Source organism: Simochromis diagramma, unplaced genomic scaffold, assembly GCF_900408965.1.
Source record: "Simochromis diagramma unplaced genomic scaffold, fSimDia1.1 OVJJ01000176.1, whole genome shotgun sequence".
NCBI lineage: Eukaryota > Metazoa > Chordata > Actinopteri > Cichliformes > Cichlidae > Simochromis > Simochromis diagramma.
Window position 1 is genome coordinate 7,002,870 of NW_024386892.1, and position 71,329 is coordinate 7,074,198.

Below are 71,329 nucleotides of genomic sequence, written 5' to 3' on the forward strand. Positions count from 1 at the left end.
TTACAGAGCTTGTAGATTTTCTTCTACAGCATCCTCACAAACACGGATCATTATTTAGCAGCACTGATTGGATCAGCTCTCCTGCACAGTGCTTATTATCATAAAGCTGACTGGTCAAAATGTCTTGGTATTTGTCTGTTTGTACAATTATTATATTACATCAGATGCTGTTTGAATGTAGTCCTTTAAAAGTCACACCAGCACAATATTTCTCTCCAAACACAACAAACACAAGCCTCATGACAGGATTACTGTGTAAAAAAAATTATGCATCACCATTTATGCTAGCTATAACCCATTCATTTTCTACCACTGATCTTGGTCTCTTTAGACTCCTGGGACGGTGGTCTAAGCAGCAAAGCCCAGACCTCCCTCTTCTCAGACAGCTGTTTCAGCTAAGAAACATTATCTCTCCAGCATGATCTGGGTCTGCCCTAGGGTCTCCTTGTGGTAGGGCATACATGAAACACAGCACCATGCTTTACGTTACCAATAATATTAAAGGGTTTCACTATTAAATCCCGCGGATACAAGCGGCAGAAATGAGCTTCCTCCGAAGGGTGGCTGGCCTCTCCCTTAGAGATAGGGTGAGAGGTTCGGCCATCCGGGAGGGGCTCAGAGTAGAGCCGCTGCTGCTCCACATCGAAAGGAGCCAGCTGAGGTGGTTCGGGCATCTGACAAGGATGCCTCCTGGGCGCCTCCTGGGTGAGGTGTTCCGGGCATGTCCCACCAGGAGGAGGCCCCGGGGCAGACCCAGGACACGCTGGAGAGATTATATCTCTCGGCTGGCCTGGGAACGCCTTGGTGTTCCCCCGGATAAGCTGGAGGAGGTGGCTGGGGAGAGGGAGGTCTGGGCCTCTCTGCTTAGGCTGCTGCCCCCGCGACCCGGCCTCGGATAAAGCGGATGAAGATGGATGGGTGGATTATTAAATCCGTATCAGACCAGCAAAGCAACTGCAAAGATCATTTGTGTCAACAAACCCCCTTATGGGCAAGTTGGGATATTGGAGACATAATCACATCCACCTTTTGATCAGGAAACTGAAATGCTAAAATGGCTTTGTTACATGAGGATCAAATATAAACTTGAAGCACTTTTATAATGTTAAACACGTCAGTTTTCTAACTTATCAGAGTGCTGAGCTCAGCTCCTGCTTAAAACTGATGACACCGGCACATATTTTACATATGCTTATACACCTTCAACACAATTTCACAATAAGTGATCAATGGGGTGGAGAAATCTCCTTTTTTTTAAAGTTGTTAAAAAAATATGCAGCTGATAAGTTCACATCAGCGTGCCGCATGAAGTAATTAAACTATTTAAAAGGAGCTGATGAGGTTATTTTTCTTTTTAATATCTGTTAATTTTGGACTTACTTGCACCAGGTGTCTGGAAACATGACTCTAAATTAATAACTTGATGTTTTAATAAGCAACAGATATCAAAGAAGTTTGGTATAAAGGTGAAGAAAGGCTTATCTTGTGTTTTTATGGCCTCAAGTGGCAAAAGTATCTGTTGTGCAGCTTTAATTAATCTACTTTTCATAGTCACAGGAGATGTAAAAGAAAAAGCCTTCTTAACTTGTAAACATAATCCAAGAAGCTCCACTGGCTCCCTGTAAAATCCCTCCCCGAATTTTTTTAAAGATGTTTCTTTTCACAAGTCCTGAATGATGCCATCTGAGCACTCAGAGTGGAGGTAACCTGTGGTTCTTAGTTTCCAGCTTCCAATTTTAAAATTAAATTTGGGAAACAAAGATTATCTCTTTACCTTTAAGATTAGACTTCAAACTTGCATTTTTAATTTAGAGCTGGATCAAGTATTGCATGTCATTAACTCTTGTCTTCTCTCCACTTTGACGGTTATTCATCATTGAAATCTATTGACTAGAAGACCTACAAACATCCCCCTCATTGTGTTTGAGGGGATTCCATAAAAGACAGCCAAAACAGCCAGTATTCAATTTCCTTTTTAAAGAAAAATCTGGATAATACATTATACATGTCCACAGTGCCTAGATGGATTCTCAAGTTTCACAGTTCAACAGGTGACTGAACAAAAACACTAATTGCATAATTAGGGAAATCTTGAATTGACTTAGGGCCTCAACAGCAGGCTCAACTGCTGTTTGCTTTGCAAGCACAAACATTCAAGCGTTTCAGAGAACACAGAAGAGAATTTAACCTCTATAAAACAAGCACTCAGCATGTAGTTAAATACACACATCCAGCTGAGGATGTTTAAATACCAATTAAGAAAGCTGCAAACACAGATAGGTTGACATTAGGTGTTTACTGACTTACGTTAACTGATGCTGAAGCCCATTTTCTTTTCTCTTCATAGGAGCAAAGTGGTGATCTACTGTCAGAACCTGTTGTGTCCATTTAATCATACTGGCTAACTAAATTAGCTAACTGAAGCCCATTAACAACACCCCCCTTTTTTTCATTTAAATTGCTTGCTGTCTGTTTCGTTTGTTCACCCCACAGTGTTTTGTTCTGACTGTCCTGGTACAGTTTTAATTCATAGATCGTCAGCATCCTGGTTTCCTTTGAATAGACACAAAATTATCTACTATGACAGGTCAATGCTTGATTTATTTTTGGAAATTCCTGTAAATTAAATCTAACAGTGGCCAAAAATGAAGAAACAAGTCATTGGAGAGGCACTTGGATGCTTAAAACAGACATGAGGTTTACTACAAACTGGAATGCCGTCCTGTTACTAGAAACCTATCTGTTTATCGTTTTATTAATTTTGCTCTCCAGCTGAAGAAACCCTTTATTTCCTCAACTTTTTCTCTCCTTTTGGATTATAGTCATTTGCTCTTCATGAATGCACCTGGCACAGCAGGTAAAGATAAGATAAGATAAGATAAGACTTTATTGATCCCACAACGGAGAAATTTTTGCGTCACCTCAGCTCAGGTACAGATATATGAAGGAAATACAAAAATACAAATAAGTACAATCAATGAAAAAAGTAAGATAATACACTATATACAATGGTAGCATACACAGTATGTGATTATGGATATAGTTGGAAATATGGAAGACATAACTATATAGCTTGGAAGGTCATGGAAGGTCCATTATGCATGAAGTGGTGACCGTGGATGTTCACCGTGTCCAGTGACTTATGACATCGTGATTGAGGAGTTATAGAGTCTAACTGCTGTTGGGATGAATGATCTGCGAAAGCGCTCCTTCCTGCAGCGAGGGTGTTTCAGTCTCTGACTAAAAGAGCTGCTCAGCCCACTCACATGCTCATGCAGTGGGTGATGTGGGTTATTCAAGACAGTAATACTGTTTACCATTGTGTTTTATGCTTTAATAGTCCATAGAAATGATCGAAATCGCCGTTTCCTGTATGCTGCTGATAAGTGCCGTCTCTCTGTGTCCACAGATTTTCTTATTGGTTATTTCTAAATAAAAATATCTGCTTGGGCTTGCACACACTTATCTGTGTACGCACGTCTAAAACCCATAATCAATACGGCCTTTGCTTTCTCAATATTATACAAATGTTTGCCCTTGGAGCCAGAAGAGAACGGGTCAAAATAAACTTTTAAATATGCTGCCCATTTTTCCTGGAAAAATCGAAAGAAGGTGCTAAATTCGTGAGAACTGGTTATCATGGGGGAGTTTAAGTCAATTCCAAAGGATTAAGAAAAAAGTTGCTGTTGAAGCTGTGCTTCTTCTCAAAATGTTGTTGCATATCATCTGGATGTGATGTTCACTCCCTTGCATCGTGTGTCAGTTGTGTTTATTAATGCTGTTAAAGCCTCTACTGACTCCTTGTGCAGGTCTCTCTTGAACAACAGATTTTTAATGCTTGTGGTCTTAATATATACAAATGTATCCATCTATGGCCTTCATGGCAGTGAGCCACAGTCCCACTTTCCAGTATTTTATATTGCTGGTTTAGTATGAGGTCTCAAACTCAGTTACTCAGAGGCCAACTTTGAAAATGACAGTCACATCACGGTAGGCATGTATCTTTTTTTGGCATGTTTTCATTTAATATAAATGGATATCTCACATAGTCTGCTCATGTACAATTTTGCCCACATAAAGCCCTCAACCAGTCAACAAAAACATGCTTGCATTATTATCGGATAAGCTGTCATCTGTATTATACCTAATTAGATTTTGCTCTACTCTGACCTACCCAGAATCTTAAAAAGCTGCTTGTGATTTAATGCATTAGTGGTCCACTTTAGATCAATAAAATAAAAGTAAAACAACACAGACCACTTTTTTTATAACACACAAGCACATTTATGTATGAAAAACTGGAATGCATGACTGATGTGGGCATTTCTACATGTGAAATATCTGAGTAAACACTGACAGCATTGATCATGATGGATTTATTTAGTCCAAGTGAAGTTGTGGTGGGTTTTGTGTGTGTATGCGTGTGTGTTCAAACATGGTGTGCACTTAAATTATGTGGAATTATGTGGATTGGTGCTCTTTTCACTTAATTACTGTATATCATGCTGCTTCTAGTGGAGGTGGTCTTGGTCATGAAGTCAAATCCCAAGATATTCTAAACCTTGTGTTTCAAATTATCATCAGGTACTTTTTAGAGATGATTTAAACTCCTAATCATAACTTTTTAGTTGTTTTTTTGGGGGAGTAGCATAATAACAAGGCCTTCCAGGTTTAAAGGATAGGGTTCTAATTGAAAATGAAATTGAATGAGATTCTTAGTTTCAGTTCAATTTTGTTGATATCGTAACAATTTACAAGCATCTCGAGGTGCTTTATATTGTAAAGCAGAGACCCTATAATATTAGAATTTTTAAAAAATTCTGATTTTTATTCTTTTTTTCCAGGATAATCAATGCTTTTAATTCATGAAAATGTGAATTATATGGACGAGGTGGACTACATGCATTTTGTATGGCTGATTTGATCTTGATCCAATTCTAAATGTTTAATTTTGTTTTAATTTGCACTAAATGTTTTCTAAATAAGTCAATGTATATACAAAACGAATCCCTGTGATCTAAAAGTTCAGGCTTCATACTGCTCTAAATGCTTTGTTTCAGGGAGGTTTTCCTCCTATTCCAGGGTCTGTATGATGTTAGTCAGAGGGAATATCCCTACTACGCTTCTCAGGCACACAACCTTGCCTGTGAGCAAAGAAGCCCCACACAATCTATTGTCCAGCCAATCAGAAGAGCTGCCCTGAGGACCAGTAAAATATTAATAAGGATTATTTTGATGCAAAGACACTCTAAAAACTTCAAGAATAAAAATATTAAGGCTAATAATAAAACAGGACTACGCAGCGTGTCCACATTTAAAGAGGCAACATCTCAAATCACCTTCACTTTCACTGCGTGTGTTTGAATTCGCAAGTATTCAGACTAGATTAATTGTTTTTAATAAAACAGGAAGTGAGAACAGAGACACATGAATAAACTTGAGGATAGACCAGTAAACAAATAAGTAAATAACATAAACTCAAATACTAAGACGAAATTATAATAAAACTAAAGCTTCCAAACATGCTGAAGAAAACACGAAGGTCAAAAAGCAAAACTATAACACCAAACAAAGAATTCACCATCAGAGGTTCAAAAGCCCACAGTTGAACCTGGGATCATAACACAAAGATTTTAAACTAATAAACAAGAGAAATAAAGAACAAAGATTGGACATATGAGGGACAATATGGTGCTTTGTAGCTGTAGCTGGTTACTAATGGACATTCCAGGCTCTGATTTTATTGGTACATGCACCTAAATATGTGAGTCAATTATGTTTTCTTTTCCAGTGGTACCCTATTAAATTGCTTGCTCTATTTATCATTCTTATTTCACCAGTCATCGCTACAGGTCTTTGAAGTTCACTGACATGTCACTGTGGTGTCCGGTCCCATGTAGCTGTTGGTGTCTTCCTGTTTGAATGCACCTTGATGCTGTGTTCAAACTGACTGCATTAAAAGGGCCATCCTTTCAGAAAAAGAACGCACACAGAAGTCAAAGGGAACAAAAGTCAAACTTTATTATTACTGAAAACCCACAGTGTAAGAAAGCAACAGCAAACTAATCTTCCAGTTAAAACAGGAAATGACCAAAAGATAAAAAACTGAAACTGTGACAGAAAGACTAATATTAAAGATGATTAACAAAGGTCTGTGCCTGGAATAACACTAGAGGGAAGTAAGGAAAGCCATGATAATCGAGAAATCAACATCATGCAGCAATAGCCCTTCAACCACATATTCCTGACCGACAAGACTTTTTTACCAGAAAGTTGAATTTTTATCATTTAAATCATTATTTTAACATTTAAAGATAAAATAACTGCACAACTGATAACTGTCTAGAGCTGCTGTATTTTAGCCTCTGATAAGCCTTCGAATTCACTGATCCGTTAGTCATACTGGACTTTGGTTTTCATATCTCACCTATCTCTGAAAAAACACGCTTCCTCAATCAATTTTGGGGTGTCTAACTTTCAAATTTCATTTGAAATCAAAAAATAGTTTGTGGTACTGCTTAGATAAGAGTGGTTTGGACATGTGAGGACCTCTAATCTATCCAACCTTACACTGTGGAAAATTCAGAGCTAGCTTTGATATATGTCCTGTGTGCTGCGGTTAGATGGCTGTTCAGCAGGTTTTTCCCTTTAATTTTCACCTCATCGGGGAGCTTGGACAGAAAACGTCTCTTATCACCTGTTTTAATGCAACATGTGAAGTTAGACTAAAAGAGAAACTTGCCATCCAGCAGCATGAAAGTGGCACGCACGCACACACACACCTGAATGCTCACACAGGTACTAACATAACCTCACAAAGAAACAGATACATGCATTCCCACATCCATTACACAGAGAGTCAACAAAGAAGCACACACAGGCCAGGGGGGAGGGCTGGGGAGACACAGAACTGAAACACATGCACTCATGCAGTGCACCACTGGGGGTTCGATCGCCTCTCTATGTCAAATCAGTGCATTCCTTATTAAAGGTCCTTTTCTTCTCTCCCCTCTTCTTTTCTCCATCCCCTTTTTTCCTCTCCTTTTCCCTCCTGTCTTTGCATCCTCTTCCTCCCCCCTTCCCTCTCCCTCTTTCCCTTTCCATTCCTCTCTTCCCTCCCTCCCACTCCTCTGTCAGAGAGCAGATCTGCCTGAATAATTTCTTCCCCCTGGACCAGCTCTGCTCTTTAATTCATGAGCCAGAGCGCAAGAGTGTGTGTGTGTGTGTGTGTGTGTGTGTGTGTATGTGTGTGTGTGAGAGAGAGAGAGACCGAGAGCGAGCGAGAGCGACAGTGTTTCAGTGTTTGTGCGATTGTGTCAGAGAATGTGTGTGTTTGTGTGTCAGCAAGTGAGAGAACAAAAAAGAGAGCTAGTGACAGAAAGTGTGACACCGGCTGTGTGTGTGAGCAAGTTTCTTTTTCTTTTTTCATTTGAAATTTCACAAAATGTAATTGTGGTGTTTTGTGGTTCCCGTATCTTCATTTGTGTGCATTTGCATGGCGACAGCACGTGCACCGATAGCCATGCATATGTGCATGTGGGTGTGCATGCATATGTGTGCAGTGATCTTCTTCAACCGCTGAAAGTCTATTTTTAACTTCAGGATGAAGCTGGCTCAGAGTCATTTAGGACCGACTCCTTTGAATGAATCGCTTGCTTCCATTCAACATTAAGCTCCTTCCACTTCTTCCCAGATAAATCATTTACTTCTTTGCCACTCTCAGAAATTAATCTTTTAGCTCTTTCCGAACACTTCCAAATTAATTATTTGGTTTATTTCAGTTGTTCTAAATTGAGCCATTTAGCTGATTGCAAATCTTAACTGAAACGCTCAGATCATTAACACGGAGTTCATTTCAACTCTAATCAAAATAGTTGGAGTTGAGCTGCATGCTTCTCACACAAGACGTGACTGGACTCCAGAAGAGCATCGCTCCCTTTATTTATTCCAAGTTTAAACAGTTTATGCTTGTAAATTATCCTCCATGTTGTTTTAATAAAAACAAAAGAATATTAAAACGCAGGCATGCCTGCAAGGCTTGGACAAGCTGTGACTGGCAGCAGGTGAAATGTTCATCTGTATTCTTTTATTGGCAATAACAAGAGTCTCACTCATGGAACTGAAAGTGATTTACAGGTTTCATTTCAAGCTGCAATAAATTTGTCCTTACTGTCTGAATTTCATCTGTTAATATTTCAGAAACACAGTTTATTAAGTCCTTAACTTGTAACAATTCGCCGAGCGAACGTGACACGACTCCTAACTATAATAGTGCTGAGCTTTACTGCCAGCAATCATCTGCTGGTAGGTGGAAAATATATATATATATCTTTTTTTTGCCAAGTGGCAGATATCTAATTTTGGAATGAAAGTCTTCATTTTTTATTTGAAGTCTAATTATCTCTGGGAGTTTGTAATCTCTGAACATTCTGCTATAATAATCTGAGTTTATATTGTGTGACTTCTTCTCTTAATTTTTCATATTCTTTACTAAACAGTTGCTGAGTTTTAAGCATTAACTTTATAGAAAGACATTTAGTTATCTGTTAAATAGGTTTAATCTTTGAGATGATGTACAGTATTGAGTGGTAACTGATTAAAATTAATTCCACATTATCCATTCACATGTGTGAAACATTTTGTAGTATCTTTACACCCCGTTCATTTTCAGTGCATGTCAGTGTTTTTTTTATTATTTAATCCCCATAAGGTGAATTGCGTCCAACAGAGTTTGCCCTGTTGTGGGTGTTAAATTTCCATTTCTTCCAAGTCATATCTCACCCCCGTTTTGGCTAAACATTTGGTGGGAGATGAGAAAAAGGGCTAATATCTGCGCTCGTATTACTTTTAAAAATGACGACAAAATGAAATTATTTAAATTCCACTTGAAACTGTCTTTTTTTAAGGGATTAACAAATTGCTTAACATTGATCTTCCTGCAGTGATGGAACCAAATGCAGTCTTGAAAGCGAGTGCAAATGATTCTTGCAGGTGCCCTAAGTTTTGATGGTTATGTATGAACTTCCTGCACAGAGGCAGTGCTGAAACAAACCTTGTTACTACACCCTCTGAAGCATTATTATTATGTCATCATTCTAATAATGTGTGTAATGTGTGACCAGTAAGTGGTAATGTTATCCAGAAGGATTTAAACCTCAAATGCAGAACACTGAAAAAGGTCAGTAGTTTTAATGAGCAATTCTCTGAGCAACAACAGTGGGGAATACTTGCAGGTAAACAGTGAAACAGATTAGGTAAGTAATCTTTCTGGTAAGCTGATCATTCACAAGCTGCAGGGGACTTGGACAAGTTTCTAAATAAGCAGGTAAGTATACTTTAGGCAGGGGGCAAACACTGTTACTGCAGTTTTCCTCTCTTTCCTCAGGCTAAGGTTTCCAATATTTGAGTCCTCAGAGTAGAGATGTTACAGCAGCAAGGGCAGTGAGAGCGGGTGAGGCACACTCTCCAGGTGGGCAGGCAAGTACAAGGTCCATGAGGATACAAACAAGCAGGTAAGCGCCATGCTAACGTATGCATAGGTTAAAAATCTGGCAACAGGTGGTGGTGGAAGCCAGCTTTAAACACTGGTGCGCCTGCCCTGGGTTTCCTGACACCATGCTCAGCACTGAAACAGACTGGTTAACTCACAACATTGCCTCCAGTCACATGGATAGGAGAGAAAAAGAGAAACAGACAGGCGCCACACCTGGAAGACTGTGACAGTAAGACTGTATGTGTCCCTATTTTTTTATCATGTGTAATTGAGGCTAATGTAGCATTTACTTAAAGACTTACAAAGACATCAAATTAAGTTTGAGGATAAAGTTTAAACTTCTAAAGTTAAACTTTTTCTTGAGATATTTCTCAGGTGGTGGAGTTCAAGCTCAGCTCCAAAACCTAAACACTATCATTTTCATTTTGTGAGCACTTTAAAAGACTTCTTATCTGATTTCTTTCTGTGTTTTCCTGATAATGTGCTACGGTTTAAAGCCATGAACACTACTCTGTCTAATCCTTTGACTTTCCCCACCAATGTTCTCACTCATTCATTCATGTTTCCAGTTATCAGGCAGTAAACCCCCACCTTCCAATCTTCCCTGAAACGACTGAGTGCGGTTCAATTCAATATTTATTGTCCCCTGAGATGAATATGGTTTGCAGATGGAGTTAACAATAAAATAATGAAATAGGAATACACAATAAAAAGGCACAGAAGGAATGCAATAAAATGTAGGAATGAGTAAAATCACAAAAACAACCAACAGTTTTATGCCACACAGGCAAGCATGAGATGATAAAACCCTGCAGGGAATCAATAGCCGAAATGCTGAAAACCTAAAATCGGTTATCAGTGCTGCTGGTGCTTCTGCTAAAATGAATTGGTGGTAGCACTTATGACTGACAGTAATAGGTTTACAAACAACTTTATCCAATTGTGAGAAGAAGCCTGAGTATTTTTCCTGCAGTGAGTGAATAATGGGACAGCTAGTTAGAGAAAAATCCTGCTGAAAATAGTTTAACATGTTTTAAAAATAGCTACTGGTAAATATCTCAAATGTTTCAAGCCCATCTTCTTGTTTGGTGTTCTGTTTTTCCATAAATCACTCCAGATATTTCCAGTGTAGCTACACTGATATTGAAACTTAAAAGCACTACAATTGCAGTCCCACATTCTTCAGTTATCTGAAACATCAACAGTAAGCTAAACATCCTGTTTTGGTGTCAGTCCCTTGGGATTAGCGAGCAAAGCGCTCCTTTCTAGACTCTTCATTTTGCACTGACTTTCAACTCTCACACGGCGAGACAGAAATCCACCACGAGAGCAGGAATACACAGCAATCTCTCCACCGACAGTAGCCTCAAGGGACCTGAGTACAATGCATGCAGCAGACGAGTTGTGTTATCAGTAAAAGGATACGATTCTCCCCTTTTCCCAGATAAAAAAAAAAGCACCGTCTCTCGCTATCACTCTTGCTACTGCTATTGGTTATTACCTGAACACAGAGCATAAAGCTAAATACAACAAGTTCACATCTGTTCTCTTGGGACTGTCAGAAGTGTAAGAAACCATCTTCTGAAGTAAATGTAGACAAGGCAGGTTGAGGGGAATGTGCATTACACCAAAAAGAAAAAAAAGAGAGGAACTTTAGCACTGAATAAGTCCTGGGTTGCATGGAGCACCGCGGGATGATGGGATCTCAGCAGTGTGCAGAGAAAAAAGCCCTGAGGTGATGGGTGGTCAAGGTCTTTATGCAGCAGAACACTTTTCCCCAATCTACAGTGGAGTTACATGTTTTTGCTTTTGGAGCAGGAGGTTGCCTGGGTGGGCCTGGCTGGAGATTATCGTTCCTGCCCTTTTCTTCGCCCCTGGTGTCGTGCAGCACCTTGATGGGGAGCAGCTGACAGCCGATGACCTGCTCAGCAAGTTAGCGGTACAGACAAGGTGCTGCAGTTTGTCCTTGGAAGCAGGAGGAGGCTGAGGCAGACTGAATACCAGGATGCTTTTGATTATTGCCTCAGAAAAATGAGACGGTTACAGGTTGCGCAGTGTCAAGTTTTCTCGGCTACCATGGGAAGAAGATCAACTGTTGTGCTTTCTTAATTAGGCCGGAGATGTTTTCTTTCCATCTGCAGGCATCTCTGGATTCAAGTGCATTCGAGTGTGTGCTTCAGCGTGTGTGTGTGTGTGTGTGTGTGTGTGTGTGTGTGCGTGTGACATAATGCCCTCTGCAGAAAGGATCGATGTTTGTATGAATATGAAGAGCGAGGTTATAGGGAAAATGCTCTTCTAGCAGATATAGTGATTTATTATACTCCACTCAGAGAGACAAAGACGTTCAGAGAAAAAGAAAAAGGAGGAGCAAGAGAAAGAAACACACAGGGAAAGTTTGCTTGAGGCAATATTACCAGCCTCTGTTGTCTTAAAATCTAGCCTTCAGCCATGCAGTCAGCGGTAGTGTCAATATAGGTTATTGTATGCACACACTTGCGCACACATAGACGCACACATAGACGCACACATATTTGCAAGGTGGAAAAGCGCCATGCATGATAAGTGTGTTAGAAATAAAAAGTCTCCGCATTGCATGGAATAAAATAAAGTTGCAGCAGAGCATGCGAGCAGAGAGAAATGTCTGGTAACACATGGCTTGATAACACATTTTCAGCCAAGGATGCTGTTACTAGAGTTAATTCATTGTCTCACTCTGGGACTCATTAAAGTGCACAACTAGTACTGCCATTATAAGAGCACCCAAACTGAGTAAATGTTGTCCCTTACCCTTGAAAACCAGGACTCATTAAAAGACATGAGCGCAAATGAGAGCCCAAAAGGAGCAGGCGTGTGTGACCCATTTTGGCTCTTGTCTGTGCCTCGGTTTCTTGTGCGACACATACACACATTTGCACACACACACGTTCTGAACAGTGAAGTGGCCGATGAACCGAGGCACGATGTGGATGAAGGCCACACATTTCAAATGTGCCAAACCAAATCACATTAGTAACTTAAGTGAAATCTAATTAAATCAAGTTAAATCAGCAGCTGAAGCGGTAAAACCCCTGCTGGTTAGTTCTCCACCTCGCAGCGATGACAAAGGGGTGCTTTTCTTTCTTTTCTTCTACAAATGCACCCAACTGTAGCTTTGTTCCTGCTCTTTCTCTTCTTTTTGTGCTTCCTATAATTTTCCTCACAGCAAACCACAGAGGGTTTGCAGATAGGGGCTGATCCATTACTCAGCCAGTAAAAGTCATACCAAAGTTGAAATTAATTGACTAGTGGTCTAATCAAACGGTGGGGAAAAAAAAAAAGAGTAAAATGCTAATAAAACAGTCTTATTTTCAGTGGCCAGATGGTGGCTCTCTAATAACCTTTTTTATCTACCGCCTATGATAGAAACACACATCTCCTTTCTGCTGATTTCTCAGTACCTGTGTAATCAAATGCTCCAAAGTAATTCAACCAAACTCCAATTTAGGCATGTGGTCCTTCTCAAGTCTCATGAGTTGAGCCACTTCTTGATCTTTTGGTTGCTGTTTGAGGCTGCAACATTAATCTGTCAAAAGAAACTGTAAAGGAAGTACTCTCTCATAGTGGCCTCATTATATCACCTCACCTTGCAGGCAGCATTTCAAATAATTTTGAAGATGTTTTTGTAATAACTAAATACTTGTAACACTGCAGATCTGTTTTCCTCATTATCCAGTTAGTTTTCCAAAACACAGAAAGTCCGTGCCCTCAAATAATTCTGGGCTCTCTAACAATATATGTCTGAATTTTGTTTACACTTGACCGTTAAATGAGTGAGGTCCTCTTTTCTTAATGTACAACTTCTTGAAGCGTCTTGCTTCAGCTGACATATATTGCAATACTGACACCAGATGGTTAAATCCTATAACTGCAATCAAATGGCTTCAAACCCGGTATCATAGTCTGCAGTATATGCACACTGAAACTTGTGAGCAGGAGCCAGATGCAGACACTCAGGTCCTGAGCCTGTTCTTGTTTCTGATGGTGAGACACGGCTGAAATGAACTGCATAAGACGAGACACAGGAAGTGAAACCAAAGGTAAAGCATGAGTAACAGTAAACTCACAAAATAAAGCAGGAGGTGAAAAGAAAACATACTGGGAAAATAAAGACTTAATACAAATTGATACAAAAGAAATGACACGAGGACCAGTGTTGGTCAAGTTACTTGAAAAAAGTAATCAGTAACTAATTACCGATTACTTCCCCAAAAAAGTAATCCCGTTACTTTACTGATTACATATTTTAAAAAGTAATTAATTACTTAGTTACTTTTTAAAAACACGATTTACAACCTGAATAGGTGATAAAGCGATAGATCTTTTAGCCCAATTTCACTTTTTCTGCATAATCCATCATACAAAATGTAATCAAATGGAAAAGTCTCTTTTTAAAACTTGTTTTATTAGTTTTAATCTTTTAACTTTATGCATCAAGCAAAAATTTAATTATATGCAACATTCTCTGACTGGAAGAAATTTGTTTAACATTTAAACGTATTTTCTGCACATTCCAGCACATAAAATATACATTTTTGTGTGTTTACACTCACTCTTTCAAATAGATGCAAGTAAAACACAGCAGAAAATAAATAACATCAAAGACTCAGCGGTCCTATTGCTCTATTTTCACCTGTAAAGCAGGAGTGGGGTAGGCGGAGGTTTACCCTGGTGCAGGTGTGCCGCAGCGGTCAGTTGAAGAATCCGCGAGTTTCTCTGTGAGTTTCCCATTACGTGGTAGCGCATTCGGAGCTTGCTTGGAAGTTTAGGGGTTTTTTTCGCTGTAAAAAGAAGTTTTCTTCCCACGCACAACGTACACTAATGCTTTTGTCACTTTTTATGGAATCAAACTCAAAGTAAGGTCAGTACTTCCACGCTTTAAACGCTGCACGCTCATACTCTCTCCTGCACTCGATATATGATCCACTGTTGATCTGCACACAGCTGTTGTCACGAACGTCGCACTCACTTACGTCACTGTCATGAGACATTCTCGCAAAAAAAAATCACGGTTTTTAGTAACGCAGTAACGCAGCGTTCCTACGGGAAAGTAATCTAATTACCGTTTTTGCAATAGTAATCCCTTACTTTACTTGTTACCTGAAAAAAGTAATCAGATTACAGTAACGCATTACAAGTAACGCGTTACTGCCCATCTCTGCTGAGGATAAGCAACTAGTTTGTGAACACTCTGGGAACTTTGCTCTGGATGGTTCACCCAAGGTATTTAAATTCTACCTTCACTACATCTGCTCTCTGCAGCTTCAGTGTTACACCTGTCTTCCTGTCATCCACACACATCTTTTACAGACTTTCATTCCTCTTCTCTCCAAAGCATACCTCCCCCTCTCCAGACTCTTCAGCCTGCTACCTTATCTCACTATAGATCACAGTGTTGTCTGCAAACATTGCAGTCCATGGACACTCGTGCCCGACCGCAACCTGTCCATTATCACTGCAAACAAGAATGGGCTCAGAGCTGATCCCTAAATTAATCCTACCCGCACCTTAAATACGGTACATCTACGGAACCTACGCCCGGATCCTGTTTGTGGACTTCAGCTCTGCCTTCAACACCATCCTTCCAGACCATCTCCGAGGCAAGCTTTCCCAGATGAATGTGCCTGATCCCATCTGCCGGTGGATCACTGACTTCCTGACGGACAGGAAGCAGCATGTGAGGCTGGGAAAGAATGTCTCGGACTCCCGGACCATCAGCACCGGCTCCCCTTAGGGCTGTGTTCTTTCTCCTCTGCTCTTCTCCCTGTACACCAACTGCTGCACCTCCACCCACCAGTCTGTCAAGCTAATCAAGTTTGCAGATGACACCACCGTTATTGGGCTCATCTCGAACGGGGATGAGTCTGCCTACAGGAGGGAGGTTGAACGTCTGGTGTCTTGGTGCAGCCACAACAACCTGGTGCTGAATGCCCAGAAGACAGTGGAGATTATTGTGGACTTCAGGAAGCACACAGCCCCACTCCCCCCCATCATCCTGACTGACACCCCCATCACCTCTGTGGACTCATTCCGCTTCCTGGGTACCACCATCACCCAGGACCTGAAGTGGGAGCCCACCATCACCTCCGTCATCAAGAAAGCCCAGCAGAGGATGTACTTCCTGAGGCAGCTGAAGAAATTCAACCTGCCAACACGGACGATGATGCAATTCTACACTGCAATCATCGAGTCCATCCTCACCTCCTCCATCACCGTGTGGTACGCTGGAGCCACTATCAGGGACAAACAGAGACTGCAGCGTGTTGTGCGCTCTGCTGAGAAGGTGATTGGCTGCAGACTCCCATCTTTGCAGGACCTGTACACCTCCAGGACATTGCGGCGTGCAGCTCGGATCTCAGCTGACCCTTCTCACCCTGGACACAGTCTGTTTGACCTGCTCCCCTCAGGCAGGAGGCTCCGGTCCATTCGCACCAGAACCTCTCGCCATAAGAACAGTTTCTTCCCCTCTGCTGTTGGACACATGAACAATAACCATATGACTGTCCCCGCCACTAACACATGACCCTACGCTGTGTTCACTGCATCATTCCATGTTTGGCACTGATTACCACCTGCACTCATGTATATATCTTTCAACGTAGCACTCTTAATTCTTATTCTCATGTATATATCTCATGTATATCTCATGCACATATCTTTCTACGTAGCACTTTTAATTCTTATCCCCACTTTTATTTTTTCATGTCTATTTAAGTGCTATTTATGACACTATGTTTGCACTGAAGCACCGCAGCAATTTCCTAATGTTGTAAACCTGCTCAACATTTGGCAATAAACCCCTTTCTGATTCTGATTCTGATCTTACCATCTCACCATGTCTTCATACATGTCCTGCACCACCACCGTAATGATCTTAAGAAGAAGAAGAAGAGGAAGAGGAAGAAGAGCCTTATGTTTGACACCCCTGAACTAGACGTGTTTTGCAATTTCCTTAGGGATTAATAAAGTATTCTGAGTCTGATTTTTCTACAGACTACAGTACCCATCCTGCCTCTCGGGGTGCGTGTTGACGTCACAGAACATCAACAACTCACATGTGGCCTAGAAGGCGCTGTTGCGGTGCTAGCAACAACCGGGTAATGTGGAGCTGACTTCCCTGCAAAATCACCATATTAATAAAGATATTGAACAGCTTCACGCCTTTTGTTCAGAGCTATACCTGAGCCGGCATGCCTCCGAAGAAACCCGCCCAGCCCGGGGGAAATAAAAAAACTCAGGAGAAGAAAAAGGAAAAGATTATTGAGGTAAAAGTTACACGAGTTAGCGTGTCGTTGATTAACCCTAGCTGATAAGCTAGCATACGGTTAACCGAGGCTATCGCAAGTGCTGACAGGTGAATCGTAAAGTTGTTCTGGCCTCTGGGCAGTTGTCAGTGCTTTCTAATAGTTCGGTCCATATTTCCAAGTAGTTAGTAGTATTCTACTAAAGGCCCCTTCGGGTATAGTTAAACCTAAAGCTAGCTGACTCTCGACGAAGGCATGCAGCTAACCGATAAAGCTATCAGGGCCGTCCCGCCGCATGAGTAAGTGTCCACAGTTATTGTTTTAAGGTTAATATCCCCTGTTGAAGACGCATGTAAGAATTACAAACATTATGTTAAAGCTTATGTAGTGTTTTATGAGGTTTTATTCATGGTTTTAAACGCAAACGGGCACGAAGGCGCAGAGTGAAAGGCCTGTTTTCTGACCGGCCTCAGGACTGCTCAGGAAACACATTTCAGTCTGTTTCAGTGATGTAAACGGGCTAGAAATTAGTAATTTCAAGCTCAATTTGTGTGTATTTAGTTTTTTCCTGAAACAACACTTAATGTTATCAGCGTCTTCCGGTCGCTTACATGTTTTCTGTTGTGGTTAAGTTTAGCAGCGGGAATTTCAAGTAAATTTTGAAAGGGGCGCAGATTGTGCTCGAAGTTTTTAACATGCAACTTTATAATTCAGTTTCCTTAACACCAGACAAGCAACTCTTGCTTTCAGTTGCAAAGTTTTTAATTTTACAACAGAAAATGGTGTTGAGCCAGGCTGTAGGTGTGACTTTTGTTGTTGGTAAAATAACTATTTAAACACATAGATGAGCCACATATTGCACTCTTGGTTCAATACCACCTGTTAAAATCAAAGCCTACTGTTATGGTGGATGATAAATTGGGCCTGTGGGTTTTTAATAAAGAATGAACGTGAACTAAATAAAGATGAAACTTGGGATGAGTGCTGCAGGCAAGGTAGTGTCTAAATAAAACATTTAGACACAGATACAGTGCCGCAGAAGGCCAACCATAGCCTTCAGTTCTAATCGCTGTGAAAATTACCCTGAATAATGATGTTTAGTGAGCTAATTTTTATCATAGCTGTATGTCAGATTTTGAACAAGTGTGTCAGTATTTGTTGAATTAGACATGCATTTATGATCTGTTCCTTGTCGATAGTCTAACTTTTCACAGACTTGGTCTGCTGAGACAGATTTTGGTTTCTCTGAAATCACTAATCACTGGTCTCATGTTGCTGTTAGTCGAACGAAAAAGAACAGATGCCTCACCATTATTTTAAAGGATCTATGCAATAAAAGCAAACTTGGAGGTTATGCTTTGCATAATGAGCCTAACAAGACTGAACCAAGACTACAATCTCGGTTTTTGTTGTGTGATAATTTTTGCTGTGATATGTACAAAAAAAAATCAATTCACTCATTCTTTAAGCGATCTTAAAACTTTAGAGTTTTCACCTGACTAGCACACTTCAACTAGGTATGGTAGTTCTGCAGTGGATGGAAAAGGGAACCATGGCCTGATATTGCAGATGTGTCAAGTGGATTTCACTGTACTCCTTGTTGTTGTGATGTAACACTCACTCAGGCTTTGTGTTTGGAATTGTATTATAAAAGTGACAATTAATAAAGATGTGTTTGGGCTCTTGTGTTTGTTTGTTTGTTTGTTTTTTTGTAGGATAAGACATTTGGCTTAAAGAACAAAAAAGGGGCCAAGCAGCAGAAGTACATCAAGAATGTTACTCAGCAAGTCAAATATGGACAACAAAGTGCCAGACAGGTTGGCGAACTGTTCTTGCCTTCTGTATTTCTTTCTGCCTTCATCCTTGTGTATCTTCTTAATCCTTAAGCCAAACATTCGTCTCTTACTTTTGCTCACTCTACTTGCTGTCTTCCTTAAATCTTTTGTAAGTCAGATAATCTTTAAATGTGGCTGAATTTGTCGTGTTTAGATTGCCCAGGCTGAGGCAGAAAAGACCACCAAGAAGAATGATAAGAAGAAAGAGCTGGATGAACTCAATGAGCTTTTTAAACCTGTAGTTGCTGCTCAGAAAGTCAGCAAAGGTGACACACAGCATGTGACACACAGGAGATGAATCATTTGATGTGTTAAATTTGATAAGAAAAGATGATTGATCTTTTTTCTCTCTTTATTTCCTGCAGGTGTTGATCCAAAGTCAGTGCTGTGTGCGTTCTTTAAGCAGGGTCAGTGTACTAAAGGAGACAAGTGCAAGTTCAGCCATGATCTATCCATGGAGAGGAAATGTGAAAAGAGAAGCGTCTATGTGGACGAAAGAGACGAAGACCTGGAGAAAGGTTGGTAGACATCACAGTTAACTTGTACATATTGAAAGGGTGTTTATTGCTGCGTGATGTCAACATCTGCATCATGATTTCTCTTAGGAAATCTGTTTGTTATCATTTTATATTATTCAGATAAATTAAGAAGACAACCATCTGCTAAAAATGTAAACAGCTTGATTTGATATTTAGTTATGATTACATGGGTCTTAAGCCTACTTTATGGCAGCTTTGTTTATTTTTCCTGAATAAAATAGTCAATATTTTCCCCTGTAATGCAAACAAACCTCATTCTGAGTTTATTTCAACTACTGATATCTGGACTTAAAATTCAGTGATGAACACTTAATTAAATTAACCAGGCCTTTGCCTTATCTCCTTTATTGACTTTACCTGGACGGGTGGTCCATCATGCCTACCATGTTTGTTTGTTTTTCCTTTGAAAATTAACTGAAAGTTCTGCTACGTCTTACTATCTTAGAGCCCCATCCTCGTACAAAAAAGGCCAATGTGAGCTATTTTTAGGAGCTACAGGAGAGGGTGTTGGGCATTTTAGTTATTTGAATTCATACCCCATGCTGAAAGACTGTGATGTGCTGCTTTCAGACACTATGGAGAACTGGGATGAGAAGAAACTAGAGGAAGTCGTCAACAAAAAACACGGAGAAGCTGAGAAGAAGAAAGCCAAAACACAAATCGTAAGTCTGTTGTTATGAAAAACAATTAGTGAATGAAGACAAGGAGCTAGATATTTGCTGGTCGTCTGTGTTTTCATCAGGTGGTTTAATGAGAGTGTGGGAAACAGACTTGTTTGTGTGGTAAGGTGAAATGCAGGGAGTTCAGGATGTTTGCTGGATAAAGAAGAAGCAGAGAAAACCAAATCTAGGAAAAAAAATGTGCTTTTTTCCTCTCAGTTTGTTCCCAAGAGTCTTTTGGCTCTAAACAAAATTCCTCAAAGACAGTCCAGCTAACAGTTCAGTCAACTAATACCAATAATAATACAAGATTTTGTCTGCTTTACTGTTGCTAACTCACACTTGTTTGTCTGCAGGTGTGTAAGTACTTCTTGGAGGCCATAGAAAACAATAAGTACGGCTGGTTCTGGGTGTGTCCCGCAGGGGGCGACAGTTGTATGTACCGGCATGCTCTGCCTCCCGGTTTTGTACTGAAAAAAGACAAAAAGAAGGAGGAGACAGAGGAAGAGATCTCGTTGGAGGAACTTATAGAGAGTGAGGTAAGGATAACTACAACAGCGTGCTTTAGGGAACCTTTGAGGTGAGTAACAGCAGCACAGAGTTCAACTATTGAATGAGATGGACTGGAAGGTGTAAAAGTGAGGCTGCTGTCTTTGGTATTGCTGATATGCAAACCGTTTTTACCATAGACAACTTTGCACTTTTCTCCTTTATCTTCAAAAGGCTGGCTCAGCCTGGTGTGGAGGTTCACGTACCAAACCAAACAGAAGCTGTGAAACCTTTACGTGGGTGCTGAATGATTAAATGCCTCAACTAATGCTCCAAGTAGGCAAGTCAATAGGAGAGCGGTAGTCCCAGGGTCCACTGGTCAGTTGTTGCTCGATATGGTCCCATTAGACCAAATTGTCATTGGTTATACAATTACTAGTGTTACTTACAATATAAGAAACAAATCGTCTGGGATTGAGCCGTTGTATTTTTTGCAGCTAGAGGAACAGTCTGGAGCCACTTTGATCCAGACTGATTGACACCATGTTGAAGAAGTTACTGCATTTTGTTAAAACTTTATAGCAGTTTCTGTTGAAATCATGTTGGACAGTTTAACTATTAAAAAAATGCCATCTGAAACAGAAAGCTAAGTTGTCTGTGTTTAGAGCTTCTGCCAACATTCACGTCTCCAGCTTAAAGCTTTACGTGTGAATGTTATCACTACTGGTGTTTCTGTAATGGCACACACATCACAACCAATAGCAGCAGCCTCACCTAGTCCAAGCTGAGTGCAAACATGTATCTGAATCGGTTATGATTTCTTAAGAAAAGTACGTTTCAAATAGTTTAGTCCAGACAGATGAGATTACGTATCATTGCAGACATCTAGACATTTAGTGACAGCAGTGCTAATAAATGTGAGCAAACTATGTGACCTCTGCAGGGTAGTGGAACGATGTTTAAACACGAATACAAAACTGCTTAATATAAGTTGGTGTCGCGGTCAGTGCTGCTGTTTTGGATTATTTTTGAATGTGTTACTTAGGATGTTTGCTAACAATTCAACATATGTAATTATGAAAGTAAACTATTTCTACTCAGTATTGAAAAACAGCAAAACTTGCTGTTAAGAGAGGACATCAGCTAAGACTGAGATATTATAATTGAATGCTAAGAAATGTCTCTGTCTTCAGATGTTGTGGCCTCATGCTGTTACCTCAAATTAATTAAAGTGCGGAAACTGAGATTTCTTTCTTTGTCTCTCTCCAGCGTGCAGCTCTGGGTCCAAATGTCACTCGGATAACTCTGGAGACTTTCCTGGCTTGGAAGAAAAGGAAAAGGCAGGAAAAGGTTGGACACATTCAAACATTGTATTAACATCAGGTTGTCAGAGCCAAGTCCCCACTTTTTCCCTGATATTATTAAAGACTTGATGGCTCGGGGGGTTTTCAATGACTGAAATCATTAAAGCTTTGTCAAATATTTTTGTCAAGATATACTTGATGCTTTTGTTTTATCAGGTGGACAAAGCAAGGGAGGAAATGGAGAAGAAGAAGGCTGACTTTAAGGCTGGCAAATCTCTGGTGGTGAGTGCAGCGGTTGTGAAATTTCACCTTGGCAGCGGTGCCGAAGCAAAAATGTCCAAACGCAATTTGTATTATTATCTGTATTAATTATCTGCAGGTGAGCGGCCGTGAGGTGTTCGAATTCCGCCCAGAGCTGGTTGATGATGACGACGATGAAGCTGACGACACTAGATATGCCGACGAAGAAGAAGAGGAGGAGGAAGAGGTAATTATGAAATTTCCAGCAATTGCATAATGCAATAAACTCACAGATTTGGTTGGAGGCAGTTTGAAAGAAGCTCTGTGTTTTAGAATAGACAAAAACCTCCCACAGTCTTGTTTTTCTGTAGTCTGTGTGTGAGTTTATATTGATTTCAGCTCTGTGGCTCTCACACTTGAAATGAGATGTCCCCGCACAATAACCTGTGTTTGGTGTCTAATATAGTTTGCGTTGTTGGTATGAAATATAAATGTTTTGATGTTGGCATGCAGTGTGTTGGTGTTCCCACTTCAAGCGATTTATTTTAGTTTCTCTGTGAGGTCGGTGTAGTCAGGCAGATATGTTAAGGTACTGATTTATACTGGAGAACAAGCATTCAAATATGAAGCCAGCATTTCAGTTTTTTATAGCTGGTGAAAAAAGACTTATAGGTGAATAAATATTAATATTACTGATAGTATTAATGATAGTTGAACCTTCTTACCAGTGATTGGTTGAGCCATGCACATCTGTGCCACATATCCAGACAATGTCAGTGTTTTCTTTAGTTAAATCCACACATGCAAGTCTCCCAAAATTCCCTTTTTGACGGTTGTCTTATTGTTGCTTTTCCAATGTAGTCACAATGGTTTATGCTTCCTAGCTAGACTAGTATTCAGATATTTTCTAATTTTATGGAAAAGGAAAAATGTATACATCAAAGATAAGAACTTTAATATTACTTTTTTTTTCTTGCAATTTTATTTGGACACTAGAGTTTTTTAAAATTCACATTTCCAGCCCTTCCATGTTTTTTCTTTCTTTTCTAACTTAATGTTTCTCTTGTTTTCTTTTCTTTCTTTCTTCTTTTAAATTTCAGATTGATACTACAGACGTCCAGGACATAGACTTATCTCGCTTTGTTCCACAAGAGGTCGACAACACGGGTATTACTGTAGCATCCACGGACCGGTTCACCTCTAGGAATAAGACAGAGACGACGGAATCAGACGACGGTGAGAAAAAAAACACACCGGTCAAAGTTTATCCCTTTTTTGTAAGAGAACAAACACAGTACTTCTGAGTACTTCTGATGAACAAACGTCAAGTGTGTGATTAGCATTTTTTTTTCCCTCCTGCTTGCAGAGGAACAGCTGAACGGAGCTTGTGGTGGCGCCGAGGCCAACGGGCTTTCAGAGGAAGAGGGCGGAGGGGAGGATGGAGGAGGGGAGGATGATGAAGAAGAAGAGGAGGAGGAAGTACCGGTAGATGAAAACCTGTTCACGGGAGAAGATCTGGAGGAGCTCGATGAAGAACTCAACACACTGGCGCTGGAAGACTGATGAGGAGGGAGCAGGAGGTAGAAGTCAGATGGACTAAGTGGCAAAGGGATGGACTGATGGATGCATGGAGCTAAACATCAAAGAGACCAGACGTTTGAATGATTTTAAGTTTCAGAGACTCCAGTAATAAAGCCTGATTATATCTTGACATCACTGCCTGTCTCTGCCCTCTCTGTTTTCACCGTACATCATTCTGTCCTCTGGGTGTCCAAATTTCCACGGCAGGGCCAACTCCACGCATCTCTGCTGAGGAGAACTTGGCTGTGGTTGCACACTTTTTGTTGCTTTACAAACTTGATGGCTTACACTGACATTTGGTAAATTAGGCTTCAAGTGTTTCTCTACTTGATCAGTAAAATATTGAATATATTGATTTAAGGGAAGTGTATCAGATTTAAAATTAAAGAGCTATACCTGTTAGACTGTATTATTAAACCAGACATCAGTGGCGAAGAAGTTATACAAGTGGAAGGTGAACACAACTCACCTGCTCTCATGCCAAAAAGCTTTAGTTAGGAGATGCACTTTTGTGATTCAAGTAGATTCAAGATTTCAAGATTGTTTTCCCTTCAACAGATCCATTATTTCATTTAGCTGAGGTCACAGCTCTGCTGAAAAAATCTCTTATTTTTAGTAAAAAAATTTTTGAAGGAAAGGTCCAAACTGAGCTTCTTAAATGTCAGCTCCCTGATCTGAGACCAGATTTGTTCCCAGTGCCAGCCTGGTATTGTAAATAATGTTCTCATGAGTTGCCTAAAAATAAAATAAAATTACTGTACATCCAGTGTCCGTCTCTTTTTGGATGCCATTGCTAAATAGCTTGATGCTGTCCCTTTTCTGTTTAACACCCATATTTCACTGATTGTTGTCTGCTCCCCTCCTGTTGTGTACCATAAAATAAAAGCCGTGTATTTTCAGTGATTCAGGGTCAGCTTTACCTTTTTAGACCCTCTCTCTGGGCTAGGACCGGGATAACACACAACCAGCGCCAATGCTGAGAAGAAGAAAAAAAAAAAGATTTGGAGCTCTGTAAACCAACTACCTCCACTCCCAAAGTCTGTGGCCCCAACCGGTGGTTTTAAAGTTGATTAGTAGAGTTATACTTTATGCCAAACCCACTCAGTTATTTATAATATCTATATGTTGAAATCCAAGATTGCTCTTAAGCCAGAACAGGAGACTAGATAAAGTGCTAATTACGAAAACATGTTGCATTTTCAGAAATACATAAGTAAAAATCCACACAGGTTATTAGTGTCAGATATATGCACATGGGTGAATAGCCAAGTCAAACAGGGCTTCCCCCTTTAGAGCATCAGAGGGACACTGCAGGACAAAGACAAGTACAACAGAAGGAAATAAAGACCCAGTATCCAGATGGTCTCCGGGTCATCATCACATATTTTTTTAAAAAGTACAAACTGAATGCATGACCTTTTAATTTAGCAAGCTTCTTAGCATAACAGGAGAAATGATGGTTTTATAATTTATTTTTTTATTAGCTGTTCAGTTAATATGTTGTAAAAGAAGAAATGAGACAGACAATGTGTTCAACTATATTTTTATTGACAAAAAAAAAAAAAAAAAAGTTTCACAGTCATTCAAATCACCACCTTTTAACCGAGCCCTGCACAGGCTACAGAGCGTACCATCAGACAAATAAGGAGGACCAGATGTGAGCTACAAACTGTCCACATCCAGCTTTATAAAGCCTGTTTTTCACAGCTTATCAGTAAACTGCAGCCTCCTGCCTGCAGATTTTCATAAAGTAAAATGCTGCACACTGCCCGAACCATGAGACTTCTCACGTCAGCGTTTCTTAAATAATCTGTTAAATCAAAGAGCAGTGTCGAGGCTGACATTTTGCACTTAGAAAGCACGAAAGTATGACACTGACCACAAACTACACAATTGCTATTCACAGACTGTTTACGATTAAGACTTCAGTTTATTAGTGTTATAACACTGGAGCGTCCTATCAGTGAGTCGCTGCAAGGTCACTGACCGGGAGTAAGGTCAGACAGGTGTCAAAGGTCGTGTCAGAGGTCGGGAGAAGGTCTTGATATCGGTCTGTCAGGTCAGGTGTCATTGTGTCATGGCAACAGTCGCCTGGGGAACAAGAAGCTGCAGTGTTATTCACAGGAAGAGAAACGACTGTCATCAGAAACTTCTTGACATCTTGTTAGAGTGTCGCTTTTGTGACTCATGAGGAGAGAGCTTCACAGGAGTGCACAGGTGGGTGACGTGAAGGAGCTCTCACACAGTTTAAGTTGCAAATAAATCATAAAGGGCCTTTGCTGTGGGTAACATTGAGGTTAAATATTCTAAACTAATAACCTGCAATGGAAGCAGAGTAAGGGTGCAAAGCTTGATGTATAATGATATAACTTTCTAATGATATGATTAATAAATACTCTTTTACTACTTTGAATTCTTTTAGCTTATAATCAGGCTTTGAAAGCCTTCAACACAATTTGAAGACTCTGATCTGTGTTTTTTTGCTTTACTGACCAGACTTAGTATTGCAAGGACACTTATGTACAACACATGCTGTGACATTGCTAATATATCACGAAAATTCCAGAAAGTTGGTGTTTCCTAGTGTTTTATTTCATAAATACTTTGTTGTCTGTGTAGTGCTTCCTAACGTTTTCTTTTTGCACGTCTACCTGCCTCCATGATACCACCTGTTGGATCAGACATCACAGCACTGCAGCACTTTCTTCCTTGTGAACTGATGAAGTAGCACTGGTCCTTTGTAGTTGGTTAGCCTGCCTACACACTGAGCCTTTCTTGTCGCTGAACAGACCCTGACAGGTGATGTAGAGAGCCAAGAGTTACGCTTGTTTCCCACTATTACGCAGCTGAAATTTGAACTCCCAGATTACTTCAAGCCGTCACCTCACACTGTCCCTGATCCTTTCCCTTTTTGTACTTATTGTGTTTATATGCTTCATTTTTGTTCTTTTGTCGACGTTTGTTAAGAGCGTCTTTACTTTGTGGTCAGTCAACACATATACCCGAAGCATCTGACACTACAGCACACGCACACACACACACACACACACACACACGCACGTGTTGGATTAAATAAATCAGAATTCCTAATCAAGAATATAAGAAATTATTCTCGTTGGCAGTGTGTCTGATATTTTCTTAAACAAACATGTAAACAGACAAATTACGTGTACAGTGTATATATTTTGTTGCCAAAATACTTCCAATTGCAGATACTGGTGAGCCTGCAGTAGAAGACTGCACACTTACCACTGGTTCGTGTCATGTAGGCTTCAGTAGGTACGAGGACGTTTATGAGATTCCTCTCTGGGAGGATCAGCCAGCATCACCTTCATCTTTACCCCGTTAACGACGCGTCCGTGGAGCGCTGCCATGGCCTCGTCCGCACACTGACAGAGATGAACACAGTGATGAAGAAGAGTTTGAAGTTTACTTACATTCTATTCCTTCATTAATAAAACCCACAAGTTTATCCTCAATCTGAGCTTTACCTGTTTATCTGCATACTTCATGTATCCAACTTTCCTCCCTGGAACCAAGTGGACTTCAATGAGGGAGCCAAAGCGACTAGACAGACAGACACAGGGAGGCACAGACGAACAAATAACATTTAATTGTAAAGCAGGAACATTTTCTAATTCTGTCTGTTTGGTTTAATAGCAGCTTTACTCTGTTATTTAAGAGCACTTAGCCTGATGTTATCATCCACAGCAGTTTGCACTGATTGAGCCAAGAGTCGTGATCAAGCAGACCTTTAACCGTCCCGGTAATGCACTGGGTTTTTTTTTTTGTTTGTTTTTTACTTTTAGTGATTGAGTCAGACCACAGGGCACTTACCAAAAAACATCCTCCAACACATCGGGGGGCAGCGGGGAGGGGCTGAACACGACAAACAGCCGCTCCTTGGTTTTGCTCTCAGGCGGAGCAAGCTTCTTCAGCGACGGCAGGTTGGCGTCGGTCTGAATTCGAGAAACTGACGAGACAACAGAGAAGCCCTGGTACATACCAACACAGAGAACACAGGATCAGTAATTTTAATGTCACATACTGTTCACACACTGCATATCCCTCAGAAAAGGAGATTCTAGGTTTGGTCTGTTGAACTACTTTTAATCTTTATGTGAGCACAGATTTTTAAAAGATAAGCTAATAAGAATTAAAATATAGCTTTTTTAGAAATTTTCCTATCATCATTGCTAAAAAAAAACATCTGAAATGTAAATAAAATGTGCAGAGTAACAAGACGATGACCTGACACAACTTTGTAAATCAGATGTTGAATTAATGACTCACAGGTTTCATCACTTGACTGCTGGATGGTCCGTTCCAGACCGCTGACATCATCTGTGCTGCAACAAACTGCATGGCCATCCGACCTACAGGACTACACACAACAGCAAACATACAGGCTGTTTCCAGCTGTGGACACGATGGGAAAATTAAGTCTGCCTCAAGCACCCAGCACAGAGGTGCACTGGTCGCTTGTAGGGCTTCGTCTACATGTTATAGCTAAATATAATCACAAGGGGGCAGTGTTAAAACTCTGTGCAGCAACTATAATGAGAGCGACTCTTTTTCATGTTTGTGATGTTAAAGACAGAAGGTGTTTAGAAGAAGAGTGTTTAAAACACTGTGTACTGTGTAGTAGTGCATGCTACTTTAATCTCTGATGGTTTTTTGTGCTTCTTCCTGTATGCGCTGTATTCTACTGATGTGTAATTTTCATGTTCAAGCCAACTTGAACAGGAAAGGAAACACTGGTCCTACATCGCACAGTTAGAGACGCTGAGGCATAGCATATTGAGAAACAGCAGGGGGAATGACAGCTGTGCATCTCAGCCCCAGTTCACTGTCACTATATAGTCCACAAGCACCAAATTTAATATCCTGGCCAAGTTAACTAGATCCATATTGTTCAGGATCGTCTTCCGCCTGTTCTTCTGATGTCTTTTACTAGAGAGAGTGTGAAGTTCATGAATAATGTGAGTGTGTATCGCTAACAGCTTTGAGATCACGTAATATTTAAAAAGGCAGTCACGGCACTCTGAAAAAACACTGCCCGGTCACTACAACCCACAGGGGACAACATTCCCCTGTGAATATTTAACAATAAATAAAATGTGGCCAAGAAGGCACGCAGACAAGGTCGCAGTTAATTATCAGTGGCATTTTCGTTCCTATCTTTTAATTTATGGATATATTAACTTTAAAGGGTTTTTCTTCTCTGAGGCTCCAGTAATTTGTGACCCTTCTGCAGGCTCAAAGTTAAACGTATACTGTTGTGTAGTTATGTGTGCATTGTGCGTATACCTGCCGCGGTCCTCGCCGTCGTCAACAAAATTTACAGCCAGTCTGTTTCCAGGTGGATATTCAAAGCCATTTAGCTTTTCTCTGGCATAAAGTGCTGACCCAAGATTGCTGTAGCGAATCAAAGCATGGCCTGGAGGCAGGTGACACACAGCAAAGAAAAGGTCAGAGTGGAATATTTTACAATCATCAAAATAGAATGGACCACATCAACATCCACAGAGAACCGATACTGCAAACTAGAGTAAAGCTGATGTAGTGTGTAAAATAACCATCAGCTCCATCCAGTTTTTCAAATGTGAGGGTTTGCTTCTTTTAGCCTGTCACACTAAGAAAACATTTGTGATTAAAATCTTGTCACATCTGTAGAGGATTAAATTGATAACATGGTTGGCTCTATGTTCTGTAAGAGTTTACTTTGAGCTTACTGTTCCCAACAATCTGCTCAGTGTTTAGTGATTCCTTGGCCCAACAGGTGAAGTTGGACAGTTACCGTCCCTGAGCCTCATTCTGCAGATGGTTTGTGTTAAAAGGTTTTTTTTTTCTCCTCAATGCAACAGATTCTGACTGGTGTAACATGTTGGAGGTATATAAATAACATTGAACTGTTAACCTTTGTTCATTCCATAGGCATCCCTCTGCAGCTCGCAGTACTCCATGCCAGGTATAATGTCAAAAAGAGAAAAAATCTGCTCTTGGTTGAGTGCAATGCGCGTGGACACAATGAGACAGCGTGTGAAATCACCGTGGCGGTAATCTATAACTGTGTAGTTCCCAGGGTCGCCTATACAGAGAAGAAGGACACCAGGGTCAGTACCAAGACAGAGGATAATACTAAGACCTTTACCCTTTCCTTCCTGTGGTAGTAAATTCTGATGACAAAGAAACTCGTACCCAACGTGTACTGGTTCATGGATTCAGAGCCGCCAGCATAATCATTTCTGGCTGCTGCTCCTCCAGAGCTGTAATCTTCTGTTGCTGTCGATTTGCTTCGAGGCTCAGCCAGAATGGCCCTGTAGGCTAATAACATCATTTCCACAGTTTTAAATCATAAACATGCCCTTTACTAAGTGTTAACAGAAGTGAGAAGTCACCACAGCTGTAACCGTTCACCAACCATTCTGTATATTTGATGTTCATACTGCTGCTTCTACCAGGATTAATGAACAAGTAAATGAGTTTGGCAGACCTACCTTTGTCGCAGTTCTCTATGGCGAGGGCAGCTTGGGAGGGTTTGTAGTATCTTACGTAGCCGAGGCCTTTACTTTCTCCTGTAAACTTGTTTTTGATGATCACACAATACTCAATATCCCCATACTCCTGCAAAACACAAAACAGAAAGAAGCTAAATGAGCATTTAGGGGTGTCAGCGAGTTCTAGAGAGCCTCAATTAAGATGGCCTAAAAGAACACACTATATACGCTAAGCATAAGTGGTCTGTATATAGTTAAAGCATGTTTTTTGTTCTTACTTAACAGAAGTTTATGCATTTTTAGGCCATTTGATAGACAAATATAAATATATTTAGCTTAGAGCAAAATACTTTAATCACAGTCCTGGTGTAGGTTCTTTGGTAGATGGCCAAAACCTCTGTGGGTGAGCACGAAAATATTTTTCATAAAGGAAACACAATACTGACATTAAAACACAGGCAAACATAGAGCTGCAAAACCACAAAAGAAGAAGTATTACTTTGAATGTTTCTTTGAGGTCCTCTTCTGAGAAGGATTTGGGGATCATGACAAAAATCCTGGTCAGCTCCTCATCCTCAACATCTCTGTGTCTCGTTGATGACCGTGACTGGGCTATAAACACCTAAAGAGCCAACATTTGCAAACAAAGAGACACAAATGATGCATTAAAATAGCGGACGATACACGTTAATTGTATATTTTCGAAGAAGAATCGCAACTATGATATTTTCTTATGTAAAGTTAAGAATGAGATTTATCCCTAGCCAATAAATATTCCATGTTTTGTCTTCTCAGTTCCAAATATTTAAAATTTAAACAGAAGAGTGAGATTGTAGATAATTAAGGTTACGTGAACTGAAAGCAGCTAACGATCACGCCCCTTTAGCTTGCTAGCTATACGCATATTATAAATCGACAGTCTGAACGGAAGCTGACAAAATATAATCTTTTTGGAGACCTAACCATTGACATTACCTTCACAGGTTTAGTCCCTTCCACCAGGACTTTGCCGTGCATTTCTTCCATGGCCAAGCAGGCCTGAGAAGACTTGGCAAACTTTATGTAGGCAATGCCTTTGGACTCCTTTGTCTGCTTGTCTTTGACAACCCAGACCCCCTGAATGTCCCCAAACACGTAGAAGCTTTCCCGCAGCTCATCTTCAGTGATGGACCGACTCGTCACCACGAACAGTCGGCTGTTGGGAGGATCGTCGAGGTTTTCGGGAACCTGTTTGGAGGGATAGTCCTCCATCTTCGCTTCCCTGTAAACACTAGTGATGTGTCGGTCGCGAACGAAATGGCTCTTAGACCCGAATCTTTGACGTGAACGACGCGAGACGGCTCCTTATCGCGAGCCATGGGTTTTTTTTTTCCTTCTCTCATCCTCTCTGGCATTTTTTTCCGCTTCACTCCGCATGCCAGCCTTGTGTTTTGCGCTGGGAAGAGGGGGGAGGGGCGGTAGTTACACAGTAGCACAGGAACAGAGCTTGAGGGAGAGACAGAGAAAGAAAGCCAGGGACAACAACTCACATTAGAAAGGTCATCCACAACTATTTTCAGTTGCGGATGATAAAGGATTCAGAAGGTTTATTCATGCAGGCCTATATGACAGAGAATGTGCATCGTCTTTTTGTTTTCATATTTTAATTTATATTTAATTGTGTTGTGGTTTGCAGTGTTTTGTGTTGTTTCATTTTAAATTTGTTTGAAAGGAAAGGGCTGAAAATTTAAATAGTTAAAAGTTGAACTGTGACTAGTTGGTTTTTGTATTATATGATTTATTTATTACATTTTATGTGGAGTGAATAAATAAAAGTATATTTACGGTGGCCCCTAGAGACAAAGCATGTACAAACTCCAAAACACGTAAAAACCCTGAAGCACGTACAAACTCCAAAACACGTAAAAACTCAGAAGCACGTAAAAACTCCAAAACACATAAAAACTCAGAAGCACGTAAAAACTCCAAAACACGTACAAAACACAACAGAAGTGCTCCAGAATGCTAGGTGCAGTGTTGAGCTTTTGTTACCTAGAGGCTACACAAGCCAGCAAGTACTAACGACCGGATTTGGTGTGTGGTAGTAACAGGTTAATGAACTTTTTTTTTTTTAATTATTTGAATATATATGAGTGCTTGTGTATAAATACACAAACAATACACATATGCTTTCAATTGTGTAATTTAAGTGATCTAGGTAGCTCTGTTTTGGAAGTTCAGTTAACGCTAGAAATGTGTTTTGGAGTTTGTACGTGTTTTGTCTCTAGGGGCCACTGTATATATTTATATATAAACATATATAAATAAAAACCACTTTTTTTTTACATTAGTAATTCTTTTTGTACATAATTTTATATTATTGTTAATAATAAATTAATTAAAGCAACAAAACAACCTGAAGAGCCGGTTGGGAGCCGAAAGAGTCGTCTCTTTTTAGTGAGGCGAGCCGAAAGAGCCGGTTCTCTAAAATGATCCGGAAATCCCATCACTGGTAAACACAGCAGCGTTGCTTGCAGTTGTTAGTGCTGCCTTCATGTGCTCCGCGGCGATTTTTAAGTAAAATATAACGCTCTCGTTATCTACGTGTTTTGAAAAAAAACTTTTGGAAAAGTAAATTCCTTCATTAACATTATTTAGATTGAGACTTAAAAATTCACGACTTACCGCTTGTAGTAGCCATTTGCAAGCATTTGAAAACGTTATGAATCAGAGAAGCAATGAAATTGAATCGCGCATAGAGAATGTTTATAAGGCATGAGATTAAATCTTGTTTTAGTACTTTTGTTTTAAATCTTTAAATATTTAGAAAGTGAATTGCTTTGTTCGCTGTCAAATGAGAACTTTAGAGAATTAATTGTAGAAATTCCGACAGTTTTAAATGCATCCGCGGCGCTGATGACACGTGTTTGCGTTTACTGCCCTCTGCAGCACGGGAAGGAGAAATGCAGGTGTTACAAAATACCCTGGTGTTACGAAAAGATGCTGCAGAGAGGTTTTGTAACTAACACGTTAATTAACATGATTAATTAACGTGGCACTTACGTTTGGCACTTATCACCAAACGAGAAGCCCTGATGGTTTATTAATCCTATTAATCGTGTTCTATAAATACCTGACACAGGATTACACTCATCAGGGATCAGCTGTGAAATAGTTACCTGAGCTCTTTCTGTCTGCCTCTGTGTGTGTTTGTTTAAAGAAATAAGAGGGAGCTAGCCCTTCGTTACAGATGATAGAGTTAGTCACATTCGTGCTGGGGACAGGCGACCAGAAAAGTTGTGGGGTTATATCTATAATGTCAGACCATGATTTTTTTAAATAAAACACGTGCTGTTAAAATATGATGTGCTGTACAGGTAGATTATTATTTTTGAAAGCATCCTAGTTTGCATGTGTGTGTGCGCGCGCGCGATCGCTGGTGTCTAGGTGTATTTTTAGGCGCTTACGGGTCACGTGCTGAATGACCCTTCTGAGCACAAACGTTTAGATTTTATAGCCACTTTCTGTCATAGTATTCCAGTTTCACATGTTGTGAATGTTGATCGCTATATTTCCTCGTGTTTAATAAAACAAGTCTTTTTTACTATCCTGGGGACACATAGGGTCACCTTGAGAAAACACTCAAGGGTTACCACTTAACCTTTTTATTTATTTATTTATTTTTTTCATCTTCTTTTGTCTTTCATGTTTAATATAAATATCATTTAGGCACATAAATTTCACTTCGCGAGTGAGGGTTCATTTTGGGATAAGGATGTAGAGTGCAAAAGGTAATGTAAGAAACTAGAAGTAGAAGACATAAAAAGAAGAAAATATAATTTATTTAATAATTTGTAAACATTATGCGCACATTTTCTATTCGTAATTAGTTTGTGGAGAGTACATGTACCTAAGTGTGTACGATCATTGAGTGACTTATTAAATTACGTGTCAGTTTTGTTAAATTAAAAGGCTATCTTTGGTTACCAAGTTAAACGTGGAGTACTTTCGGTTGCCAAAATCCTTCACGAAACTTCTCCAGAAAAGCAGGTTCAGTTTGCCCCATAAAGGCTCTGGAGGAAATGCGACAAGATTCTTGGGACCTGTGCTAAAACTCCCTTTCGTTTTCTTGCTCTCAGCCTCGTCGCCTTGCGTGTACACACATAACAAGACTTGCTGCGTTCTTGGTAAAACCTTACATATAGACACGATATTAGTGTTTTCTGTGTATAAATTGTATTTTTTCATAAAAAGTAAACTACTTATTTATATAAAAGTAAAGCTATGACATGGATGAGGATACATATTGATATTTTGCTCTTTTCTATTTATTTTTTATTTATTTATTTTTCTTCTACTGTACCTTTCTGCTGAGTGACTGTCTTCTGCTCGTCAAATACATTTCATTGCGATGTTGACCTTGTGCTAACTTGCATATGACAAATAAAACTGAAAACAAAAAAACATATAGAAATGATACTACACGACACGTAATGGTTAAGCGGTAATCTCGCGGCACTTGATTGGCTGTGATGACGTCGAAAGCCGGTGCCTTTAAAGTGAAGTGACCTTCTTTGCGACCGTCACAAACCGCTTGTCGGCCGAGGCTGAGACGGTTACTTACCTACAGTAGAGTATTTTTAACCCGACATCTTCTCATAAAAAGGTAAAATTTCATACTTTATAAATGTGTTTACAGGGGAATGGAGGTTATATTATAAGTAACAGGATATGAGTCGCAACAGTAGCATGTAGCGGTAGTTATATCACGTTGGTGAATAGCCCGGTTGTGTTCTCATTGCGTAGTCCGCTATGGGGGAATAATAAGGTAATTTAAACGTTATAGACATTTTACTTGGGCTCTTGTGTGATTTGGGAAAACATTTGGGCAACACAGCAGCTTTGAAGTGCAATTTCCGTACGCCGACATTGAAGCATCCTTGACAGCCCCGGTGGGCGACCCATACCCGGCTTATCGTACTACTAGCACGATGGTCGGCCCAAGCTGAGTTCAGGCTGAGCTTGAGTCAGCGATTCGAAGCGTCAAAATCAGGCGAAAATGCCACGTAGACCGCGAATACACGTTGATACTTGTTGTAAAGGGTGTATGCCCTTGATATTACGTGAGGGGGATGCCATTCAGCCGGCTGCCGCCATGTTGGAGGCTACGCGGCAAACGATGTGGTGCGGTTCGTCTCTTAAGAACTAGAATGAGAAAATTAGCCGTTATGTTATGTAATTACTAAAATACTGGCCGTTTAATGGTAGCTAATAACTAAAATGTTGATTTGTAGATAGTTTTAATGAAAAGGGGGCGGTAGAAGGATTTTGGGGGACCGGGGGTCATGTTAGTGGTGTTGCACTAAAATGTTTCCCCCAGTGATGATAGACCATCATTTTTAACCTCGAAACTCAAAGTAGAAGCGACTTTATGGCAGAAACACCGGTCGGATCTCTGCCACTGGTGCTCTAGTAATTACAGCACGTTTTCCGCTAAGCACATTAACCTTGGCTCCCCTCGGTAAACCTTTTGCCTCATGGCGCAATATCATTAAAAAGGTCCTCCTTTACTCGCCAAACTTGGCAACCTGTCCCCCCTGGAGTAACTCGAGCTGGGGCCCTTCGTGGCTAGCCCAACGTGTTTTAAGGGCGGTGTAGTTTCGGCTTCCTGCGCTGCTTCTCTGTCAGCTTTCCGGGTAATCTCGGCGTCGTGCCAGCCCACAGGGCAATGCGATCACTTACCTGAATGCATTATAAAGTTAGAGCCGACGATAAAGAAATGGTAAAAGTTATGTAGTTGTGTCCTTAAGTGACCTTCACAAAATGGCGCTGGGGTCAAATTAGAGCTTTAAGCTTCCTAACTGGGCTATGGATAGAAGACTGTCTGGTGTATTTAAAGAGCCCTTCATAATTCTGTATACTTTTACTTTTTAAACTCCTTTTTCATCTCATTCTGTTCTTTTTCCTGTTGGCTTTGTTTCTCCAGTCAACTATGGGAGACGCTGAAAAGGGAAAGAAGGTTTTTGTCCAGAAGTGTGCTCAGTGCCACACAGTAGAGCAGGGTGGCAAGCATAAGGTGGGCCCCAACCTCTGGGGTCTGTTCGGAAGGAAGACCGGACAGGCAGAAGGCTTCACTTACACAGACGCCAACAAGAGCAAAGGTCAGTTCACTGGGTCTCTGAGTAGATTATAAATACATTTGTATGCTAGATATAGATCACCAAAGAAGGGAGACTGGCATTGTCTGAAATCTAAGTTATTTTAAAGGTTTTTAAATTGATTTTTGGGGACTTTCTCTGGAAACTGCCTCGCTTGACTAAGTGTGTAGACAGAGGACAATGACTTGCATCTAAACCTCTATGTTCACAAATGTTTTTGTTTTATTTTTATTCAGAAGTCTTTAAAGGGCTATTTCGTGTTTATATGTTGTCTCAGTAGCTTACAAGCTAAAGATTTTTTCTGTCTTTTTTTTAAAACCATTTTATTAATTTTAATAAGGCAAAGGATTCCCATTTAAGCATCTATATTAAAAGTAGTCAAGCTTTTTTTTTCTTTTTTTTTCTTTAGGGCTTTAAAAGTCTCATATCCTCCTCCGTTTTCACATTTTGAGGCTTGCAGGTTTTCAGTTCAAATCACACACAGTTTGTACCGGCAGGTGTATCTCTGGTCTTTCTCACTCTTGAAGTGAAGTTAATAAAATGATCTCCTGTGGCCCTTTTTGGAAGAGTGCCACATCTTTCTTGCCACTGCCTTGGATGCTCTGATGGAAAAAAAAACCCAAAACAACATAACAACCTGCTGAGGTCGTTATGTTATGCAGTGCACATTGACTATAATGGTGTTGGATTACTTGAACATTTCTTTCACATTTTGCAAATGACAAAGCCATTTTAGGTTTCATAAAAGGTCTCATGACACTCTTTCACTGTGCACACAGGCCTAAAGATCCCTGCGATTTTTAGCACCCTCGCCATTTGTTTTCTCTATAAATCCTGCTGAAGCTGGGGGTCAACACGCTCAAAGTCCTTTGTGTAAAACTGCCCCTCTGTGGTGCTTTTCTTCCTTCTGTAACTTTCCCCTCCCAACTTCAAACTCAAGAAGGGGCAGGTGTGTGATATCAGTCAAGATAATGGTAGATGCGATAAAGACGTGTTCTCGTAGCTTAGCAACAGTAAGCGCTTGAGAGAAGTACTCTTAAAGGTTATGGGTGTTTAAGGACAAAAGGACGGATCTTTAAAGTTTCCGCTATTGTCTCAGTGTGACTGTTTTGGCATCGCAGGCTGCTGACACTAACAGATATCCTGTATTTGTGGTGAAGCAGTATGTCATCTGACAAGCCATCAGATACTTAAATATTTGGAGTACACAAACAGTTTGTACAATAAACTATTCAATTGCTACAAGACTGTTTAGAGTTGTAACAAGTCTCTAGTGAGATTCATTCAGAAGAAGCAGGCAAATGAGTGGGAAGTGTTAGGTGACATTTATTTTCACCTCAGTTAATTCGTTTTGAGTCTAAACTAGACTTATATAAATGGCAGCTTTAATTCCTTTTTTTTCTTAAAGATTGCATACAAGCTAAATGCTTTTTATTAATGTGGCCTCTTTAAAGCCACACATTAAACTGTTCACTGATACTTGGCGTCACCTGCTTGCTACTTGACTCATTGATGACCATTTTCCCTCAGGTATCATTTGGGGTGAGGACACTTTGATGGAGTACCTGGAGAACCCCAAGAAGTACATTCCTGGAACCAAAATGATCTTTGCTGGCATCAAAAAGAAGGGAGAGCGCCAAGATCTCATTGCATACCTCAAGTCAGCAACGTCATGAAAAGATCACTGAGATCACAATATTTAATGTAATTTTAATGTTTTTTTCTGCCATTACACATTAAATATGATTTTATGTTTAGCCATTTGGACAGACGGTTAATGTATGTTCTCAGACTGGTGTTTGCTGTAAGTTTCACTTCCTGTTAAGGTCAGATGAGTTTTGAGCAGCTGTTCAAGTGACCAAACATAAAACCAGAGTCCTGTTTTCGTTGAGTCTGTACGAGTACATACTAATCACATTATTTAAAAAATCTCTTGGGAGGATGGGTCGTCTCTCATTCTTTTCCATGACAACATGTGTCTGGTATTTTTGACTAACAGAGCTATCACCATATACTTTATTTTCAAAACGATGAATAATAAAATTCATCTAATATCAGCTACATGAAAGTGAAACGGCAATGAAGCCTGTGTGGAGTTTTGGTGGAAACTGGTGCTGATTTTGAATCTGCCCTCAGCATTCATATTCAAGTTGTGAGTGTCTGACCTTTGCACAAATATGATTAAAGACTTCTGCCTGCTGTGAATGCTCTTAGTTTGTTGTGGACTGAATTTGGGAAATACCGCTTTTGTTAACACTCCTGAAACTGCCCCTCTGAGCTCCTGTTTTTACCCCCTGCCTGTCATCAGGGTCCTTTGAAGTTTTTAAAGATTTCTTGCTAAAGGTGATGTATTTATCTGCCTCCTTACAGCCAAGAATTGTGGGGTTGTATAAATATTACATTGATGCCTTGAAACCCACCACCATGCGGAGGTACAGTGAAATCAGCTGGCATACAAGCATCACGAGCTAATATTGTGGAGTGACTTTATAATGTAGGGAAACTATTGTGGGCACCATCTGGACTGAAGGAAGATGTTATTTACCTGGTTTCACAGGCAGGACAGAGTTGGTTTAATTTCTTTTACTGTAATCGGTGTTTGACTGTAATGTGGTAGCTGAATGTTGTTACAGATAAGATGGTTAAGGATCAATTAAAAGAAAACGTACAGACATGTAAAAACGACTCTTCATTTCATGGTGTTTGTCAGGAGCTGACAGCTTGTCCCTGCAGCCGGGTGATGTTCTGCTCTTTTAAAAGTCCCTCCAGAGTAAAGGCAATAAACATCACTGGTCTTATCAAACCAGTAATTTTTATTAAAGATAAGACCAGACTAATTTTACAGTCGCCTCAGCCGATTTGTTAAACAAATATGAAGCCAAAGCATGATCCTAAATGTGGATTTGACATTTTCGTGTTCAGTTCATCTTAAAGCGAATTAAAGACGCCGTGGTGAGCAAATGTGTGTAAATCTTGTATTATCAGTGTAGTAAGGTACATCTGCTACTGTAATAACACTATTTGGAGTCTTGTTTCCTGTATATACATGTAAAAAAAAGACAGCAGATTAGACATTGAATATATCCACTTAAAGTAACATTTTGTGGTGCACTCCCTGTCTCTTTAAAGAGAGTTGAACTCTCAGTCACACCCAGAGGGCCGCTCTTGCCGGTAAGGTGTCAGTTTACTGCTCATGAAGTCATTCTAGAAAGACAGTCAGCTGATGGCAGCCCAGGCCTTGCTTTACCTCTGGATCAAAGATCAAGTAAGAGCAGAGACGTGACTGGATTTGTCTTCAAACAATGTCTCTGTATGCTGCCTGGAGACAGAAGGCTGAGTAAATTTAGTGTTTGAACTCTTAGGCTGTAAACTCATTACATTATTTAAGGATCTAGTTTATGGAAAATCTAATTAGAAGAGCCCTTTTCTTTGCCCGTATTACACCTCTCCATAAACTATGTTGGTTTTGAAAGAGAAGCTGGGACACCCAGAACAAGTTGATGAGGATTTGGAGACACCTGCTGGCCCATGAAGGTAATACACAACAAAATGCCTTTTATGATACTTCATTGTTGAAAGATAGAGGGGCATAATGTTCTGAACCTCAGATGGAAATAAGGTAAGGCAGAAAATACCAAGCCTCTGAGAAGCTGATAGGTTCAATTTAATGTCACAATAAACCTACACATACAAATACATCTTTAAAAAACGAAAAGCACAAAAGTGATAAAAAGAAACTAATTATTCATCAATTCAGGACAGTCATGCTGATAAAAGACAGTATAATTGTAAGGAAGCAGTGATGTGTGAGGGGCAGAGTAGGCAAAGGACTAACAGGGACGTGTACTGTTCAAAACGTGGTTTTTATTTTATCTACAAATATGAAAACAATCATATCAAAAACACAGCAAAGAAAATAAGTTGTTCTAAGAAATAAGTATAAAGGAGTTAGCAAAAAACCCACAAAGCACAACAGACTGTAAAAGAAACAGCCATAATAATAGAATAGTATGTAGCTCAATAAAATAGAATTGTTCATCAATATACTTTGAGGTTGTATTATATTTTACAGTGCCCACCAGGGGAGGGTCCAACACTCAATTAAATTCTGTTTCCATGGCACCAACATAACGCCACCACAGCCACCTCAAGTTTCTTTGTGTTGTAATGCAAAGATCCTGCAATATTAGATAATGAGACAATCCTTTATGAGCAGCATTCGCCATGGTGGGAAGGAAAAACAATTCTTTACTAGGAAGAAAATCTGGCAGAACCAGGCTCAGGGAGGGAGCAGCCATCTTCACAACTAGTTGGGGGCCGAGGGGGAAGAAAATACAAAAAACGAGACACAGAGAGACAAGGACACAATGCAAACTGTGAGGCAGAGTGAATAATATGCAGTACTAGCACATAAAGACATGGGGAGTAGAGAAGAAGTGCATAGTACGTGATGGAAAGTCCTCCAGCAGCCTATCTAATCGGTGGTCGGAGTCACTTAATTCAGCTGTAACTATAAATTTTATCAAAAGGAAACCTAAGGAATCTGGTTCCACAGAAGGACTGAAGATTCTTGCTTTTGGAAACTCTAGGAAGCACAAAGTAAGCCCACAGTCTGAGAGCTCCATTGGAATAATGTAGTACAGTGAGATGGTTAAGACAGATGAAATACAGTAATGGGGTCTAATACTGAGGTCAGTAGAAGAGAAGCAGTCTTAAGTATTTTTTTTCTCTAGTTGTTATAATTTTATTAGCAAGAAATTCAACAACTGTTCATTGACCTGTTAAACTGGTCAATGAAAATACACCAACCTTTTGGCCTTTGAGCCTTTCCAGATATACTCCACTGCTCTTTAGATGCTCTCCACTTTGAAACGATTGGCTGGACTTTCTTCTAAACCATATTGAGACACGCCCCTCTTCTTCTCTTTGTAGTTTCACTTCATATTTAATGTTGAGAAACATTCTTTTACAAGATATGTGTTGTTGTGCCTCTGCAAATATTTCTGTGCAACTTTTAGAGTAATTGAGACACCTTTCTATTCAGGTTAGCTGACAGTGTGACAACTTAATACTACATCAGTGCATTTTGCCCATAGACTGTTTATAGAATATGGGAACAGCTTAAAAGTGAAGCCAGTTTGCAGTGCTGGCTATTAGACCAATCCTGGCGTTCACCAGTGCTGCCCCTGAGCCTTTTCAAAGTCCCGTGTCACATCACAAAACTTGCATATCTATGCTGCCAGACAATACCCCATCAGCCTTTCAAGGCTGAGGGACAAAAATGACGGTTCACTATTCTTCTTATGACCAGCAGGGGGCGACTCATGATTGCAAAATGAAATCCTCTTGTGGTGAAGTCTATACAAGGATGATCTGATATCCTCGTGTTGGTGTTGTTCTCAGACCATCATGAAAATGTTGTCCCAGGTTCAACATTGCAAGTGACCAATCACATTGTTGTGACGTTATTCTTTTGCGCGCCAAGCCATTCGTGCATTTAGGAAATTCCAATGTTGAAAGGACAATATCAATTCTGCTTACTGTTTATTAAAGGGTTAGGGTCAGGGTCTGTTAATCGGCGGACAGAGGCGGTTTCACGCAGCTTTAGTACAGTTTTTTGTTTTACGCCGGTTTTTCCCGAAGTCGCAAAAGTATGACGTCACAACATTCTGATTGGTCACTTGCAATGTTGATCCTGGAACAACATTTAGTATGATGATCTGGGAACAACACCAACACGAGGATATCAGATCAACCTCTATACAACCATGGTCTCCTTGGCTCTATGACCTCAGTAAACATTTTTCTCATGAGTTGATCTGCTCTGTTGCCAGTTCATATCTCATCCCCCCTCCCTTTCCAAACGCCTTCGACGCTTATTCCCTTCCGATGCTGCACCCTTTACCCACCCCTGTTGCTTGTCATCAATGTTCCCTCTAAGCTGCGCACGTGCGCAATTGCGCACTGCTGGCACGGTCTCTGCGCACAGAAAATCTTATCCCTAACCATTAACTTATCCAAACGGTTCTCATGTTTCCTCATTTTTCCGTTCTCATCATTTAGGGATGTGTTGGGTGCCTGGAAGCGTAATATGTTGACGATTTGTCACCTAGCCTCAAATATTATGCTTTGGGAGTGAGAACATGTTGTTATCCCTGGTGTGGCTGGTTCAAAGTTGGGAGACTGTCTAGGCCTGGTTTTGCCCCACCACACTGCAGTACAGACACACACACACACACACACACACACACACACACACACACACACACACACACACACACACACACACACACACACACACACACACAGGGAAACGAGGGACCAGGAGCAGATTACACAATAGACACAACCATAAACGATCAAGAAAGACGAATAGAACTCATAATAGTCATTAAACTAAAAAAATAACACATGATCCCTGGGTCACAGACCCAGGGCCATGACAAAAAGCCCAAAGTTATGGGAATCATTAAAATGAATAACTAGGGTAAATCCAGGTTGTTCTAAGTTGAGCACGCCCCTGTACGGAGATCTCTTCATTGGCTACCTTGTCAGGTTCGAGCAGATTTTAAGGTCCTGCTGCTCACCTACAAAGCTTTAAATGGATTGGCACCTTCATACCTCTCTGACCTTCTACACCTTTATGTTCCATCCCCCCTTAAAGGTTCCTAGAATCAGAAAAAAGACAACAGGAGAATTGTGGTTTTTTTACTCGTATTGCTATGTATGGCTTTTATTTATTTATCTTATTAGTTTCAAATAGCTATACATCACTTTGTTTGAAAGTGCTTTATAAATAAAGTTATTATTATTATTATTATCATATCTGTCATTCATGCACAGTTGTAGTTAGTTGTAATTTCTTAAGACTTTCTGTAACTTGTATTTTTCTTACTTTTTATTTTCTCCTTGTATTTACCTTCTACTTGTGTATATATGCCTGTTTCTATATTTCCTTTTTAAAATTGCCTATTAAAAACATTTATTTTTGTATGCAGAGAGCAAAGTGAGCTGGAGTCAAACTCCTTGTTTGTTTGCACAAACCATCATAGCAGGTAAGATGAACAGGCACATAGTTCAATGCATGATTGGGGCACAGAAAGGAATACCATCATGTACCATCATGACAAGACCCAGCACGGTTTGTATCACCAGCAGATATAGAAAGAGGCTGACATCCAGAAATCCTTTTTTTTTTTTTTTTTTCCTTTCCTTCCTTCCCTCCCCATCTCCAGCTGCCTCCCTCTTCCTGCTCCACCACAATCACCCACACATGCAGGGCCTTGGGGTAAAGGTGTGTCACCAGGGTGCAGGGGAGGCATCCCCCCCCCCGTCCCCTTCTGGCTGCCTGTGCCTCAATTTTATCTCACAACTTAGACATTCACATTACTCACACTCTCATAACACATACATATACCTGCTGCTCTCTGGCAGGTAGCTCCATGTCCTCCTGGGTTTTAAATGCACCTCAGAACACACGTGCATCAACACTACATATGAGCGGGCGGAGGGAGGTTTGGAGTCTTCTCACATCCCCGTTCTCTGCGGCCTGCTGGAGCGGGGGGGCTAGGAGGAGGAGTTGGCCGTCCGACTGGGGTCTGGAGTGTGGGGCCTCCCTGCTGCTGCGGAGTCGAGGCGGTCTGCATCTCCCCACCGCAGGGAAAAGGGTAACACCACCTGGGTCTGGGTGCAGTTTCCCCCTCCAGGGGCAAGGGTACCTAGACCCGGGGCTTAGAGTACGCTTGGGGAGTGTGATTGTGTGTACAGCGTCTCTTTATGTTTGTCTCCACGTTGGGTGTGTGTTGAGTAATTGCATATGAGAGCATGAGGGTGGGAATGGATGTTTGTATCTGTGTGTGCCTGTATGTCTGTGTCCATATGTCAGTTCGGGTATCAGACGCCACCTCTCTGGGGACATCTCAGGCCCTCCAAGGTATGGAGGCCTATCTCCCCCTACCACCACTTCCCCTGCCAGTGGCAGACGCCCTCAGACATCGATGCGTTCGTGGGTCTTTGTGTCCAGGGATGGGCGTCCAGGTACACACCGGCTCACTCCTTGGTGGCTGCTTATCGGGGCCTGGAACCTGGGGCTCGCTCGGGCCCCTTTGGGGGTGGGGTGCCCTCGGCCTCTCGGCCTGGGGCTCGGTCACTCTGGCGCAGCTGGCTGCCGGCGGAGCTCCTGGGCACGTCACTGCAACCCCCCCTGGCTTATGCTCCGCGGCTGCTGAGTGACCCCTCATCTGGGACTCTCCTCAGCTCTTTCTGGGATAGTGGCGCAGCTGCCCCTCTGTTGGTCTTCCTTGGTCTCTTGTGTTCTGAGGGCCTCTGGATGTCTGGAGTTTTGATCTCCTCCATACCTGCTTCATGCCCTTGTGGACGGGGCTGTGGCTCCCCACACCCTCTAGCAGATCATTACATGTAGGAACCTTTTAAAAACAAGCGCGTTCATGCTCACAGAAATTCTGTCGCTCGCTCTCCCTCTCTGTCTTTCACTCACATAGACACGCACACCACCACCATCAACTTTGCTAAATTGCTAATGAAAAACATTGATCGTTCTTTTTAAATCATTTTGTTAACTTTGAACTTTAGTCTATATTTGGAATGTTGACACAAATTAATATACATGTTCTTATGCTGTTCCTACTACTGATTTACAAACCACAACAGCAATATATATATTTAAAGATAGAAATATATCACACCAACCTGTCAGTGCTTTAATCCAAGGCTCTTTTTAAATGCGTTGCACTCTGAACTTATTTTTATAACTGACTGGTTTAGTTTTATTTTCTTTTTAAGACCTCAATAATATCCCACCCATCAGTCGTTTTATTTTACAATTATGTAAGAGCCTCTAAGAGCAGTGCCTGTAAACATTTTTGTGCAATCCTTAGAAAAATGAAGATAGTTTTGCTTCTTTTAGCATGACTGGTTTTACAAGTGGTCCGGTGATGGTCTGAGAAAACATATCTTTGAAGGGTTGAACAGACCTCAGTGTGTCAGCCAACAGTACCTTGACTTCTGGTAAATCCTCAGACCCATTATGAGACCTTATACTGGTCATAATTTTGTTGTACATGTAAAATGCAATAAAGGGCTATTCTATTCTATTCTATTCTATTCTATTCTATTCTATTCCATATCCCTGAGTTCCTCCTGGTACATGTCTCATGTAGCCAGAGTGTGTAGGTAGTTGGTGATGGTGAAAGCACTCATCTCAGGCCCTCGCTTTCACCAGACCTGAATCCATTTGAGAGCTTCTGGGACATTTTGTTTTATGCATTTGATGCTGCCAAATTGTGCCACAGATTGTCCAAGGAATCCCTTCATCCAGTATAGGATCCCCCAGGATCTAGTGTCACATAGGGAGCCACATTATGATTTTTGTTGTGATTTTGGTTTTCACTGGTTTCCTGTTATGTCATTTTGGTCTATCAAGATCGAAGTGCCATTTACAGTTAGGTTGATATATGGTTAATATATATTTGGACACAATCTGTTTGTTTTTTTTACCTGTTAACCAAAAAATATTCCAATTATAGTTATATAACAGATGTGGACATAATGTGTAGACTCTCAGCTGTCATTTGAAGGTATCAACATTCAAATTGGATGAATGGTTTAGGGGTTTCAGCTTCTTTTCAAAGGGCCTATGTCTTTTTAAAGGGACGTTATATCATTATCAGTTAAGCAGATAAAAAGCCTGGAGTGCATTTCAGGTGTGGTGCTTGCATTTGGAAGATTTTGCTGTTAATAGACAACATGCGGTCAAAGCACCTCTCCATGTGGGTGAAACAAACCATCCTTAAGCTGTGAAAGAAAAAAAAACAATCTGAGAAATTGCTACAATAGTAAGAGTGGCAAAATCTACAGTTTGGTCCATCCTGAGAAAGAAAGAAAGCACTGATGAACTCAGCGCTGCAAAAAGACCTGGACATCCATGGAAGACAACAGGATGATGATGATGTGAGACGGGGCAGAAGCAGTCGAATGAATTCTGAGGTGTTCAGAGACATCCTGTCTGCTCACATCCAGCTAAATGCAGTCAAACTGATTGGATGGCGTTTCATAATACAGATGGAAAATGAATAACAACAACCAAAAAAAAGGCTAAAGCAACCCAGTGTCATGGTTCTAGGTCATTGTGACCCATTTTGAGTCTCTTGTGTTTGATATTTTATATTATGGTTTATGTTCTGAGTCCTTTGTTGTGCTGTTTTGATTATTGTAGTTTTCATTGTTACCCTAGGTTCGATTATGGCTGTTACAGTTTTAGTTCTTAGGTTTTGTTATGTGGCTTCCCTCTGTTCCATGTTGTGTCTACTCTGTGCCTTTCTGTCCCATGGTTCAGGTCTCTATGTTCTGAGACTTAACAGTCTCTGTTAAGTTTACGTGTCTAGAGTTCAGTCAGTGTGTTTCCTGTTTTACTTTAAAGGTCCATGTCTCATGTCAGTGTTTCTAGCTTTGCTTCCCTTGTTTCGTCCTGCCTAATTACTCCCAGCTGTGCTCTCCTTCTGTCTCATTCTCCTCCTTATCCCTCAATGTATTAAAGCCCTGTGTTTCTCTTTATTAGTGTTGTGCTCTCCCTCATACTTGTGTCATAAGGGTATCATTGCCAGCAAAATATTTTCAACCAAGTGTTAGAAATCAACATTTTATTTTCAGTTATTTAATTTGTCCAATTACTTTTGAGCCTCTGAAATGAAGAGAATGTGTTAAGAAATCCTTTAGTTCCTTTTATCAAATCTTTTTGTTCAACCCACTGAATTAAAGCTGAAAGTCTGCACTTCAACAGCATCTCAGTTGTTTCATTTGTTCTGTGTTTACCAATGTCCAAGGAGCACTACCCATTCTTCAGTTAGATAAATAAAACTAAATTAAAAAAAAAATTCTCCTTACATTTCTGTATTCTCTAAACAATCCTTGTTGCAATTAACTATTTCATATTTTAAATATTTGATTTGATTTGATATACCTTTATTAGTCCCACAAGGGGAAATTTCATAAGCTGTTTAAAAATCTTTTACCAGTCCCCCAAGAAGAGTCAACAGCCTGTCTATTTTCTTGCTTTTCCTCTCTCCATTTCTAAGCTACCTAAATCTAAAGATTTATCAAAAGTTTGTTAACTTGTAGGATGAAAAGATAACACACATACCGACTTTGCATGTTTTTAATCAAACTGGAAAAAATGAGAAAAGAGAGAAGCAAGGCGGTGCCAATGCAAAATCCTGCAGAAAAAGTAAGTAAAAGTTCATCAGAGTCCCAAACACAACCCTCCTAAGCAGATGAAAATTATAATTTCCTAGCTGATATACGTCTGACCATTTCCACCTCCACATCTCAAAACGTGGACTTTTATCTCTCGGCCTGCAATATTCTCTTGGCCACTGAATGAAGGATGATACACCCAAGGAAACTGGGGCCCTGTGGAAACAAAAATATATCACTTTGGGCCCACCACTTTAATATTGCAAAATCAATATTTTGCTTTGATAAATAGATTTATGTTTATTTTTTGCAAGCTTGATGAGAGCTTTGCAAGCCATTTGTTACATATCTTTTTTGAACATTGATTAGTACTATACACCAACTACAAATATTTTTAACTTTTAAATGGCGTAAAACACCAATTTAAGCACTTACTTATAATAATAAAGTAATGGCAAATATAACTTCTTTGAATATCAGTTTTAAATGAGGTATAGCCAACTGAAATATACCACTGTAAAAAGACTTAGTGAAACTCAGGTTTTAATATGATTTATCTTACTGAATTGTGCTAAATATATGCAAAACAATACAGTCGTGGCCAAAAGTTTTGAGAATGACACAAATACTGGTTTTCACAAAGTTTGCTGCTTCAGTTTTTATAATAGCAATTTCCATATACTCTAGAATGTTATGAAGAGTGATCAGATGAATTGCAAAATCCTTCTTTGCCATGAAAATGAACTTAATCTCAAAATTCAATTTCCACTGCATTTCAGCATTCAGCATTTCATGCCATAAAAGGACCTGCTGAGATCATTTCAATAATGTTCTCATCAACTCAGGTGAGAATGTTGACAAGCACAAGGCTGGAGATCATTATGTTATGCTGACTGAGTTAGAATAGCAGACTGGATGCATTAAAAGGAGGGTGATGCTTGAAGTCGTTATTCTTCCTATTAAACATGATTACCTACAAGGAAACACATGTAGCCTTCATTGTGTTGCATAAAAAGGGCTTCACAGGCAAGGATGCTATTGCTACTAAGACTGCACCTAAATCAACCATATATCAGATCATCAAGAACTTCAAGGAAAGAGGTTCAATTATTGTTAAGAAGGCTTCAGGGCGCCCAAGAAAGTCCAGCAAGCGCCTGGATGGTCTCCTAAAGATGATTCAGCTGCGGTATCAAAGTGCCACCAGTGCAGAGCTTGCTCAGGAATGGCAGCAGGCAGGTGTGAGTCTATCTGCACGCACAGTGAGGCGAAGACTTTTAGAAGATGGCCAGATGTCAAGAAGGGAAGCAAAGAAGCCACTTCTCTCCAAAAAAAACATGAGGGACGAACTGATTTTCTGCAAAAAGTACAGCGAGTGGACTGCTGAGGAGTGGGGTAAAGTCATTTTCTCTGATGAAGCCCTTTCCGATTGTTTGGGGCATCTGGAAAAAGGACTGTCCAGAGAAGAAAAGGTGAGCGCTACCATCAGTCCTGTCTCATGCCAACAGTAAAGCATCCTGAGAGCATTCATGTGTGGGGCTGCTTCTCATCCAAGGGAGTGGGCTCACTCACAATTTTGCTAAAAAACAGCCATGAATAAAGAATGGTACCAAAACATCCTTTGAAAGCAACTTCTTCCAACCATCTAAGAACAGTTTGATGAAGAACAATGCCTTTTCCAGCATGATGGATCACCATGCCATAACGCCAAAGTGATACCTAAGTAGCTCGGGGAACAAGTTCATATCTCATTTTGGGTCCGTGGCCAGGGAACTCCCCAGACCTCAGTCCAATTGAGAACTTGTGGTCAATCCTCAAGAGGCAGGTGGGCAAACAAAAACCCACTAATTCTGACAAACTCCAAGCATTGATTATGAAAGAATGGGTTGCCATCAGTTAGGATTTGGCCCAGAAGTTGATTGACAACATGCCAGGGCGAATTGCAGAGGTCTTGAAAAAGAAGGGCCAACACTGCAAATATTGACTCTTTGCATAAACGTGATGTAATTCTCAATAAAAGCATTTAAAACTTATGAAGTGCTTGTTTTATACTTCAATACATCACAGAAACAACTGACACAAAGATCTAAAAACACTGAAGCAGCAAACTTTGTGAAAACTAATATTTGTGTCATTCTCAAAACTTTTGGCCATGACTGTACACACTCATCCAAGGGGCTTCCTGCCAGTTAGAAAACATTGTTTGACATAAAAGAACTCACCTATGCTTCTTCAGTTATCAGTGGGGTTAGTGCTAGGAGTGTTGGTATGGAGAGTTTGGAGTTTAACAGCTGAGCCTGAGCAAGAGGCTTGATCTCTTTGCTCTGGCAGCAGTTAGGCAGATGCAGGAAAAAGTATTTTAGTAGACATATGTACAAAGAGTCTGTCTGCACTGATTACATGTTGGCTAAAATAACACCAAAACATTATTTTCTGTTAAAAAATGAAGTAAGCTAATGAACAATAGGAGAATCTTTCATGGACACTTTCTATGAGTGTAATTTCCACCTGTCTCACTTTTGTTTTTTGAAACACAGACTTTACTTTGAGTATAGCTATTCTATTGTCTCTTTCTCCTGTAGAGGTACAGTTCTAGTGCTCACGGTCAGCTGAGTAATCATAATTATTCATAATGATAACGACTAATTGACTCTTAGTCATTGGCCCTTAGAATCATCATCACCTTTCTCTCCTGCACCCCTGCCAGCACATATGCGCACACCAAAGCATAAAACACAATAATTTCTCATTATCACTTAAAAAAATAATATACAATCAGAATACTGGTAACAATGTCACTTAATTAATGTCAATTAATATAATATCATAACATTCCAATAATACTTTTTGTGTGTGAAATACATGACATTTAAAGACAAAAACAAGTTGTAAATTGTAATTTATTTATCATTGTTATAATTTCTACTGAATATATGTTAAAGTGAACAGGTACCTGTAGAAGCACTTTGTTGATCCATGATGCATTTTATGATCAGGACTGAGGCCAAGACCAAGACCAAGCAAAGTCCAGCCAACTAAAACAAAGAACAGAGATAAAGAATGGAAGAAAAACCCCATTTAGAATCAAACCTGTCATAAATGCTGTATTACCACATTTTGCAGGGAGCATATTATTTCATTTTACATATCAATTTTCCTTAACATTTTAAAAAAAGCAATTTTTATTTACCTGAGAGTGAAAGTACCAGTCCTGAGATTTCTTCAGACTTTCCTGATATAAGGGACCATTTTCTGGTTCACACCATTTCAGTGGGGCAGCTTTGTCAGCAGTTACATACCTGCCTGACCAATCAGTCATTGCACAAGCAATGTAGCGGCCATCAAAGACCAACAGGATCATCCAGACAAATGTAGGGATGCAGCAGTGAAAGAATCTCTTCGCATCGCCTTTGTCACATGAGCACTTCAGTCCTTGAACTGAAGCCATCAGCACAAAGGCCAAAATCCCTGGAAAGATGAAGAATGTAGCCACAAACCAACCATTCCAGCATTTCCCTTTACAGGGACACTCAAACTCTGTCTCCACCAACCTTTCCAGGACCGTCAAAATAAAGCCAAACACAACATTTGATGCAAGTGGGCCATTTTGAAATTCTCTTTTCACTCTTTTGATCCATTCTTGTTTTCCTTCTTTACTCGCTTCTGCAGGCATAGACAAAACCAAAGATTAAAAGTCAGAGAGATAATAATTTGATAATTCTAAAGATACTTTTTCTGTGATATATTAGTACTAGTCATTTGACTGTAATGCTCATTAGATATGAATCACAAGTTAATTTCCCTAACTTGGCGTACCACAGGCCCAGGAGAGCGCAAGTACAGACAAGTACGCATATTGAGAAACGGCCAGTACTCCCCTTATGATCCCCTTGCTTGCTCACGCTGGGCAGGGAGAGCAGATCCCAGTTGACCCGATTCCATTTCAGCCAGAGCGACATGGAAGTAGTGACGTTTTATTTTTGTGAAAAAGTGAAAGATGAGTGTCTTTAAATTATCGCCCAGTTCGTGGGTTTAAACAGAAAATTATACTTTTAGTACTTTCTTATGACGTATTGAGGGGGGTTTATTCAACAAACCAAAGACTTTTTGCCAATAAGAGGATAATCATGTCTGTGTAAAGCCTATTCATAAAACTTTGATGCTCAGCATACCACATTCTCAACAAATAAATGGCTTCGTGTTAATTTCCAGACGTCCTACAAAAATACTATTTGCTCTGATTGTTGCACATTGCCAAAAGTTATGCCTGCTGGAAAGAAAAATACACCTTTCTGAGTACATTACCGAAAACGATTGTCTTTTTTATTATTATAAAACACATTTCTGTGGCTGAAAGACAAGAATGTGGGATACTGTTTGTCCATTATTTTGACAGGGGGAACAGATTGTGGCAGGGTCAGCCTGACATATTCTGTAGGAAATAACTACCTTGGCATGACACCGGCACAACCGCAGCGTATGGACATCTAAAAAAAACAAAAGAAAAAAAACACCAACCCACTTTAAACCCTGAGTATGGTACACGTTTTGCGCCTTTCTTCTATTTTTATGCGACATTTCCTGGTGATTAATATACGAATAGAATTGCCTTTCATGCGTTACTGTCCAGGCTCAAATTGGTTTGACGTTTGAAGGTTGGCCGTGGCTTGAAATAACTAAACTAAAAGTAGCAAGCATGTTCTGAAAATGTAAGGAGTAGAAAGTAGATATTTGTTTTAAAATATAGGGAGGAAAAGTCAGAAGTTGTCAGTAAAATAAATACTCAAGTAAAGTACAGATAGCCTAAGTGAAAATTCTGATTTATTACTTCCCACTAGGGCTGGGTATCGTCACTGATTTCTAGAATCGATTCAATTCCGATTCACAAGGTCCCGAATCGATTCGATCCACGATTCGATTTAATTCGATTCGATTCGATTCAATTCGATTTGAATCTGGGAAATTTTGACAGTCAGAAATATTATAATTCAGATAAGTACATTACATATTTTTGTATCTATAAAAAGGAAGCTGACACACGCAAGACTTTATCAAAGGTGTGAGCATCACAGCAGATGCCTTTGTGTCAAAGTAGCTGAGGATAAAACACAGAAAAACACGAAGGCGATTTTCCTGGCCTAGAATTTATAAAAATATTCTGCAGTACATCAAAAACGAAAGAAAACCATTAATCAGCATATGAACATTACCTCTGAAGTTACAGGGGTTTTATTAGAGACACGGCGTTTTGCATTTTGCATAATTTTAAAAAGTTTACATTTGTTTAGCATTGAACAGCAGAAATTAGGTTTTCTTTTCGGAAGTATATAAAACGAAAAAAAAAAACGTAGGCCGACAGCGCTGTAAACAACGGTAGACTTGTGCGTAACAAGCAAGCGAATAATGAAGTACAGAGAGAGAGAGAGAGAGAGAGAGAGAGAGCTGTGCATCATGGTGGAAGCAAAACAGTAAAAGTAAGAGTGAATACATGACGATGTTTATGTGAAGCGTAGTTTGGATCTTCTTTTGCTGCTGGTTCGGTAAATATTGTTTGGAGAGAGATCAAACTAACAGCTTTAGAATCAGCGCATAAAGGGCGTGAACACAAAGCACGGACCCGCCGACAGATCAGAATCAGTGAGCTGTCGGCTTTCAGCCCCGACTGTGAGAAAGTCACATCTAACTGATTCTGATCCGCGGGGTGCGCTGTGTGTTTAAGTCTTTGTGCAGAATCCGTGTTCCTGCTCTCATTTACTGTCTTAGCTGTTTGGTGGTTGTTGAAAGTTTGTGAGATTTCACCTGAGATTCTGGCATTTCGGGCAAAATAAATTTATATTAAAAAATCGATTCAGGATTTTAATGAATCGATTTTACGTTATCCAAGCCAGAATCGATTTTAATCGATAAATCGATTATAAAAACCCACCCCTACTTCCCACCTCTGCACTTTTAGTCCATGTCAGTTCATGAGCAGCAAACAGACATGGGACTTTGTAAAAAAAATCTCAGATGAGATAAATACATTACAGATTCTTCTTTTTCACTAATTTTGTTTAATACTAATTACGATTTCAATTTCTGAATAAAATTATATACATTACAAATTTCTGATGCTTTGTTAATTATTTGATCTACAAACCAACAGTATTTATAAATGTTTCAGTATTTACAAAGATTCAAATAAGCTGCACCAACCTTCAATCATTTGATCCACCCCAAATATACTCTCCTACGTTTTAGATGCTCTTCGCTGTGAACACTGAAACAACTGCTTGGTTGAGTTTCAGTTTTTCATCTCAACCATCATAAGACACGCCTCTCTAACTTTGTTTGTACTTTCTGTTTCTTTGTAGTTTTCTCTTTCTTTAGCTTTAAGAAAACTTCTCTATGCATTATTAAAGTGGACATGAAACTAGATGTATAAAGGCCCTGCACAAAAAAAAATTAGACTGTCTGTGAAGCTGGATTTTTTTAAAAAGCGCTTAAAGCTTTTAGTACATGTTTGGCCCTTTCTTGTGCCAATACAGAAAGTTACATTACCGGGTTGGTTGGGTAGTTGGTTTGTTTCATCAATAGACACAAAACAGTTTTTAATGGTAACAAACTAGAGGTAGAACCAATAATTCAGAGGAAAATAACTGCACACATCAGTTTAAAGGTGTCACTTGTTCCTGGGTGCAACAACTATTAAGAAACAAAGGGTATGCTGTCCACTTTCCCTCTTTCTTTCTCTTTTATTGTTATGTTACTCATCAGCTTGTTTCTTCACTGGAAATTTTACTAGAATCATTCATCTCTGTACTTTTTTATACATATCTCTGTACAATTTTTCTATACATATTTCTGTACATTGTTACCTGTATATACAAACTTCAGTTCCTTATGTATATAGGACCACTTTGTGTCTTCCTTCTATATTTTATATTCCCCTTGCTATAAGAACTGTGTAACACCCAAATTTCTCATTCGTGGGATAATAAAGGTTTATTCTATTCTATTCTATTCTATTCTATTCTATTCTAAGCAGTAAGTGGTTCTTTGCTGTTTGACTAGCTGCAAAGGGCCGCAATAAACTAAAGGAAAAAAATTCACGAAAGATGTGAAGTTTTTCTGGAGAAATAAAAACGTACTAGAACAGAAGCACAGGTGACAAGCTAATAGTGAAAAGTTAACATTTATGTAAACATGTATGTATGGTATTATATGAATGTGTGTCCAAAAATCCAGTTTCAAAACACATGAAAAGCTGAAAAGTGTGTTGTCTTGTGTTAACTAATTATTGTGGAAAGTAACAGCCACAGTGATACAGTGGTGATTAAAATGTGTTCATAATTTGTAAATTGAGAATTCATCTTGTAAGTCATGGCACACTACTCTCCCCCAATAAGCTATCTGAATAACTTTGGTAATACTGGCCCTGTATTTACTTACTATTGGATCGATACCAAAATTTGTAGTGTGGCACAGCACTACTGTGAATGAGGGAAAGTGTAAATACTGAATGTTATTGTTGAAACTTCCAGGCAAGTGTATAAATTTTAAATGACAAGATATACATGTTCAAATAGTGTCAATGAACAACTTCAGGTTGTCCTGTAATCATCATGAAGCTATAATTTGAAATACAATAATACATTATGTTTTTGTACAAAGTATCGGTATCGGATCAGTATCGTTGATACATCCCCGAATTTTACTTGGTATTGGATGGGAAAGGAAATCAGTGGTATTGCACATCACTAGCCTGCACCTGTGGTCTTGTCTGGTGTGGTATACCCCAGCCTCTACGGATCTTGTACTTAGAGCTTGTTCCTGTGCTGCCATGATTAGTGCCTCTGTTTTGTCTTTCAGTCCAGCTTTGTCCAGACACTGGTAGGATTTCTGGATGTCAGCCACTTCCTCTATCTGCCAGTGGTACATACCGTGCAGGGGCCTGTCCTTCCATAATGGCTCCTCCTCTTGCGCCTACCATATTCTATCTACTGCTGTAGGAGTGCACGATAAGTAAAACACTTTTTATATTATTATTATTATTTTATTATTATTATTATTATTATTATTATTATTATTATTATTATGGGTCATTCCTAGATAATCGATTGCTCTGAACTGGTGGTAGTGTGGACTTGGATTTTTCTGTCACCAACTATACTTTTAATAATGATTTAGCTGTGAATGTAGTACTGTAGTCTTCACATATCTGACATGTCTGATCAGGTTGTCAATATAGAACATGTTTTCAAAAGTGCAGATCTAGAAGGGTGGTAGGTGCCACCCTAACATAATCTCTTGCTACCCCTAGTCCCACCCTAGTTTTGCATATGACAGTGTTGTTTATTAAAATAAGAAAACATTAACACTTTGATCCTAACTACAGTTAACTCTGAATATAAATTCTTAACCTCAATATATTGCATAGTATAAATACAGTATGTCAATGAAAAAAATCACTGTAAATTCAGATATATGAGGTTGTGCTGAAAAGAATGATACCAAGGGGAAAAAAAACAAAATAAAAATTTGACGGTGAAATACAAAAGTAAAATCAAATCAAAATCAAAAGTGGTCAAAAATGGCCAAATATATTTTGGACCAAAGAGGGTCAACCCAACAAATCATTAAATATTAAGTAATTGTTTGTTCACGGCGGTGCCGATTTCTGGAATTTTGTGCAAATTTAAACATGTAACAATTTGATTTTTTTTCTAACCAAAAACAATGTGAAACCCAAGTTAGGTTAGGCTTGTAAACGATCCATACCATTGTGGCGGAGGTGTGGTCCCGGGCGCAGCTGCAGGGGAGGAGTGGTGCAGTGGGCTCAACGGGGCGGTGCTGGAGGTGCCGGTGAAAACAGCTGATGGCGATTTGGACTGATAATGGTTTCCTTCCCTTTTTATAGTGAGACGGAGAGGAGCGGAGAGAGAGGGAAATCAGCTGGGACTGACAGCTGTCAGACTGTGTTCAGTCATAACCGGGGAAAATTGTAAATAAATGTGGAACCTGGTGATAAAGACCTGTGTGTGGGTGTACCTGTGTATAGTGCATTTCACAGCCATCTTGTCTAACATTCTGGATTAAATACTTATTGGTCTACATACTTATTAATTATACAGGCTATACAGTACATAAAATCAAAATTCACATGTTTTATGTAACTGAAATGTTGAATTCTGTGGTCTACAGAAAATAATGAAGTTGTATCAATCAATCAATTTATTTATAAGCACATTTAAAAACAACACAGGTTCACCAAAGTGCTGTAGATCGTATAAAAAAGTAGAAACACACAAACACACACACAGACCAAAACAAAAATTGAGTCACAATTAAACGCTAGTGAGTAATAATGAGTTTTCAGAAAAAATTTTCTCTAGATCTGCCCCTGCTAGGTTGGGTCAACATTTTGTAGTTTCCATGCCCTCACAGCAGCTGGCTAACTCTTCGCTGCTGCTGCTACACCTGTGCGATTCCAAATCACTGCCACTGCATCCAGCTCCACCCACTATAGAGTTGTCCCAGCAGTTGGTGTCTGTGTCTCCACCCACATCTGCTGATGCTGGTCCCCAGCCAGAGTCTGGATCCCCATTGGATCTTGTTCGCTGACACGAGGCTTTTCAAGAAAGCTAATCCCTTACGTTCCTCATGAGAATGAACTGGTTTTAATTAAGACTGTGTGTGTGTGAGCCCAGAACTATTTAAGGTTAAGCTAGTCATGTGGATTGAGAGAGGAAATCCATTTTTTGTTTATGACCTGGCAAATTTTAAGCCTGTGTTTTCTTTTCATAGGCTCTACATTTCTGTGAACTTTTTTGATTCTGTGTTTTGTTTTCCTGAGCCAGCCAGAGACTATGTTTTGTGTTGCTGGGCTGGCCAAGTCATAAGTTGTGTTGTGCAGGGCTAGACTGTGACAAGTCTACACAAGCCTTGTTTCAATGGCTATATATTGGTCTGCTCAGTTGCCAGTTATCATCTTGCTTATGTAGACACTAAAGCCAGTGCGCCAGAATGTCATACTAAAGAGGTTCTTTTTAAATACAAGGGGGAGCAAGAGAGTCAGAAACTCGGGGCACAGTCATGATGCAGGTCAAGAATAACAAACAATTCTAAAAAACATAAACAATAAAATGTTACCAAGGTACTTAAATCCCCCAGGAATAAACATACTCAATGCCAAACAAAACTTATGAAACGCAATATTCTATGCGCACTAAAATCCCACCCCGTCCCACGATGTAACTGTCCCACAACCAAGGACGAATGTTTGTTATGTGTCCACAAGCAGGACAGAAATTCTTCTTCCAGAGCGGGGTCAATGCCAGCCTCGTCCCAGGCAGACGAGAAGAAGCCTCCTTTCCCCCGTCTTGTCCCTCCACTGGGCTCATGACATCCCAGCTTGCAATCTGCGCTGTAGTCTGTCGCTCGATGCCACTGTGGCTCCCCTCGCGTCATCGACCTGTAAGTAAACAAATAGGGGCCATCGTCCCAGAAGCTGGATTGGCTAATAGCCATGGTGACCCTCTCCCAACATGGCTGCACCCAGTGAACAGCAGTGGAGACACTACTAACAAATGCAGGCAGAGGTGTACCTCTGCCCTGCTGTCGATCACATGCATTGTTTCCTACTGTCATCGTTCCTGCTACTGGGTTGCCAAGTCACGCTGACCGGTCCGTCTCCAAATGAGCCATTGCACCCCACGATCATGCAGCAGGTCCCTCTTTTCCACGCTGGCTTTCATGTGTTCCTCTTCATTGGCCAATTTTACAGGTTATGTTTTGTTTATCATTCAGGTCATAGTGGTGGTATACTCAAAGTATGCAACTCTGGTGGCAAGTGTGGGAGAATGTTACACTGGATTTATCTGGTGTACAAATATTTTCAGATTGATGTGGTCTGAGAAATTTACTTTGCAGCCAGGGCTATACCATAAAGGGAGTTTAACATTCCCTGATATCTATTCCTTGTCTGACTTTAAAAGAAGGAAATGAAAGTGCCATATAAAAAAGTATGATAGCACTTTCTTTTACAGCTTGGTAAATGTTTTTTTTTTTTTTTTGCCTGTCCCGTTTGGCTCTTTTGGCATCAGAATTATTGTCTAAAGGCGAAGAAAGATGCCCAACGGATTTACTTTACCAAATGGACCATCCCAGCCTTGCCGTAATGGTCCATTTGATTCACCTTTTATTGTTTATTTTATTTTCACTTGCTGAATACGGGACAGACTTGACTGGGGGAAAGAAGGGGAGAAAGAAAGAGGGAAAGAAAAACAGCTGAGAAGAGGGACGGGGGAGAAGGGCAAAAAACAAAAACCAACAGAATAAGCAGAGAAAAAAATACATATACATCACCTGGATCACCTGTTGAGAAAGAAAAAAGAAAACAAGCAGAAGAAAACGAGAGTAATAGAATAAACAACATCACAATGATATATGGGAATATGACAGTAAATACTAAATATTAAACATTATTGTGCAGCACGTAAGATCGACAGCACACAGTGTGCTTTGAGGTAGGAGCCAAAAAGGGTGTAGTTTGTGGGTGTGATCACCCGTGTGTACACCTGTGAGCATGGACGCGCTTGTTTTTTAAAAGGTTCCTTCATGTAATGATCTGCTAGAGGGTGTGGGGGGGCCACTGCCCCGTCCTCCAGGGCATGAAGCAGGTATGGAGGAGATCAAAACTCCAGACATCCAGAGGCCCTCAGAACACAAGAGACCAAGGAAGACCAACAGAGGGGCAGCCGCGCCACTGTCCCAGAAAGAGCTGAGGAGAGTCCCAGATGAGGGCTCACTCAGCAGCCGCGGAGCAGAAGCCAGGGGGGTTGCAGTGATGCGCCCGTGAGCTCTGCTGGCAGCCAGCTGTGCCTGAGTGACCTCCGAAGTGGCCCGAGCGAGCCCCAAATCTGAGACCAGAAGTTTAGGTCTAAGTTAACTGATAAATCCGCTTCCCATTTTGCAATAGGAAGTGATATTGATTCATCTGTTTTAGAAAGCATTCTGTATATTTTGGATAGTAATTTGGGGGTTTTAAGAGTAAGAAATTGAACCACACTTGGTGGTGTTTGTAGTTCAACTTGACCCGGTTTAAATTTCTTTTTTATTATGGATTTAATTTGTTGATATTCTAAAAATCTTTTCTTGTTGATCCCATATTGTGTAACTAGTCTGTCAAATGAAATAAATTCTGTTCCTTCTAGTATATGTTCTACATATTTGATTCCTTTACCACTCCAATCAGAAAAGTGTATCATATTATTGTTTTGTAATATGTCAGGGTTGTTCCAGATAGGTGTAAGTTTGCATGGGATTAATGAAGACTGTGTCAACTTCAGAAACTCCCACCATGCTGTCAGAGAAGAGCTGATGTTGACGCTTTTGAAGCATTCATGTCGTTGGATGTTTGAGCTGATAAATGGTAGATCTGAAATCTCTAGATTATTGCAAAGTGCTTGTTCTACATCTAGCCAAGGTTCATCTAAGAGGGTATGTTTTAGCCATCCTGAGATAAACTGAAGCCTGTTGGCTAAGAAGTAGTGCTGAAAGTTAGGTAGTTCTAATCCTCCTTTATCCTTGGTCTTTTGTAGTGTTTTTAAGCTTATACGTGGGGGCTTATTTTTCCAAAGGAATTTGGACATATATGAATCTAGAGATCTGAACCAATCTTGTGGCGGTTTAGTTGGGATCATTGAGAATAAATAATTTATTTTTGGTAATACCATCATTTTTATAGCGGCAACCCTTCCCATGAGTGATATGGGTAGACATTTCCATCTAGCCAGATCACCTTCTACTTTCTTTAAAAGTGGGATATGGTTTAATTTAGTTAGATCTGCAAGCTTGGGAGAAACATTAATACCTAAATATTTTATATTTCCCGATTGCAGTGGAGTAGAAGAGGAATTATGACACCTGTTCTCCTGGCAACCACCAAATGCAGACTCCGCTCTATACCACCATATATGATGATTAACCCGGGTACTTCTCATCAGGGTTCTCACAGCAGTAGTCCCACGAGGGTTGGACTTCTGCAATTCCTCATTATCAGTTAATCTAAAATGCTGCATCATAAAGAGTACTGACAGGGACTAGAAAGCTAGAGCACTGATTCACTAACAAAGAGGGAAAATGTTGAGATTTTCATCGAATCCAGGTTATTATGCAGCGGATTAACTGATCTGACCCACTTTACATCAAACTGAGCTGTTTGCCATTCTATAAAAATAGCTGATTTAAAAACAGATCCAATCAAAGAAAGATGAACTTCCATATTTATCTGATCAATATGTACAGCTCTGATGTCACTAACATCTCTACTTGATGCTGATTTGTGACCCTTTTGTTAATCCAGATAACAGAAAAGTATCCTGGATATGTTGAACTTATCTTGTAGACCAGGCTCTGAGTGGAGAGACAGAGGAAGATCATGTGACTGAGAAACAGTTTAACATTCTTATCCAGACACTGCACATGTTCAGGAGACAGCAGGATCAAGCGTGTTGCTTTCAGTCATCATACCTTCACTAACCGTTCGATGATCCTTAAAAATCCTGACTCTTTTTACTGTAAGGACAAAAATAAATGCCACCTTCCCAAAAACTCTTTTAAAACCACCCTGTCTACACTCTTTGAGTTTCTGTCTTATTATAGTGTTTTTACCTTGCAATATAAATTGCATTCCTGTGAATTTCTGTATAAATAGTCAGCTCTGGATTGTTGGAGTGTTTGACTTCAATTAGATGCCATACACCATGTGTGGTGTGACAGCCTGTTGGATACAGTCATTGTCCTGTCATTTGTTTCACCCCATTTGATTGAAGCAGCTTTATCAGCTGTTACATGTCTGCCTGGCCAATATGTTTTTCCACAAGCAATGTAGCAGCCACCGAAGAGCAGAATGATTATCCATGCAAAGAAAGGGATTAGGGCGAAACAGACCTTTACACACATTCCTTTCTTTGCGTTGTTTCAAGCAGATGAGTGGCAAGAGTGGCAAGTTTCTCAGCGCTTCTCTCTTTGTTGACAGGAAACTGCTTCTGCTGCTCAGTTCCACATCCTGTCTTTGAAAAATGTGACCATAGAAACAACCTTAAATGAACTGTATGACAACTTTAGCATTCACCTAACTTTATTTGTCTAACAGGTAAATTTGTTTTGTCATGAGGGGGGTCATTCCATCAAAAAATCAGCCAGTCTCCCACAGTACCCTTTCAGAATCACCTCACTTCTTTCCACAAGGACTCTAGAATATTTAACAAAGGCAACATTTTTCAACATTCATAAAATATTTTATTATTTTGTTATTTTAATGTGTAATATAGTTCATAGTGTTTAAAGTAAATTTTTTTTATCCAGAAACCTTACTTTTTTGTAACTAAATGTAACTAAATGTATACCAAACATTACAACTTATCACACTCTAATCTCTCAGTACATAGTACAAATTCACACACTGTACTTTGCTGACACAAATTTTCTGAGACAGGATGTTTTTCTACATTCTGTCTCTGAGAACAAGATGCAATCTCAAATGAACTTACAGTAGGTCACTGTAGGCTTAACATTCATCATGGGTTTCAGTTTTGAAACAACTTGTTGGTGGTGTTGTCCCTGTCTCTGTCCAGATTAACACATTATAAACTTTTAAGGAGGATATGGTTCCAGTATTATTGATCAGTGATGTCAGTCTAAACTGTGTGTCCAAGCTGCGCCCAGTTGTTATTTAGTATATAAATGTAGGACAAGTGAATTCTAAATTTGAAATTTCTGAAAGTAGAAACTTTTGCTTCTACAATTTATTTTAAATATTCAGTTATTCATTTTATTTATTTATTTATTTATTGCTTTTTTCATAATCTCTTGTTGTTAGAAAATTTGCATAGATTCCTTTTGACTGATGGAAAGACCAAAATTTATTCTTTTTTGGTGTCAAGCAACGGTTGTATAAGGATCTAATGGTAAATGGACTGATTCTTATATAGCGCTTTTCTACTCTCCCGGAGTACTCAAAGCGCTGTATACAACATCTAATGGCTCATAGCAATGGGCCAGACATGCCATACTCCCAAAGCACCTCCCACAGGACACTCTGAGGAACACGGCCACAAAACACATGTAGACTGGTTGGGCAAAATTCCCTGCACCATCAAGTACCGTTGAGAGGGTAAAGAGCTGGTCCACTGTTTCACAACCTGGATGAAAACAGCATTTTTTTTCTCCTGAATCCGAGGTTAGACTAATGGATGGACTTTCCTTTCTAGCACCCTGGCATAGACTTTCCCGGGGAGACTGAGGAGTGTCATCCCCTCTAGTTGGAACACGTCATCTGGTCCACACCACCCCAGTCTACCAATCCAGAGGTACCGCCCCTGATGTCCATGGAACATTGCAGAGGCGTGTCAACCAAGACAACCCTACAACATTCAGATCCTTGTGCCTGACTGTTACTACTAGCATTTCTTTTACTTATTTCTTAATTATTCTCTTATTACATTTTTATTTATTCTGTGTTTTGTAAAACACTTTGTTCACAGTGAGTGATTTTATTTTTAAATGTGCTTATAAATAAATGTGAATTTGAGTTTATTTGGTTACTATTGACATTGCTTTGTTCACTGGTTCACAGTCAAGTTGGAACAGGAAGGGGCCAACCCTAAACTTTACACAGTAATAATAATGGATTGGATTTATATAGTGCTTTTCAAGGCACCCAAAGCGCTTTACAACACCACTATTCATTCACTCTCACACACTGGTGGAGGCAAGCTACAGTTGTAGCCACAGCTGCTCTGGGGCAGACTGACAGAAGCGAGGCTGCCATATTGCGCCATCGGCCCCTCTGGCCAACACCAGTAGGGTAAAGTGTCTTGCCCAAGGACACAACGACCAGGACAGAGAGGCCGGGGATCGAACCGACGATTTTCCGGTTACAGATGCGTTTCCCAACCCCCTGAGCCACGGTTGCCCCAGTGCAATCAGACACCTGTTCTCCTGGCAACCACCAAATACAGACTCCGCTCTATACCACCATATATGATGATTAACCCGGGTACTTCTCATCAGGGTTCTCACAGCAGTAGTCCCACGAGGGTTGGACTTCTGCAATTCCTCATTATCAGTTAATCTAAAATGCTGCATCATAAAGAGTACTGACAGGGACTAGAAAGCTAGAGCACTGATTCACTAACAAAGAGGGAAAATGTTGAGATTTTCATCGAATCCAGGTTATTATGCAGCGGATTAACTGATCTGACCCACTTTACATCAAACTGAGCTGTTTGCCATTCTATAAAAATAGCTGATTTAAAAACAGATCCAATCAAAGAAAGATGAACTTCCATATTTATCTGATCAATATGTACAGCTCTGATGTCACTAACATCTCTACTTGATGCTGATTTGTGACCCTTTTGTTAATCCAGATAACAGAAAAGTATCCTGGATATGTTGAACTTATCTTGTAGACCAGGCTCTGAGTGGAGAGACAGAGGAAGATCATGTGACTGAGAAACAGTTTAACATTCTTATCCAGACACTGCACATGTTCAGGAGACAGCAGGATCAAGCGTGTTGCTTTCAGTCATCATACCTTCACTAATCGTTCGATGATCCTTAAAAATCCTGACTCTTTTTACTGTAAGGACAAAAATAAATGCCACCTAGTCAGCTCTGGATTGTTGGAGTGTTTGACTTCAATTAGATGCCATACACCATGTGTGGTGTGACAGCCTGTTGGATACAGTCATTGTCCTGTCATTTGTTTCACCCCATTTGATTGAAGCAGCTTTATCAGCTGTTACATGTCTGCCTGGCCAATATGTTTTTCCACAAGCAATGTAGCAGCCACTGAAGAGCAGAATGATTATCCATGCAAAGAAAGGGATTAGGGCGAAACAGACCTTTACACACATTCCTTTCTTTGCGTTGTTTCAAGCAGATGAGTGGCAAGAGTGGCAAGTTTCTCAGCGCTTCTCTCTTTGTTGACAGGAAACTGCTTCTGCTGCTCAGTTCCACATCCTGTCTTTGAAAAATGTGACCATAGAAACAACCTTAAATGAACTGTATGACAACTTTAGCATTCACCAAACTTTATTTGTCTAACAGGTAAATTTGTTTTGTCATGAGGGGGGTCATTCCATCAAAAAATCAGCCAGTCTCCCACAGTACCCTTTCAGAATCACCTCACTTCTTTCCACAAGGACTCTAGAATATTTAACAAAGGCAACATTTTTCAACATTCATAAAATATTTTATTATTTTGTTATTTTAATGTGTAATATAGTTCATAGTGTTTAAAGTAATTTTTTTTTATCCAGAAACCTTACTTTTTTGTAACTAAATGTAACTAAATGTATACCAAACATTACAACTTATCACACTCTAATCTCTCAGTACATAGTACAAATTCACACACTGTACTTTGCTGACACAAATTTTCTGAGACAGGATGTTTTTCTACATTCTGTCTCTGAGAACAGTTTTGTAAAACACTTTGTTCACTGTGAGTGATTTTATTTTTAAATGTGCTTATAAATAAATGTGAATTTGAGTTTATTTGGTTACTATTGACATTGCTTTGTGCACTGGTTCACAGTCAAGTTGGAACAGGAAGGGGCCAACCCTAAACTTTACACTTAGCACAGTGCAGTCAGACACCTGTTCTCCTGGCAACCACCAAATACAGACTCCGCTCTATACCACCATATATGATGCTTTGCATTGCACTTTGTAAGGCTAGGAATCAGCTACTCAGCCGTGGAAACCCATTCCATGAAGCTCTCTCAAGCAAATCTGAAGGTCACATGAAGTGTGGAATTCTGTAGCAACTGACTCTGCATAATGTGGGTGACTTCACATTATGGTAAATGGTAAATGGCCTGTATTTGTATAGGGCTTTACTACTTTACTAGCGCTTATGTGCCTTACAATGACTGTAATTGGTGCTCTAGCATCTGTTGACCCTGCTCTGTGATTTTACATACAACTGAATGATTTGAATGGTGGATTGAATACTTTTGACAATATAGTTTATATTGCCAAATTGTCACGGTTCTGGGTCAGTTTGACCCATTATTTTGAGTTGTTATGTTTTGGTGTGTTTTTGCATTTTGGATTCTTTTATGATGATGATGATGATTATAAATTTATGTTTCAGTTATTCCTGTTTAGGGATTAGTTCGTTGGTTTTGTGTTCTCATATTTATTGCAGGTTTAGTTCAGTGTCTAGTCTGTCTCTCATGTCTGAGTCTTTGTTTAGTGGTGTCTTGTTTCCTGTTTTACTCTGAAGGTTCATGTTCCTGTCTTATGTCAGTGTTTCTAGCTTTGTTCCTCCTGTCTCATTAGGACTTATTTCTCCCAGCTGTGTCTTCCTCCTGTTTTCCATTCCCTGATTACTTCCCTGTGTATATTACCCTGTGTTTCTCTGAGTCAGTGTTGTGTCATTTCTCATGCTGTGTGGAGTTCTCTGTGTGTTAGTTTGTTATTTCCCAGTTTAGTTTAGTTTCCGTTTTATACTTGTTTTCCTGTGCCAGCAATTAAAGCTGTGGTTTTGAGTTCATCCCTTGTGTCTGATTCCTGCATTTTGGGTCCTACTCCTGCCTGCCACACAGCACTTCATGACACAAATAATAATGCGTATGAATTCACTTTACTTTTGATATTTATTTTTAAGGTCTTTTTCTTTTGATCAGTGCCCACAGAGGTGTTTTGGGAGTTAAATTGTGGTCGCCTTTTCCAGTATCAAATGCTTATTGAGCCACTAGGCACTATGGTCTGGAGCCATATCCAGACTGACAGTGTGTGATACATTTTAGATTTCACTACAAAACCATCACGTTAATGAGTAAAATACAACTTATCATTTAATATCTCTCATAAATTACCCTGTTTCACCAGATGGGGATGCTGTCCCTCCACTGTTTTCCAGCCCTGCCATCTTCCATAGCAGAAGGTTGGCAAACTTTACTATCAAAAGATAGTAACGAAAACAAAAAAGCGAACAGCTACAAAATCTATTTCATATAATGAAGCTGACCATGCATATTAAGTGGGACTTGTGCATGATTTTTAAATGCTTCAAAAACACAGAACCAACACTTTTACTCTCACAGTGACTTGTGATTTATTAATTACTCATCTAACATTATTTAACAATTCCTTTGAAATAAAATATACTGATGATGTTCATAATGGTCATTTATTGCTTCACATCTCTTGCAAGAAACTCTTGTGATGGGATCATGCAACAATGAGTTATCTGTAAAGAGGAACCTGTATTCATAACTTAACTTGGATTTTAGTTTGATTTCAGCAGTTTCCCAACTACACACCTGTGCCGTTTTGTGACTGCATCCTGCACCGTTGTGACGCTACAAGTTTGTTATAAGCAACAGCTTACAGCATCTACTTTCACTTCTAGCTGTGGTGTGGCTATGTTTTTTATTTAATTGGTCTTTATTTGTTATATTATTAATATTATTATTAATACTATTAAAGTACTTTACTTGAGTCTTAATACATTTAGATTTTCCTGCATAGTAACAACACAACAGAGGCATCCTTGGTGCTCAGATGACTCTGTTCTTTCAGCCTGTGTGCTGATTTAAATTTTATTACAGAAGCTCAACAAATGGTGATGTGTTACTTGAGATAATGAACAAACGTTGACTTTCATTTCTGGAAGTACATGACATATGACTCTAGTTTCTTAAATGTCTATTTAAGGCTGGCACCAAAAATAAATAAATTGCCCATGTTAAAATACCCAAATTCACACAAAACCCAAAATATTTACTGCCACCATTCTATATCCAACTCCTTTCTTGGATTTCTTTTATAACTCACCTCATTGATTTTTTTTCAAGACTTAAACTTTTAAGTGTGGCTTTAGCACATTTGTTGACGTAGACATCTGTAGCAACCACTTTCTGTTATGGGCCACTTCTCTGCTAATTGGCAGTACTGAGCCGGACAATATTTGTGCGTCTTTCAGCATTTTTAATGGATTTACTGACAAATAATATGGCCCGCTGTGAGGCATAAAAGTGTGTGCTTCAGATTCTGAGAATGAAATTCTAATTTCAGCACTAATCCGCAGATATTGCTGTCTTCATGTTGTATCAGTAAATTTATGAGTGCAGGATGTTCCCAGCTCCAAATATGGCCGCTTATGGCTGTAAAAAAAAAAAAAAAAATGGCAAGCAAATCTTCAAAGACTCTGAGGTTGCAATTTGCATTCCTGAGTGAAAGCACCATGTGTGTCCTGTATATACAGTCTATGATGTTTCTTAACAAACAGATCTTAACTTTCCACACAATATCCTGCAGAACTACAGTGTCCACATAGTTGCTGCATGAACACAAATGGTTTCTGGCTATTATGGTTGCAAACACAAACTCTAATGGTTTGCATATTTTATGTTTATTTTCAAAATGTATAACACATTCATATTATATAAGTGCAGCATTCGATACTCTTCACCATAATATTAGCTCGATACTATTAGCGAGATTAGAGCACGCTGCAGGTATTACAGGTACTGCGCTGCAGGGGTTTGTATCATATCTATCTAATAGACTCCAATTTGTGCATGTAAATGGAGAGTCCTCTTCACACACTATGGTGTTCCACAGGGTTCAGTGCTAGGACCAATTCTGTTTACATTATACTTGCTTCTCTTAAGCAGTGTCATTAGAAGACATAGTATACATTTTCACTGCTATGCTCATGCAACACGTTCTCACTCCCAACTCGTCAAACGTGTGACGCATGGTCAGGCTCCCTCTGCTGCACTTATGGACGCGCAGGGTACCCCCCTCGCGTCGGGAATTGACGTGAAGGGTCCTCCGATTGAAGAGATTGCTGCGGAAGTGCCTGTTGTCGGTATATTTAGACATTTTCCAAATCACATTGTAGTGACGTATACAGAACACAATAAATTATATAATGTAAACAACTACCTGAAAAACAGGTAGAACGATGCTTTTGTATCGTTTATTGCATTTACGGAGGGAGTGATGTATGCTGGGTAATGGCACAGCTAGCTACTGGGTTTATTCACCCGCTTCGGCTGTTATCAGTCCATACAATGGGCGTTATTAGCACAAATCAGTCCCATAGATATGGACCATCTCCTGCTAGATTGTTCAGAAGGTTGTTCTCATCCATCCAGATGGAGGATCACTAACAGGAGCGTGGAAGACTCCAGAATCCACTCTGGCTGGAATCCGGTGGATATGCAGTGTGTACAGGTAAGACCATTTAAACGGACAGCAGTTATAGAATGACTATTAAAAGTCAACGAGTGTCAGTAATGTTAATGTGGTTATGTTAGTAATACACCGAGTGCTAATATAACAGCTTTAAGATGCATTTGTAGATATTATTACGTGTTTTACCGTCTTTATGGTGCTAGCTTAAAGTTACGGTGTAAACGTTAGCTTATATTGGAGTAAAGCTGTTACTGGTTAAACGATGTTAGCACAGAAATATTAGCTTCTGTCATGACTGATGAAGTTACTAGTTAATAAAGTTTTCAGTAAAGTGTTTAATCGCAGCCACAGATTGACAGCAAATATCTCGATTAGCTTCAGTGCATCTGTAATAAATATGTGCAAGTTTCAGTGCTTCGTTTAAACTGTATGATACTTATACTGACCCAGGGTCAGTGTAAAATACAATCCTAGCTGTGTGAACAAAGCCTGGCTCCTTTAATCCTGCATGAAAAACCTCAGGATGCAGGTTATTATTACTCTTTCCTGCTGACACACCTGTCACACCTGAGAGTCAGCTAGAAACTTACAGTGACGTGGACATCATGCAAAGACTGCCAGACTCTGTAATACTGTAAATGATCAGTGACTCAGGTTATCACTAAACTTTAAACGGCACCTCTGTGTCTCTGTGTGCTGAACATTTAGGATTGAGTCAGGCTGCATTGACTGTGGGACTTTAATGTGTTAAAAGCAGGTTGAAGACGGCTCAGAAACATTTGAAGATTAAAATTTAGCATTATGGCTTCTGGTGGTTTGTAAAGCCTCTACTCAGCTGTATTTTTGTTACTAATTTATGTTTGTTGTTGTTTAACACAGATTTCAGAAGAGCAAATATGATTAATAGTTTAACTAGATTTCATTTGTCAGTGTGGGACTGCTGAGTCACCGGAAGAACTCATTTGATTCATTCTCCACATGATGTTCATATACAGAAATGTTTCACAGGAACTGATTTCTCCCAAAGGGTGAACTAGTGTGTTTCCATAGATTACCTCTGTATGAATGTACTTTTAAATGAAGGCAAGTGTTTGTCCTTTTTTGTTCCTCAGGTACAGTACGTGATATCAAGGGCAGGCGGTCAACACTGGGGGTAGACAAGAAGCAGACGTACTTCCAAGAGGGAGCTGCAGTGAGGTCAGAGGTCAGAATCTGAAACAGCTCAGGTTTATATTTTAGAGGTTGTAAAAAAATCAAAATGTATTTATAAAGAAACCTTTAAATAATAGTCATAATTATGATTATTATAAGAAATATCAAACATTTAAGTGTTAGCCCTGCGATAAACTGGCAGCCTGTCTTTGTCCTGTATCAGCTGGGATAGGCTTCATCCTCCCGCAACCCTGAATTGGATACATTGTATTCCAATTATGTAATCTGATCATTTACAAACTCAAGGTATCTAATCAAAATGTAAGTAATAATTATAAAATGGGAAAGCAGAAATAAGTGTGACATAAATGTAAATGTGTGAGCTGACATAGAGGACAGCTACATGTAGTCTGAAAAACCTTTGTTGTCAAGTTTGCAGGTTTATCAGCACAAGACATTCTTACATAGAAGAGACATTAAAGTCTGACTCAGTGAAGCATTATTGGTCCCGTCTGTTTGGATAAATATAGTAAGTTGATGTTTGTCCATTTATTGACACATTTTCTTAAGTGCTTATCCAGTTCAGGATCACAGTGGAGCTGCAGCTGGATATGTTCACTAAATAAACCTTCCAAAAGTTAACAATAAACCTGCATCCATGTACGTTGTTGTCCACAGGATGAGAAAATCAAACTGGAAGACTGTGGAACATGTTAATAAATGTATGTGTTTATGCCTGTGTCTTTCACAGGAGGCGCTGGAAGGTTTCCCTAATAGTTCCTGGTGAATCAAAGCAGAACCATAAAGGTTGCTGGACTGCATGATGGCCTTACCCCTGAGCAGTCATCCTGTTAAAGGAGGAACCAGTTAGAAGCTGTTTTCAACGTAGCTGAGCAGATTTCATCTCAAGTAAGAAATTAACTGTTTGTTCGTTTGTTCTGCCACTTAAAGAGCATTTAAGGACGTCGTTTGAGTGTCCAGTTGAATTAATTCTACTGGCTCTCATGGTCATTTGTTATTATAGACATATTTTTCATGTTCATCCAGCTATTTAGTAAATTCTATCTATTTAGTAATATCGGTCAGCTATAAAATGTAATATAAATATAAAAATATCTAAATATCTCCTGCCCTTTATGTTTTAATGATGTAAGTCTGTTTACATTAGCATTCCTCACATATCAATGAGATGCTGTACAGTACAATCCTACTGACACAGCAGAGGGATAACGACGGCTATTCAACATCGTTACACGACACATTCGAGCTGCATGACGCAGACAAAGTGACTAAATCATCTTTTTTGTGGTTTATTGTCTTCAAACCAGCAGACAAAGCCGATGGCAGAAGATGTCGGAGAAGAACTTCAGGCCGTGGACTGAAAAGGTATTTTTTTCTTGTTATCAAAGACATTTGGAGTGACGGCTTCTACAACTGGTTGTGCTAAAGTAAAGCTTACAGTCTAAGAAATCACAGTGTTGATATTCAGCACAAAGAGAAAAGCTCACTTGTTTGAATTTATTTACAATCATAGTTTTATAAATTCTGACTGTAAACATCTTTTACAGCTTTGATATTGTTTGACACTCGATATCAGGTGATCGGGTTTAATTTAAAGGTTTCTGTGTCCCAATGAGCCATTTACACTGACCAGTGTCAGTTTAACTGTAACACATTCATTATTTAGATTCAACAGAGAAATAACTGA

General features: G+C 39.8%; 4 protein-coding genes and 1 long non-coding RNA gene across 8 annotated transcripts in view; 3 read left to right on the forward strand and 2 right to left on the reverse strand.

Annotated features, from left to right (window-relative positions):
* Nucleotides 1-16,584: 16,584 nt before the first annotated feature.
* On the forward strand, nt 16,585-24,186 carry zc3h15 (zinc finger CCCH-type containing 15). Its single transcript, XM_040034105.1, has 11 exons — nt 16,585-16,794; nt 18,489-18,590; nt 18,763-18,874; nt 18,974-19,126; nt 19,718-19,809; nt 20,163-20,345; nt 21,565-21,645; nt 21,816-21,881; nt 21,979-22,086; nt 22,940-23,075; nt 23,206-24,186. The coding sequence occupies exons 1-11, from the start codon at nt 16,720-16,722 to the stop codon at nt 23,400-23,402; spliced, it is 1,305 nt and encodes a 434-aa protein (XP_039890039.1). The 5' UTR covers nt 16,585-16,719; the 3' UTR covers nt 23,403-24,186.
* A 760-nt stretch (nt 24,187-24,946) lies between these two features.
* Nucleotides 24,947-31,261, reverse strand: rbm45 (RNA binding motif protein 45). Of its 3 annotated transcripts, none has more exons than XM_040034104.1 (11): nt 30,896-31,261; nt 30,420-30,542; nt 29,921-30,047; nt 29,622-29,747; nt 29,473-29,511; nt 28,731-28,860; nt 27,714-27,804; nt 27,258-27,415; nt 26,912-26,987; nt 26,670-26,809; nt 24,947-25,511 (listed from the first exon to the last, which is right to left on the reverse strand). In XM_040034104.1, the coding sequence occupies exons 1-10, from the start codon at nt 31,169-31,171 to the stop codon at nt 26,693-26,695; spliced, it is 1,263 nt and encodes a 420-aa protein (XP_039890038.1). In that variant the 5' UTR covers nt 31,172-31,261; the 3' UTR covers nt 24,947-25,511; nt 26,670-26,692. The 3 variants fall into 3 exon arrangements, with proteins under 3 accessions (XP_039890038.1, XP_039890037.1, XP_039890036.1); XM_040034103.1 differs by having other exon boundaries at nt 24,947-26,212; nt 29,341-29,511; nt 30,896-31,260; XM_040034102.1 differs by having other exon boundaries at nt 29,341-29,511; nt 30,896-31,259.
* Nucleotides 31,262-34,432: 3,171 nt separating this feature from the next.
* Nucleotides 34,433-38,739, forward strand: LOC120734973 (cytochrome c). Its single transcript, XM_040034106.1, has 3 exons — nt 34,433-34,565; nt 35,886-36,060; nt 37,588-38,739. Exons 2-3 carry the CDS (start codon nt 35,892-35,894, stop codon nt 37,731-37,733), a joined length of 315 nt encoding a protein of 104 aa, XP_039890040.1. The 5' UTR covers nt 34,433-34,565; nt 35,886-35,891; the 3' UTR covers nt 37,734-38,739.
* Nucleotides 38,740-47,216: 8,477 nt separating this feature from the next.
* On the reverse strand, nt 47,217-53,568 carry LOC120734974. Its single transcript, XM_040034107.1, has 5 exons — nt 53,461-53,568; nt 50,456-50,928; nt 50,219-50,300; nt 49,488-49,589; nt 47,217-47,484 (listed from the first exon to the last, which is right to left on the reverse strand). Exons 1-4 carry the CDS (start codon nt 53,468-53,470, stop codon nt 49,498-49,500), a joined length of 657 nt encoding a protein of 218 aa, XP_039890041.1. The 5' UTR covers nt 53,471-53,568; the 3' UTR covers nt 47,217-47,484; nt 49,488-49,497.
* Nucleotides 53,569-67,982: 14,414 nt separating this feature from the next.
* Nucleotides 67,983-71,329, forward strand: part of LOC120734999 — a 3,365-nt gene continuing 18 nt past the window's right edge. Inside the window, exons 1-5 of one of the 2 annotated variants that reach the window (XR_005696152.1) lie at nt 67,983-68,140; nt 68,430-68,508; nt 69,582-69,673; nt 70,373-70,530; nt 70,950-70,964. This is a non-coding gene — a long non-coding RNA (uncharacterized LOC120734999). Of the gene's footprint in view, nt 68,141-68,429; nt 68,509-69,581; nt 69,674-70,372 lie in introns of both variants that reach the window. The other variant, XR_005696151.1, reaches the window with a different exon arrangement.

Coding starts and splice junctions, on each gene's coding strand:
- zc3h15 (XM_040034105.1), top strand. CDS start 16,720: ATGCCTCCGAAGAAACCCGCCCAGCCCGGGGGAAATAAAAAAACTCAG. Junction 18,591..18,762: donor GACAACAAAGTGCCAGACAG/GTTGGCGAACTG, acceptor TGTCGTGTTTAG/ATTGCCCAGGCTGAGGCAGA. Junction 20,346..21,564: donor AGGAACTTATAGAGAGTGAG/GTAAGGATAACT, acceptor GTCTCTCTCCAG/CGTGCAGCTCTGGGTCCAAA.
- rbm45 (XM_040034103.1), bottom strand. CDS start 31,171: ATGGAGGACTATCCCTCCAAACAGGTTCCCGAAAACCTCGACGATCCT. Junction 30,543..30,895: donor AAGGGACTAAACCTGTGAAG/GTAATGTCAATG, acceptor TTGGCTCTTTAG/GTGTTTATAGCCCAGTCACG. Junction 29,748..29,920: donor CATAGAGAACTGCGACAAAG/GTAGGTCTGCCA, acceptor TGATGTTATTAG/CCTACAGGGCCATTCTGGCT.
- LOC120734973 (XM_040034106.1), top strand. CDS start 35,892: ATGGGAGACGCTGAAAAGGGAAAGAAGGTTTTTGTCCAGAAGTGTGCT. Junction 36,061..37,587: donor AGACGCCAACAAGAGCAAAG/GTCAGTTCACTG, acceptor ATTTTCCCTCAG/GTATCATTTGGGGTGAGGAC.
- LOC120734974 (XM_040034107.1), bottom strand. Junction 50,301..50,455: donor ACTGGTACTTTCACTCTCAG/GTAAATAAAAAT, acceptor TCTTTGTTTTAG/TTGGCTGGACTTTGCTTGGT. Junction 49,590..50,218: donor TCAACAAAGTGCTTCTACAG/GTACCTGTTCAC, acceptor AACTGCTGCCAG/AGCAAAGAGATCAAGCCTCT.